Source organism: Sorex fumeus, unplaced genomic scaffold (genome assembly GCF_029834395.1).
Source record: "Sorex fumeus unplaced genomic scaffold, SorFum_2.1 ptg000019l, whole genome shotgun sequence".
NCBI lineage: Eukaryota > Metazoa > Chordata > Mammalia > Eulipotyphla > Soricidae > Sorex > Sorex fumeus.
In genome coordinates, this window is record NW_026606076.1 from 36,794,500 (window position 1) to 36,866,588 (window position 72,089).

General features: G+C 46.1%; 1 pseudogene; it reads left to right on the plus strand.

Moving 5' to 3' along the window:
* Positions 1 to 19,377: 19,377 nt before the first annotated feature.
* On the plus strand, positions 19,378 to 25,482 carry LOC130022209 (zinc finger protein 571-like; annotated as a pseudogene).
* The last annotated feature ends 46,607 nt before the right edge of the window (positions 25,483 to 72,089 follow it).

A 72,089-nucleotide genomic window follows, 5' to 3' on the forward strand; every position in this document is an offset into this window, starting at 1 on the left:
ATGTAGAGCATTTTCTCATGTGTTTTTTTGCCATTTGGATTTCTTCTTTGAGAAAGTTTCTGTTCATTTCATTGCCCCATTTTTGGATGGGGTTAGATGTTTTCGTCTTGTGGAGTTTAACCAGTATTTTGTATATCCTGGATATCAACCCCTTGTCAGATGTGTATTCAGTGAATATCCTTTCCCATTCTGTAGACTGTCTTTGTATTTTGGTCACTGTTTCTTTGGAGGTGCAGAAGCTTCTTACTTTAAGATAGTCCCATTTATCTATCTCTGTTTTCACTTGCTTGGCCAGTGGCGTGGCATCTTTGAAGATACCATTAGCTTCAATGTCATGGAGGGTTTTGCCAACTTTGTCTTCAATGTGCCTTATGGTTTCTGGTCTGATGTTGAGGTCTTTAATCCATTTTGATCTTACTTTTGTACACGGTGTTAGGCAGAGTTCTGAGCCCATTTTTTTGCATGTAGCCGTCCAGTGATGCCAGCACAATTTGTTAAAGAGGCTTTCCTTACTCCACTTCACATTACTTGTACCTATATCAAAGATTAGATGATCATATGATTTAGGGGAGATGTCAGTGTATTCAACCCTGTTTCATTGGTCTGCAGTTCTGTCTTTGTTCCAGTACCATGCTGTTTTAATTATTACTGCTTTGTAGTACAGTTTGAAGTTCGGGAGGTTGATTCCTCCCATTTTCTTTTTCCCAAGAATTGCTTTAGCTATTTGTACGGGCTTATTGTTCCATATAAGTTTCAGGAGTGTTTGCTCCATTTCTTTGAAGAATGTCGTGGGTATCCTTATAGGGATTGCATTGAATTTATACAATGCTTTCGGTAGTATTGCCATTTTGACAATGTTAAGTCTCCCGACCCATGAACAGGGGATATCTTTCCATTTCCTCATGTCCTCTTTTATTTCCTGAAGTAGCGTTTTGTAGTTTTCTTTGTACAGGTCCTTTACTTCCTTAGTTAAGCTGATTCCTAAGTACTTGATTTTCTGGGGCACAATTGTGAACAGGATTGTTTTTTTCATGTTGCTTTCTTCTCTCTCACTGTTTGCATATAGGAAAGCCATGGACTTTTGGGTATTGATTTTATAACCTGCAACTTTACTATACGAGTCTATTGTTTCTAGGAGTTTTTTGGTGGAGGTTATTGGGTTCTCTAAGTAGAGTATCATATCATCTGCGAATAGTGAGAGCTTGATTTCTTCCTTTCCTACCTGAATGCCCTTAATATCTTTTTCTTGCCTAATCGCTATTGCAAGTACTTCCAGTACTATATTGAACAGCAGTGGAGAGAGTGGGCATCCTTGTCTCGTCCCTGATCTTAGAGGGAAGGCTCTCAGTTTTTCCCCATTGAGGATGATGCTTGCTGTAGGCTTGTGGTAGATGGCTTTAATTATGTTGAGGAAGGTCCCCTCTATACCCATTTTGACTAGGGTTTTCATCATAAAGGGGTGCTGGATCTTGTCAAATGCTTTCTCTGCATCTATTGATATAATCATATGCTTTTTATCTTTTCTTTTGTTGATATGATGGATTATGTTGATTGATTTCCGAATGTTGAACCATCCTTGCATCCCTGGGATGAATCCTACTTGGTCATGGTGTATGATCTTTTTGATGAGTAGTTGGATTCTATTTGCTAGTAGTTTGTTGAGGATCTTTGCATCTGTGTTCATCAGGGATATCGGTCTGTAATTCTCTTTCTTTGTGGTATCTCTGTCTGCTTTTGGTATCAGTGTGATATTTGCTTCGTGGAAACTGTTTGGAAGTGTTTTTGATATTTCAATTTCGTGGAAAAGCTTAAAGAGGATTGGGAGTAAGTCCTCTTTAAAGATGTGGAAGAATTCACTAGTGAATCCATCTGGACCAGGACTTTTGTTCTTGGGGAGACTTTTTATTACCATTTCAATTTCCTTGATGGTGATAGGTCTGTTCAGGTATTCCAGGTCTTCTTGGTTCAGCCTTGGGAGTCTGTAGGAGTCTAGGAATTTATCCATTTCCTCGAGGTTTTGATGTTCCGTGGTATACAGTTTCTCAAAGTACTCCCTGAGAATCCTTTGAATTTCTGTAGTTTCTGTTGTAATGACCCCCTTTTCATTTCTGATTCGGTTTATTAGGGTTTTCTCTCTCCGTTTCTTTTTTGAGTTTTGCTAGAGGCTTATCAATCTTGTTAATTTTCTCAAAGAACCAGCTCTTGGTTTCATTGATCTTTCGGATTGTTTTTTGGGTTTCCATCTCGTTAGTCTCTGCTCTGAGTTTTATTATTTCCTTTCTCCTGTTCGGGTTGTGCTCCTTTTTTTGGTCCTTCTCCAAGCTCTTAAGCTGTGAAGTTAGGTTACTTATGTGTGCTCGCTCCTCCTTCCTGAGGAATGCTTGTAAAGCTATAAACTTTCCTCTTAACACAGCTTTTGCTGTGTCCCATAAGTTTTGGTAACTCGTGTTCTCATTTTCATTCGTTTCTAGGAATCTTTTGATTTCCTCTTTGATTTCCTGTCTAAGCCACTCGTTCAGTAGAGTACTGTTTAATTTCCAGGTGTTTGATTTAGTTTTCTGTTTTTGTATGTGATTTACTTCTAATTTCAGCGCAGTATGGTCTGAGAAGATTGTCGATACAATCTCTATCTTCTTAATTTTTTGGAGGCATGTTTTGTGGCTCAGCATGTGGTCTATCTTGGAGAATGTTCCATGTACGGTTGAGAGGAATGTATATTCAGCTTTTTGTGGATGAAGTGTCCTGCATATATCTACTAAGTCCCTTTCTTCCATTGTTTCCCTCAGATGAAATATGTCCTTTCTAAGCTTGAGTCTGGTTGATCTATCAAGAGGTGACAAAGCAATGTTGAAGTCTCCCACTAGTATTGTGTTTATGTTGATGTCTTTTTCCAAATCTATGAGTAGTTGTTTTAAGTACTTTGCTGGTCTCTCATTAGGTGCATATACATTTATTATTGTAAGTTCTTCCTGTTGTACAGATACTTTGATCAATAAGAAATGGCCTTCACTGTCTCTTATGACCTTCCTCACTCTGAAATCGATGTGGTCTGATATTAGGATGGCTACCCCAGCTTTTTTATGGGAGCTGTTTGCCTGTAGGATTGTTTTCCAGCCTTTGACTCTGAGTCTGTGTTTGCTTTGACTATTGAAATGTGTTTCTTGCAGGCAGCAGAATATTGGGTTCAATTTTCTAATCCATCCTGCCACTCTATGTCTTTTAATTGGTGCCTTTAGCCCATTGACATTGAGAGAGATTATTGTTACGGGATTTTGTCCCATTGTTCTGTTGAAATTTGGTGTATTTGAGGGGCCTTTCTTGCCTTAAAGTAGCCCATTTAGTTGTTCTTGTAATCACAGTTTTGAGTCTATGAAGTTCCTGAGCTGTTGTTTGTCTGTGAAACTGTGTGTTGTTCCTTCTATTATGAATGAGAGTCTCGCTGGGTAAAGTATTTTTGGGGAGGCATTTATTTCATTGAGTTTTTTCACTATGTCCCACCACTGTTTTCGGGCCATAAGGGTTTCATCAGAAAAATCAGCTGTGAATTTTAAGGATGCTCCTTTGTAAGAGATTTCTTTCTTCGATCTTGCTGCTTTCAGAATTTTGTCTCTGTCTAAGGTTTTGGTCATTTTGATCAGAATGTGTCTTGGGGTATTTTTATTTGGATTTCTTCTAGCTGGTACCCTTCAGGCCTCCTGAATATGGTCACAAGTTTTCTTCAGCTCTGGAAACGTTGTAGCAATGATGTCTTTGACAGTTTCTTCTTCATCAAGGTTTTCTTCCTGTACCTCTGGAACTCCAATAATTCTTATGTTACCCCTCTTGGCTTCATCACACGTGAAATTTCTTGAGCCCTTTCAACAGATGGCTGTTAGGGGAAAATGAAGGAGTTGGAGGCTCTGAGCAAAATTATGGACTTTAAAATCTCGTTTGGGCTAAATTTAATTTTTCTTTTCTTTTTTTTTCTTTTTTCTTTTTGGGACACAGCGGTAATGCTCAGGTGTTATTTCTTGCTTGGCACTTAGGAATCACTCCTAGGAGTGCTTGTGGCACTGTATGTGATGCCGGGGACCAAACATATGCCCTGCCAACTGTACTATCACTCTGGCTCCAAGTATAATTTTTCATCCTCTAATTTTTCATCCTCTTTTTCTTTTATAAAATCACGTACCCATAGGACTCAATTCATAGTCTTAATACCTGGCCTGTAAGCCCTGAGCATTTCTGGATGTGATCCCAACACAAAACAACAAACCCAGAGGACTGACCGTTGAGAATATATTACTAGATTTCACACCTCTTCTGTTGGCAGTTAACTCCTCATTGCCTTTATTTGGGAAGGAGGAGGATTGGCTATGCAGGATTTTGCCAAAGCCAGCAGTGCTCCGGGATCACTCCTTGGCAATTCAGGTTGTGAAGTTAAGTCTTTTGCGTTCATGACAAGTCCCCTCCCACTCAGTCTCAGCTCTTCCGGGCCGCTGCAAACCTTTGAAATTGCAGCCTGTACTTCTGGCTCAGGTTCGCACCAGGAGGCCCCAGGTGCCAGCAACCCTGCCCTAACAACTATCTACCAGCTGGGCCTCATCCCTGCCCCCTGCCTGTATCTTTCTCACAAGGTTCACATTATTTATATAGAATTTGAATTCCTGCAGTCAGAGATAGGCCAGGAATGCAGGACCTGTCCTTGCATGCAATCTGCCATGGTACACTCATCTGTACAATGCAGTATTCCCCAAGCACCACTCAGGTAAGCTCAAAGTTCTGCCACCTGTAGCAAAATCCAAACCTGCATTCTATAAAACTGGTTGGTGGAGGTTGACTTGTGATATAGATATAGTTGTATATATAGATATACACACACATACACACATATATAATATATGTCAAGCTACCGAGAGTATTCGATATGCCAGACACAGTAACAACAAAGTCTCCAATGGAGACGTTACTGGGCCCGCTCGAGCAAATCGATGATCAATGGGAGGGCCTTTACTTTACTGTATATATATATATATATATATATATATATATATACATATAGGGCTGGAGCGATAGCACAGCGGTAGGACGTTCGCCTTACAAGCGGCCAAGATGGCCAACCCGAGTTCGATTCCTCCGCCCCTCTCGGAGAGCCCGGTAAGCTACCGAGAGTATTCGATATGCCAGACACAGTAACAACAAAGTCTCCAATGGAGACGTTACTGGGCCCACTCGAGCAAATCGACGATCAATGGGAGGGCCTTTACCTTTACCTTTAACTATATATACATATATATATACATATACATACATATATATATATATATATATATATATATATGGTCATGCCCTGTGTTTGCTGCCAAAAGGTACCAAACAGTACTCAGTGTGGTGCCGGGATATACAGGTCAGCTGTGTACAAGGCCAGTACCCTATCAGACTATAGTTCTGGCACCTAAATTTATTGATTTATTTTTGGTTGGCTTCACCCAATGGAGATTAGAGTTTACCCCGGCTCTGTTCTCATTGATAATGCTAGGTTTGGGGACCCTGTGAAGTGATAGGGATTGAACCCTGGTCGCTATGTGCCAGACAAGCAACTCGTGCTCTGTGCTATCTCTGTAGCCATCATAAAAATGCTTCTTTGCTAAGTCGAGAAAGTTGTGTTCTTTTTTCTGATTAACTACACAATTCACTTTTTTTTTGGTTTTTCGGTCACCCCCAGTGATGCACAGGGGTTATTCTTGGCTCATGCATTCAGGAATTACTCCTGGCGGTTCTTGGGAACCATTTGGGATGCTGGGAATAAAACCTGCATTGGTCGTGTCCAAGGTAAACACCCTACCAGCTGTGCTATCACTCCAGCCCCCCAAAGTTCACTTTGTATTTTTGTGTTCGGATCACAGTCAGAAGTGCTCTGGGCTTACTCCTGACTCTGCACTCAGGAGTCAATCCAGGGGGTCCTGGGGGACCTATGAGAAGTGGGGGTTTGAACAGGATTTACACGTTAACAGATGCTCCCAGTCTCTCCTGGCGGCTCTCTCTCACTGTCCACATTTGGTGCTCTCGAGCCACTTCTCCACCCTGGACAGCTGTTGCTTTGGGCCGATGAAAGTAGAACGAGGACCAGACTGGTTGCTGATTAGTTGGAATTTATTCAGTCTCTTGTCTCTCCCAGCTCTATCCAACCCTCTCTCTAACTCGCTCTCCACGTGCTCTCTGTGACTCCTCTCCAAGCCCCAGCCATTCTTACTCTCAGCTCTCAGCCTTCTCTCTAAGTCGCAGCCGTGTCCTCTAACTCTGTGTCTCTTCTACTCTCACTGTATCATTGTCATCTTATTGTTCATCGATTGACTCAAGCAGGCCCCAGTAATGTCTCCTTCTTCCTATCCCTGAGATTTTAAGAAGTGCCATATTTGAGGCTCTTTCGGGTCAGGAGAATGAGAACCGTCATTGTTACTGTTTTTTGACATATTGAATACACCACGGGGAGTTTGCCAGACGCTGCAGTGTGGGCAGGATATTTCTGGTAGCCTGCTAGTTTTTCCAGAGTAAGACTAGACAATAAGATTTTGTGTGTCCGTGCACTTCCCAGAGCACGGTTTTATAGTCTTTGGGTCTTGGCCATTGATGGGATTACACGGCACCGGGGACAGTTAGTGGGTGTAACGCCTACATACTGGAAGATGGGAGATCTGGGTGGAGGAGGCCCAGTCCCAATACGAGCAGCTTGGAGATCTCTGGCTCAGGTCCTGCACACCTGGGTTCCTCTGCTGGTTCCTTCATGCGTGAGGCTCATCCGAACTTGTGGAGAGTGGTGTTAAGCATGGCTGTGGCTCGAACCAGAGGTCTTCAGCTGCCAGGGCTCTGCTCGGGATGGGAAGGGAAACTGAACACACCTAGTAAGACAACCAGACGCGGAGTCAGGAGACTGGGCTGTTCTCTTCCACGAGCAGGGTTTTATAGTCTCTGGGTCTTGGTCATTGATGGGATTACACAGCGCTGGGGGCAGTTGGTGGGTGTAACACCTACATACTGGAAGATAGGGGATCAGGGTGGAGGAGGACCATTTCTTTTCTCAGTCTCCGTTATTCCCCCTGTCTCCCTGAAGCTGCTCATTTTCTTCTCTCACCATGACCCCAATCCCCGCCTCCCCACGGGAAGTGCAATGAAAAATGGTTTTCCAGACTTCCCCATCACCTGCAGCCCACGAAGGAAAAGCAGCCTTAGGGTGTATTACTCCTCTCCTTAGACAGACCAGCAACTTAATTGACATATTTAGTTTTGCTTCCTAATGATTACCATTCTGTATGGACACAGTAGTAGACACTTTTAGCGTTGTGGTGACTCTCCTGGGGACTTCTCACCACAGATCAGACTACAGTGCTCAGGCAGGATCAATCACTCCTAATCCCAGCAGCGTCCAAGTCTAGTTATTACTTTTTGATTCATGACAGAATTTGTCCATGACCAGGCTCTTATAGATAAGCATTATGGTACTTTGTCCACGTTCGTTTCGATGCCAGGGTAGCTAGCTCACCCCTTGCCCTGGGTCCATCTAGTCAGTCATCGGATCCCTCTTCTGAGGACCGAGGGAGTAAGGGCAATTGAGGCTTCAGTCAAGGGAGTAGGTGTCCAGGAGGTAATATTATCTGGAGACCATCAACTCTCAAGCTCAGGCTTGTCTTTCTAACTGTCTTCCTGTATCCATACAAAAAGCAATTGCTCTGAAATAGCTAACCATGCAAAAGACATTAAGGAGAAGAGAAAGACAATATTTACAAGTCAAAGTCTGATCAGGAGACAAAGGTAATTGAAAGGTTATGGGCAATCAACAAACATAAGTTCTCCTAGGCCAGGGAGCAAGGGCAGACCACTGTTATGCTACAATACCTGGTGATCCTCAGTGGTTTCTCCTGGCTCTGCACTCAGGTATTATTTCTGATGATGCTCCGGGAGACTCTACAGGATCCTGGGGATAGAACCTTGGTTGGCCATGTGCAAGCAACACCCTACCCCAATCTACAGTTGCTCTGGTCTCAATTGGAGAGTTTAGATGCACGTAACTGTGCACAGAATGTCGTTTGAAAGGATGGAATGGGTGCCTTGATGAAATCTTTTATAACTGGGATTATGGGTCAGGTCCCAAGCTCCCCACATCCCAGCATACCATTCCGTTTACCTGTGATTACTCACAAGGTTGGTCACATTCCTCGATCCCACCCATGTCACTTCACTAATATTAGAGGTTAAAAAAAAAGGAAACATTCATGATTGGATAGACCAAAATTCCATCCATCTATAAGTCAGATGGTGCTCAGGGGACCATTTGGAATTCTGGACATTGTACCTAGATTGACTGCATGCAACACACTGTACTAGCCTGATACTCTCAGTTTGAAATCATGTTTCTGAAACTGCCTTCTGGGGTTTTCTTTGTAGCTGAGAGTCCACTGCTCGCGTGTTGTCAAGGGGTAGAGCGTTGGCCGGACCTTGCTCTCTGATGTTCTTACCAGCCTTTGCTCCTGTTTCATCCATGTCTCCAGCTCTCTGGGTTTCTACTAGGCCAGTTCCTCTCTGAATCCCCAGGGATGGCTTTGGAGTCACCGCTTTCATTCCCATCTGGATTTATCACTTCCCCAAGAACCTCATTGTCCTGTACCCTACCAGCTACCTACCTGCAGAGCTTGAGTTCTTTTGACATGAAAACTCTCATGGCATAGACTAATAATTTGAATCCTCTGTTCTTCTACATGGCAACAGGCAGCCCTGGTGGAATGTCTCTTCCTGCACACTGTGATAAAGGCTCAAGTGAGCAATTTGACCCTCATCCCCACAGGGATGCCGAGACAGGTGGGATGTCTTCTGAGGGTGATCAGAAGATCACTCTTCCCATGTCCTCAGCACCATCACTTTCCCATAGAAGCCCATATTGGACAGAATCCCCAGAAATGTAAGCACTGAGGACAAAGTTTTCAGTCCAGCATCACCCATGTGGGACTATGTGAACATCCACACAGGAGAGAAACCGTTTAAGTGTAAGGACTGTGGGAAGGCCTTTGATGGATCCTCATACCTTATACACAGGAGATTTCATATTGTAGAGTCCGTATGCATGTAAGGAATGTGCTGTGGCATTTCTTTGACTCATACATCTTAGTATGCACAGAAAAAGTCACACTGGAAAGAAACCATATGCATATACGGAGTGGAAAGTGTTTACTTATTCCACAAGCCTTAGTAAACAGAAAAACTCACACTGGAGAGATAATTTATACTTGTGAGCAAAGTCGGAAGGCATTTGCTTATTCCTGAAGTCTTAGTTTTTATAATTTCTTTTTCGTAGAAAACCCTTATATATGAGAGGTAGATGTAAAGGCCTTTCATTTCTTCTCAGGTCTTTCTGAGCACAGGAAAGTTCATACAGGGGAATAAAAACTATTCGTGTCACTACTGTGGGAGGGTCTTCACTTACTATTCAAACTTTGTCGTCCATAAGAAAACGCACATTGCATTGAATCCATATATATATATGTAAATATATATATACATGAATATATATATACACACATATATATATATATATATGTAAGGAGTGTGGCAAGGCCTTTGCTTATTTCACAGTCCCTTTGTGACACTGAAATTTTCATACTGGAGACTAACCTTATGTTTGTAAAGGCGTTGGCAAAGCCTTCTCTTTCCCCTAACTCCTTTTTAAACATAGGAAAATTCATACTCGAAGAAAACATATGTAGGGGTCTGGAAAGATTTTTACACAATCCTCAAGCTTTGCTGTGTGAGAAAAATTTATCCTGGATTGAGGCCTTATATATGAAATGACTGCAGGAAATTTTGATGCAATTGGCATAGCTTTCTGAACAGGAAAATTCACAATGCAGAGAAACCTCATAAGTGTAAGAAATGTGGAAAGGTGTTCAGTTTGTCTTCAGCCCTTACTGCGCATGTGAAAAGTCATTTTGCAGTGAAACCTTATATCTGTCAGGAGTGTGGGAAGGACTGTCCTGGATCCTCGGGCCTTATGCATAGGATAATTCACAATGGACAGAAGCTATATATAAATATACATATTTATATATGTAAGAATATATATATTTATGTTAGAACATGGAAAGTGCATTATTCGACCTGCGACTTTAAAGAGAATCCTGGAAAATATCCTGTAAGTAAGGAATATAGGAAGGCCTTCATGTTCCCTCAAGCTTTAGTAAGTATAAAAGTTATGCTGGATCAGTCACTTCCATAATAACAATGGCCAGCGTCAGAACAGGGCCCTGAGGTAAAACAATTTAGTTTCAACAAGTGGGTGGCGGGTTGATACAAAAGGACTATAAGGAAGGAAATAATCCTGTTACCTGTGAAAGCTTCCTGTGATAATAGTACCACAACTGAACGGTGCTTGCTGATTATCCCCTGCACCATGGTTATGACAATGTCCTGGCATGTGGACTTCCCAGTATGTTAACTGGTAAATAATGGTTCTTAGTGATAAAGCAAGGTGGAAGGAATTAAATAAGTAGTAAATAGGTACAGACATTGCATTTTGCTGGGTACTGTCAAGACTCACCATGGTTTCATTCTTTGCTGTGACTCTGACGTGGCTCAGAGGCCCTGGTTTGCAGAGGATCATGGCAGAGATAAACCAGGATGCTGAGGTGAACTCTTGACGTTGGATAGACAGCCAAACCTCCATTCTTCATCCCCTTCTGTGTTATGTTCTGGCAGCCACATCCCGCTGTGCTGTCCATAATTTTTTTCCAGGTCGGCCACATGCAAGGAAGCACTTCACTCGCTGTAGCATATCTGCACTCATTGTATGCAGTTTTCCATTTGATTTACACAAACACTGAGGGTAAATGTTTTGAGACTTAACATTTTGGAAGCAGTAAAATCCTAACAATCTATTATACACCAAAATGTTAAATACCATGTAGATCTGTGCAAAAGGCCAAGCCAGTACGCAAAGTGACCAGTGTGCTTTGCTGCCTGTTAGCCCCATGCATGGCTCCATGCTGGGGGTTGTTCTGTACGCGGTGTTTCATGTACTTAATTATGTATTTTTTAAAAAATTTTATTAGTGAAACACCATGAGGTACAGTTGTAGACTTACAAATTTTTCTGCTTGGATTTCAATTATACAATGATCAAATATCTATCTCTCCACAATTGCCCATTTTCCACCACCACGGGTCCCAGTATCCCTCCCACCCCCATTCCCCCTATCCCACCCTGCCTCTGTGGCAGGGCATTTCCTTTAGTACTCTCTCTCCTTTTGGTGTTGTGGTTTGCAAAAGAGGCATTGAGTGGCAATCATGTTTGGTCTATAGTCTACTTTCAGCATGCTTCTCCCATCCTGGGAGGATCCACCCAATTACCTTTATTTGGTGCTCCATTCTCTATCTGAGCTCCCTTTTCCTCTAGAATGTGTGTTGGGGAAAACCTGACAGTTCTTAAGGGTTACTTCTGGTGGTTCCCATGCCACTATTGGGGATGTCAGGGACTGAATTCAGGTTGACCGAGTTCATGACAAGTGCCCAACACACTATACTACCCCTCGGGCCACTGTTGGTTTGAAATACTGTTTCTGAAACTGCCTCCTAGGGTTTTTCTTGTAGGCATGAGTCCACTGCTCTGGTGTTGTTAAGGGGTAGAAGCCTTTCCTCCAGTTCCAGTGTCTCTCTGGCTCTCTGGGTTGTTTCTAGAGCAGTTCCTATCTGCATCTCCAGGGCAGGCTTCAGAGTCACTGTGCAATACAGGATCAGGGGACTTCCTCTCCAGACCCCCACTTTGTGACTGAGCACTCTAGCCACCACTTCTCAGTCCTTTATGTGAGCCCATTCCACGTGCAGTACACTTTTTTTTTCTTTTTGGGTCACACCCAGCGGTGCTCAGGGGTTTCCCCTATCCACTGTGCTATCGCTCCAGCCAACCAGCCTTACACATTTACCTGCATTTTTCTAGTTCTCTGCGGAGCTGGTGCTTGACCCTTTAAGGATGCTTGCAGAAGCGAAAGTGACATCACAGCATGGCATTTAGGTGTTTGCTTGCAAGAAGCTTGATCAGCCTCCATTTGTTGTGCAGGTGAGGGGTGAAGTGGCTGTCCCGCGTGGAAGGAGTCTGTGAAGGCCGGTCTCCTGGCAGAACACTAGCGGCCTCCCGTGAGTGCCCCGCCCTGCGCATCCCAGTCTCCACACTGTGAGGGGCGGGGCCAAGCCAGCTCTAAGGACACTTTCCGCTCCTTTTTCAACCGATATCCAGGTGGTTCCTGAGGCATGCCAGGGTTTTGTGGGGGACGCGGAACTTTGGTGAGTGCAGTGGGGGCTGTACCGGGGCGCAGGGGTCACGGGTGTGAGTCCATGGTTCTGGGGATCCCCTGCAGCCACAGTCGCCTTCAGCTGCGCCGTGAGGCAGTGGCGGGTGGGCGCGGGGCTGAGCGTGGTGGCTACAGAGAATCGAGGCTGGGCGGTCCTGACCCTCACAGCACGGGAGTGTGCTGGGCGCTGTCCTGGATGCTTTGGCCCCAACCTCAGTGCTGTAGAACCTTCAAATTCTCTTAGAGGACTGGAGAGACAGAACAGAGGTTAGGGCGTTTGCTTTGCATCAGGCCCACCCAAGTTCGATCTCTAAGCTCCACCAGGACGGGTGCCTCAGCGCAGAGTCATAAGTTTCTCGTCCATATTGCCGTTGATTCCTCCAAAACTATAAAAGGCCTGTTCATTTTTGAGTGGCGGGAGGGGCAGCTCCCAAATGGCAAATGACACTGTAGCCCTCAGTCACTATTCATTAGTATCCTTGATGTCCAGACCATCCTGTCGGCATGGTTCTAGGGGTGGTTGTGATTTGTAGATGAAAATTTACTTTGGGGCTATTTTGGTTGTATTTTGGGAGCTTCTGTGGAAGCTCAGGGCTTACTTCAGGAGCAGCACTCTGGAATACTTTTTTTTTAAGTTCTTTATGGTTCATGTGAGATGCCGAATATCGATCTGGATCAGCATGGGAATCGCCCCTCCCAGCTTACTATCTCTGACTCCACATTGTTGTTTTTTTCTAACGTAGGATTTCTGTATCCTAAAATCAAGCTGAAAATTGCACCCCGACTCTTCCTCTCTCCCTGATCAGGCAAAACTCGGCTATTACACTGAGTACTGAGAGTTGTGTTCCAATAATGTATGGGCATGCGCTGTGTGCCTTTGGTGGCCATGATTGGTCTCCCCACCCTGGCCGGTGAAGGTTGACAGAGGATCGAAGAAGGAAACGAGGCCCAGGCTCTTGGTGATCTGCTGGATATTAACCCACAGTGTTTTAGGCTTCATCTATGAATTGCCCCTTTTCCTTCTTCCAGAGAAGCTTATCATGTCCTTGCTAACATCTCTAATTTAGTTAAAGTTTATCTTTAACATTTCCTTTGTATGTAACAGTTCCCTCGCATTGTCTCAGTTCCCCATGTCTGTCTTGATTACTTATAAACCATAACTTTCTGGTAATTCACAACTTTGTATTTGTACTGCTTTGTAGTTGAAGTGGCTGTGTATTTGTACCTGCTTTCCTGTTTCCCCTATAGTTTTTTATGTTTTTACTCTACAGCCCTGTTCTTTGGTTAAACACAGAAAGACCATCGATGCTTATACTCCTAATATTTGGGAGTTGATGGACTCAAGTATATCCACTCCTGGGCATAATTGCTTGGTCATAATTACTTGACTCGAGCTTCAGTTCTGTAGCTCCTAACACACCAAAAGGGAGGTTCTGCCGTGGGACTTGGATGGACCCGGGGCAAGTGGGAAAACTACCCTGGCTTCGAAATGGAACATTCTAGAATGCACGTATGCATGGTCTTGATGCAAACTGTTACAACGTTAGAGATAGGACCCCCATGGGGAAGGACAAGCTGAAGTGGCCTGAAGACTTAGTCTGGGGTTTACAGTAAAAGCCTTGCTTGCTCTCAGAGCCCATAGAAGTAAGTGTTAAAAGCCTTATTTGCTCTGGGGCTGAAGAGATAGCACAGCTGGTAGTGTGTTTGCCTTGCAGGCAGCCGACCTGGGTTCGATTCCCAACATCCCTTATGGTCCCCTGAGCAACGCCAGGAGTAACTCCTGAGTGCAGAGCCAGGAGTATCCCTTTGTATCACTGGGTGTGACCCAAAAAAGCAAAAAAAAAAGCCTTATTTGCTGTCAAAGCCCAGAGAATTAAGTTTTGGGATCTTTGTCTCTTACAGTGTTTATCCAAACAACTACAAATGTTGATAACTTATACAACTAGAGGAAAAGATAAGAGACAGAGTGTCTCCTTGGGTGAATCTCCCATGAGAATTTCCTCTGCCAAATGTTTATCTACGTAAATGATAAGTCATTCCTATGTCCTTACCTCATGCCCCCTCAGGTGTTCTCTAAGTATGGTAGCTGCTGCAATAAACAGGCCATTTTCACCATAAGGCTATGATTTTCTGTCTTCCTTTTACTCTGTCTCTGTTGGGAAGGGTTCCGGAGTTGTGGAGGCAGCGCTGGGCCACCAACACCTCACCAAACCCCCACATTTTATGTTGTGGACTCACAGTGATGAGTTGCTCTTTATTCCGTTCTCCTATGTACCTATACCAGTCTCCCACTGCTCCTCATTTCCTCTGCTCACCTGTCTTCCACAGCCTTTATTCTCCAGCCCATCCCACAGAGTTAGGGGTAGCAAATACACAGAGATGTGGTTGTACAATCAAAGGATGTAAATCCCTTCCCTCAGGGGAAACTTCTAGGCCAAAAATATAACTCCAAGGAGAGATCAGCTCAAGGGCAGGATTTTCCCTAAGGGCATATTTTTTCTTTGCTTAGTTAATATTCATTGAAACAGTCAACTTAAATTTACACTTACTCATTCTGTTCATTTTGAATGGACACAGTAAGAGATCTGTTAAGTTTATAGGGTGTCTCCTATAGCTCCCAGACTACACTCCCCAGGACAGGTTAGTCCGTCCTAAGCACAGCAGGATCCTTATCCAGTTGCTTATGTTTGGGTCATAACGGAATTTGTTATGGTGCTTACCTGTCCCTTTTCAATGCCAGGGTAGCTCACAGCTATCCTGGGTCCATCCAGTCTCTTGCTTTTGGGGTGCTAAGAACAAAGGGCAGATGAGGCTTAAGTCTCATAAACAGGACAATGCCCAGGAGTATATAGTATCTGCAGTCAATTAACTCTGAAGTTATAAAAGCATAGTATTGCCTTCCTTTGTCTATACAAAGCTGAGGGCTGCGGGCATGGCCATCCCAATCCTCCCAGCACAATCTTCCCAACCTGGGACTGCACTGGTCCTTGTTCAGGAGCAAAAAAAGGAGATTTGTCTAAAGAAAACTGTAGCAGATATAAAGGAAAGAGAAAGTCAACATTTCACTTCCAAATACAAAATCCAGAGATCTCTGAAGAATCTGACTTTATAATTCACAGGTTGTGGTTATGGGAAATGGGTGAATAATGTATAGGGGAAGCAGAGCACAGGGAAGTTAAAGATGAATACAAAGGAAATGGGAGTGATTGGGATGGGTGTTACTCAGTTAACCTCAGCACCTTGTAGCAGAGGAGGAATGATGAACCAATGTTAAACCTAAATTGTTTAGAACTAGAATCCAATCGGTAAAGGGTTTTGTATTTTGAAGAAAGGAAGTTTTGGTTTTCCAGGAGTCAGGACATTTGCTCAGTAATCCCACTGGGTGTGCTAGGAGCACATTTCCTTAGCGCCGGAGCCATAGTACAGTGGGTAAGGACTTAACAATCCAAGCAGTCGACCCAGGTTCTATCCCCTGCATCCCATATGGTCTGTACCAGAGTGATTCCTGCGTGTAGAGCTAGGAGTAAGCCCTGAATCTGCAAGTTGTGGCCCCGAAACAAAAATCACACAAAGTCACAGTTATATATACTCATATATATGCACAAACAATGGTGAAAGAACAATAGGGATTCAGGAGAAAGTGAGAGTTTCTGTAGCAGGGATAGATCAAAAATAGGGGATTTTTTTCTTTTTTGGGTCACACCTGGCGATGCACAGGGATTACTCTTGGCTTTGCACTGATGAGTTACTCCTGGCAATGCTGAGGGGACCATATGGGATGCTGGGAATCGAACCCTGGTTTGTCACGTGCAAGGCAAACACACTACCCGCTGTGCTGTCTCTCCAGCCCCAAGGATAGGTGAAGTTTTAAGGACCAGAAATTTGACTCTTTTAATGTTTCACTCTCAAATTTGTCTTTGTATATCATTTTACCCCCCTTCGGTAGAATTTTCCTTTTTTCTTGTTATATTTTTCACCACAGCCTACAGTACTCAGTGTTTACTCTTGTCTCTGAGATCAGGGATCATTTGACAGGAGTCAGGGTAACATTCTGTGTTTACATATCATTGGTTCGATGTTAGGTGACAATGCAGGATCAGGGGACTTCTCATTACCCCCAGGCGCCCAGTGTGTGACCGACAAGTCCAGCATTTGCCTCTCCACTCCTTTATTCAAGTCCATCCCCCTTGCAGCACAGATTCACCTGGGTGGCAAAAAGGTTCTCAGTGCATAGACTCTGGCTCTTTAAGGCACCTTATGGAAACGGAAGTGATGTCATAAGTGTTGTCATAAATGTCATGGTTCATTTTCCATCCTTGACACAGACACTGGGTCCGTTTCTCACTTGGCCAAGGACAGGTAAATTTGCGCCCCATCCTGGAAGCGGGAGTCTGAAGAAGGATTTAGTTGCAGGACTCAAGCAACCTCCTGTGAGCACCCTGCGCCTTCCAGTTTCCACACTCTGAACCGAGGGGCCGAGCCACCTTGGTGGGCACTTTTGCGCTGATTTTATATTGTTCGCCAACATCCAGGTGGATCCTGAGGTGTGGTGGAGATTTTAGGGGGACGCAGAGCTTTGGGGGTGCAGGGGCGGGCTGTCTCAGGGTTCAGGAGTGACAGTTGTAAGTTCGTGATTCTGGGGTGCCTCTTTAGCCACGATCGTCCCCAGCTCAGGATGGGGCAATAGTGGGTGAATGTGGGACTTAGCCAGGGGCTTGGCCGTCCCAACCCTCCCAGGAGTCCCATGTTTGAACCATCGGCCCTAAGCTCGCTTCTGTAGAATCTCCAGATTTGAAGGGCAGAACGTCAGCCCCTCCACCTAATGGCAGGAGATCTGTTGCTGGTCATCTTCATTGTCTGCTGTGAGAGCCCGGGTCATCTGGGGGATGGGGGAAGGGGGCTTGCAGGTGGCTGAGGTTTGCCAATGAAATTGTATTTTGAGGGCTATTTTTGGTTCTTTAGATTTTGGCGGGAGAGAGGGCACATACGCAGAGATGCTTATGACTTACTCAAGTCTCTAAGCTCAGGTGTTATCCCTGGCGCTGCTGGGGGCCATATGGGATGCAGAGAATTCATGGTTTCATCTAATCATGCGCCCAACTCATATTATTGCCTTCTAACCACAATACTGTTATATCTTTTTCAGGTTCATGAATTTCAGCTCCCTCATATCAAGCTGCAAAGCACCCCTGACTCTTGACCTCTCCCTGAGCAGACAACACCTGCCATTGTGGTAAATACTGAGGTCCCCGGGACAGAGTGCCTAGGTGCATGTCCTTGTCCACCCTACAAGAGAGTGTCAAAGGTTTGCCCACTCTAAGTTACATGGTGGAGCCACATTCCAGGCTACGGTTCCCCGGGGACTATACTGCTGCCAGCCTGAAGGGGGGCGCTAGTATTCGGGAGCTCCTGGGCTGAGAGTAGCCCCCTGGAAGGGCCTACAGGGACTTTCTTGTGGGAGCCACAGAGGAATCCGGGGATCAGAGAAGGCTGTCTTTTCCTCCCCTGTAGCCTGGGCCCAGGCTCCTCTCCTGAAGTGCAGCACAAATGCCAACAAAATTTGCATCCCCAGCGGAGACAGGAGCTTCTGCCATTGTCTCCCAGAGCTGGAATTGTGAGGCTGTGCCCGAGGGTGTGGCTGGTCTGAGCTCAGGAGTGGGAGGATGTGCTCCTCTCTGGTGCTCACTTTTCTGACTTTCCAGGTCTTTGCACGGAGCCTCCTGCTGATCCTCAGAACAACAGTGACAGGAGAAGATGGTGACACGGCTTCTGATAAACCGTCCCCAGGTAGGAGTAGATGGATATAATGACATGAGGTAGTACCAGGAGTGCCCAGGCTTCCTGGGCCATCTGTTATGAGTTTCTTTTGGACGGATTCCAAGATGAGACTTGCGATTGGACCATCCCATTCTGCTGTTTGAAGCTGCTTTTGTGTATGTTTGTTTTGTTTTATTTGGCTTTGGGGCCAACCCAGTTGTGCATGAGGAGTACTCAAAGCTCAGTGCTCAATGCTCATACCTGACAGGTCTAGTTGACCAATGGGATGCTGGAGGTCCAAAGGTTTCATCTTGCGTTTTCTGTTTTACTTGGGGTGGCAGAGCAAGGATTCTCGCAATCATTCCTTTCGCTACACTCTGACATTGCCCCTGGCAGTGCTTGTGGGACCATATGGGATGTTGGGGATTGCCAGTCCTACATGCTGTCCCCGGAACAGCTGTCCTGTTATGCCAACCTGCTGCTTTGGTTTCTTTTGCATTGTTTTTGTCATCAGCTGTCCTCTTGACTCTGTGCTCTGGATTCACCATTGACTGGCCTCAGAGCACCCTGGGGTGTGCCAGCCCCGTTTGCGCCCTGGCAACTACAGTGGCTTGGGCCCCCAGACTTGGTTTTCTCCTGTTTTGTCCTTCCTACTTTGGAGAGACTACCTGCTCGGTCATATAGTCTTACATTCACATAATCCTGTGTGTGGATTTCTGGGCATGTGCCGATCCCAAGGAGAAAGCCAAGGATCTTTGAGATCAGTAGAGATGTTGGGGTCCTGAAACTTCTACCTTCTTTGAGCGGGATTTGGGGCGGTCCTGAGCAGTGAGTTCCCACAGGCACACATGCCATGCACTGCTCCGAGAAGTTGTCTATATGTACTGTCGAGTTCTCAATCCTAGTGGTCATGTGCTTTGGGGGTGCAGCGGTGAATGTGCAGTGTTTTTTGCTACACCCAGGGATAGTGTTTTGGATCGTACTAGTCTGTGTTCAGGTGATCCTCTCTACAGTGCTCACTGGACCAGTGGTGCTCAAATTGGGCCTGGGGTTACCAGGAAAGTCAGATACATCCAAGAACCTTCTGTATAACGTCCTCCCACTTTAGCAGATCCAGCTGCCTTATGTGATTTCTGGGGCCCGTCAGCCATGCCTGTGCATGGAGGCTGGTTCATTCGGAGGGGAGAAGCCCAGTGACAATATAGATCCCTGGGACCTGGCCTCAGAGTAGTGGTAATGAGGCTAAGATGGACTCTGACTCCCACCCTCTCCGTGTGCTGACTCAGGATGTAGTGACCTTCCATGACGTGGCTGTGAACTTCACCCTGGAGGAATGGTCATGCCTGGAGGCCTCTCAGCGGAAGCTGTACAGGGACGTGATGCTGGAGACATACCATCATCTGCAGGCTGTCGGTGAGAGCAGTGTGGAGCCAAACATGTCTGAACAGACCCGCGTGGGCTCCCTGGGCGGCAGCTGTGTGTACAGCAGTAGCTCTTCCCTCCCTCGTTTTTTTTGGGGGTTCACCTGTGGATACTCAGGGCTTACTCTCAGCTTTGTTCTCAGGAATTACTCTTGTGGGGTAGCCGGAACCTATGGTGTGATTCAGATCAATCCATTTCGACTGTGTCCATGGGAAGATCCCTATCTGCCCATTTATCGCTCAGGTCCCTTTAAATAGTTCCATCCATTGGTGAATCAATTTACTTTGTATACTATACGAACTTTTGTATGTTTAATTGGTTTTGCTTTTGCCTTTGTTTGGGGGCACAGCCCACAGTTCTCCTGGCTCTGTGCTAAGGGATGACTGCTAAGACTGCTCAGGGGCCATGAGGTACCGTGGACTGAAACCTCTTGGCAACTTAAAATGTTGGTGTCACACCCCCAGTACTTTTTCACCAGTCACTCAACTGTTTTTGCATTTTCTTTTTTCCTTAGGGATTAGGGATTATTACTGCCTGTGTATTCAGGATCCACACCAGGCCTTGCTCCAAGACCATATGGGCTGCCTGGGATCAAACCCACATGTGTGTGCAGCGCTTCTGACCTATGTGTTGTACTATCTCTCTCCCACCATAGGGGATTTGATATCTCGTCTCTCAACTCATTAGACGCTGCCCTATTTCAGTGCTTGGATTTACTTCTAATTTTTCTTGTGAGACTTCAGCAGGACTTAGGGTTTGCTCCTGGACTCTGCACTCAGGGATCACTCCTGGCTGGCATGAGGGACCCTAGGAGATATCGTGTATCACAGCTGGATTGTCCATGAGAAACTCCTGCTCTGCTCTCTTTCTGGATACAGTTTTTAGCTTTAAAAAATAAGGGTCTCTTGCCACCCTTGGCCATTTCAGGATTTATTATGCACTTAGTTTTACTGAAATCCGTGATGAGTTCATGAGGGGCTCAGGAAACTCCATGTGCTGCTGTGCCTATAAAGACAGTACAGGGAGGAAAGTGATTTTCTTGCAAGCAGCGCACGTGGGTTAAATCCCCGGCAGCCCATGTCATTCTCGAGCACCAGCAGCAGTGATTTCTGAATACAGAGTCAGGAGTTACCCCTGAGCATTTCCAGGTGAGACCCCAAACAAAATAAAAACCAACAACATATTGTGCTGAACAACCCCCTGTCGGCCATACACAAGGCCAGGTCCAGAGTATTTGTGATATTTTCTTGGGTCTTAACTCTCGAATAACTAGAAATATGTGGCATTTTGGAAATGGACATTCGGTTCATGTCTTTCATATATTTGCCAAGTTATATCAGGAAAACTTGTGCATTTACCTGCCATCTTTTCCCTGTGACTTATCCATGCCTCTGTCTCTGTCGGGGCAGGGTACTCTGGGATGAAGCCTGCGGTGATCTCCTGGCTGGAAGGAGGAGCCCTGAGGTCGGGGAGGAGAGGCATGTGTGCAGGTGAGTGTCTGAAGACCCTTTCTGGCTCAGGCCCTGTGCAGTGTATGGGTGACCTGAGCATGTATGAAACACACTGCTGAGTTCGGGGCCTTGGTCTCCTGAATACTTGGTTCTGTCCTGCACACACACTCCTCTTGATTCCCCTGGAATGTCAGTCACAGAATGATCCTGTAATTTGTAATTTGTAATTTCCATGGCTTTCGGATAAGTAAGACCATAACAGAGCTAGTTTGGATCTGAACGATAGTACAGCAGGGAGTGCCTTGCAGTGCCTGAAGGTGATCTGTTCAATAATGTGTTCAATAACCTGGTTCTCCGAACATCACCAGGTTTGCTCAAAAGCAAAAACAATATCTAGTGTAGAATTGCCAAGATCCTCACAGTTTTCCACTATCGAATCTTTTCTTTAGTGTGGGACTCTTTGGACTTTGAGAACCACAGAGATGTACTCTTAACTACATCACATCATTTTGCTACATTTTTGGACAAGTGCTTGAATTGCATGTTTTGTTCAGTTTCAGAACTAAAACCGCGGCTTCAGGATTTGGCATTACAGCACTTTGATTTGGGAATGGGGTCTGCAAGTATGAGTGAGTTGGTAAGATTCGCTAATTCAGAATAAAAATTATTATGCCAGCAGGAGTGGAACAAGTATGTGATTGTTAAGGTGGAAGTCTGGGAATGGCAGGGAGGAATTCCAAATCCTGATCCTTGGAGTAGAGGACCCTTAGCTTCACTAGGTGCTGAAATCAACCATGTATAAAAAAATACTGTGAGTTTTGATTTGCTTGACAGTGGTAGTTGTTTAGAAAGCTAATTCGTGGGCCCTGTAGATAGGGCAGTGAGGAATATACTTGCTTTGCACAGGGATGGATGGTCCTTACCCAGCATGCCTTATAGACACCATAGACCCACAGAACTGATCCTAGACACTGCATGGTGTGCCCCTCCACCCACTCAACCCCCAATAAATAGAAACTACAAAACAGAAAGATAAGAAAACTTCACTGATCCTAAAAGGCATCACTTGCAGTGAGAGCTTTGCAAAGGCCACATGGTCTGTTTCAGCTGTGTGATGATGCAGCGTTGTCTTCACCCCTGCATCACAGGTTCCAATCTGAGCTTTAACCAAACCCACTGTGGATGTATTTCATTTTCTCTTGAAATGGATGCATCTGTTTTCTATAGAAGGAATTATTTGTAGTTGTATACCTTCATTAATTTAAAGGTGGGAAAGTCACAGAATTTACTGACTCTCTATCCATCAATTTTGTGAGTCCAACTTACAGTAACATGAATTTCTTTAATAGTAAGACAATTCATATGTCAGTAATTGCATTTGTGTGGTGCATATGTGTGAAACCACATCTGAAGGGCTCAGTTTTTTGACAGGAAGACTCAGTGAATAATGCAATAATTAGAATCCTCTGTTGTTCTACAGGAAAGTTGCCACCCAGAATGGAATGTCTCTGATCCTGCACTGTATGGTAATGTCTCGAGAGAGCAATCCTGCCCTCAGCCCCATGAGGATGCCGAGACAGGCGGGATGTCTTCTGAGGGTGATCAGAATAGCGAGGGCTACCTCACTCTGAAGAAGCCCTCTCCTGGAAAAAGTTCCTTGGAGTGTGTTATTCTCAGTTCACAGACAAAAAATTCCCCAGTGGGGCACCTGCTAGGGAAAGGAGCACTGTTTATAGTGAGTCCCTCACAGCAACATACCCTCAACCACAGTTACCATGAGCAGAACCCATCTACGTGTAAGGAATGTTGGGGAGCCTCCCCATGTTCTCAGCACTGTGGTGTTCACTTAGAAAACCATAGTGGACAGAATCCCCAGAAAAGTCAGCCCGGAGAACAAAGTGTGAGTCAAGGGTTAATCCATCATGACCATATGAATATAAATTCAGGAGTGAAACCTTTTTCATGTGAAGAATGTGGGAAGGCCTTCGATGAATCATCACATCTTATTATGCATAGGAGAATTCATACAGGAGAGAAACCTCATGAATGTCAGACATGTGGGAAGGCCTTTATTCAGAACTTTAGTCTTAATAGACCTATGAAAACTCATAGTGGAGAAAAGCCTTATATATGTCAGGAGTGTGCTAATGCCTATACTCGATCCTCAGGCCTCAATATACATAGAAGTATTCACACTGGAGAGAAACCGTATATATGTAAGGAATGTGGGAAGGCCTTTATTGAAGCCTCAGGCCTTAGTGTACATAGGAGAATTCACACTGGAGAGAAACCGTATATATGTACGGAATGTGGAAAGGCCTTTGCTACAGCCTCAAGACTTACTGTACATAGGAGAATTCACACTGGAGAGAAACCGTATATATGTAAGGAATGTGGGAAGGCCTTTACTGAATCCTCAAGCCTTAGTGTACATAGGAGAATTCACACAGGAGAGAAACCGTATATATGTAAGGAATGTGGAAAGACCTTTGCTGTAGCCTCACGACTTAGTGTACATAGGAAAATTCATACGGGGGTGAAACCGTATATATGTAAGGAATGTGGAAAGACCTTTGCTTGGGCCTCCACATTTAATAAACATAGGAAAATTCACACTGGAGTGAAACCGTATATATGTAAGGAATGTGGAAAGGCATTTGCTTTGGCCTCAAGACTTAGTGTACATAGGAGAACTCACACTGGAGAGAAACCGTATATATGTAAGGAATGTGGGAAGTCCTTTGCTGAATCCTCAAAGCTTAGTGTACATAGGAGAATTCACACTGGAGAGAAACCGTATATATGTAAGGAATGCGGAAAGGCCTTTATTTCATCCACACGATTGAGTGCACATAGGAGAATTCACACTGGAGAGAAACCGTATATATGTAAAGAATGTGGAAAGGCCTTTGCTGAAGCCTCAACACTTCGTGTACATAGGAGAATTCACACTGGAGAGAAACCATATATATGTAAGCAATGTGGAAAGGCCTTTGTTGGAGCCTCAAGACTTAATTCACATATGAAAATTCATCTCAGAGTGAAACCTCATCAGTGTCAGACATGTGGGAAGGCATTCACACGGTTCTATTCTCTTACTCTACATATGAGAATTCATAATGGAGAGAAGCCTTAGATATGTCTGGAGTGCGGGAAGGCCTTTACGTAATCCTCACAATTGACTGTACATAGGAGAATTCACAGTGGAGAGAAACCGTATATATGTAAAGAATATGGGAAGTCCTTTACTGAAGCCTGCTGATTTTCACCCTGGCTGCACCTATGCCAGTATTCTTGTGCTTGGAATTGCTTGTATGTTAACTTGTAAATAATGGGTCATGGTGATGAAAATAAGGAGGAAGGTGACTGAATAAACAGGTACAGAAACACCCTCCTGCTCAGAGCTGTCATGGCTCACTACTCTGTTATTGTTTGCTATGCTTCTAGCTTGGCCCAGATGGGCTGCTTAGCGGAAATTATGGCAGAAATCAACCAAGATGCAGCTTTGAATACTTTGAAAATGGAAAAACCGGTAAACCTTCATTCTTCAGTCTTTCCTGGGTTAGGATTTGGAATGCTTGAGCACCCTGAAAATCCTGGTTTGGGAACTTGAGCGTCAGGTCACACCTGCTTGTATTGTGCATTCACACTTGTTTCGTACTTGTTCTGGATATCCAGGCTTTAGTGGATGTGGAGCTTTTTAGGGTTGCATTGGGGGCTGTTCTGTGGCTCAGGTGTCATGGGTGAGGGTGCGTTATCCTGAGGGCCCCTGCAGCCACGATCGCATCCAGGTCCAAGATGGCACTGGGATGGTGGGCACATGGATTTCAGGCCTTGGTGTGGGGAGCCTGCAAAGAGTGGGGGTCTTGGCCATCTCACTCCACCCTACTCGAGACTGCGAAGGACCCTGTTTGGGGCCTTTGGACTGGACATAACACTTATCGAAGCTCCGGATATGTTCACGAGAAGCCCCCAAAAGAAAGGGACACTTTTGCCATCGGTCATTTTCATTGGCTTCAGTGCTGGGCTTGGTACTTTGGGGCGTGTTTGGACAAATGAGAGGTATTTGCCTCTGAAAATTCACTCTTTGGATTATATATATATTTTTTTTGCTTTTTGGGTCACAGTTTTTCACATGGGTTTCTCGTGACTTATGCACTCAGGAATTACTCCTGGTAAAGTTCAGGGGACCATATTCTTGCTGGTATTCGAACCCGAGTTGGTCACGTGCAAGTCAAATGTCCTACCCGCTCTGCTATCACTTCAGCCCCTCTTTGGATTAATTTGAATAGCTGCTTTTATTCAGGGGAATTGGAATGGATTCTTTGATGCTCGAGGTTTACTTCTGGTTGTGCATCTCAGGAATTATTCTGTGTTGCTATTGGGTTCCTATGGGATGGGGAGGTTTGTCCTGGATCAGCAAGGCAACCATCCTAGTCGCTTCACAGTGAGTCCAGCCCCACTATTGGTGTTTTTCCCCATATATAGAATTTCTACTTCCCCGGAGTATGGTACCGGCAGCAGGTCAATCTGTGCCTGTAAGTCGAGTGCATCAGCAGCCTGATGGCACCGTCAGACTTCCAGATACTCCAAAATTGCTGCTGTGCCTTTGGCCAGAATCCAAAAACGTTGGGCAAAATCTTCCAAGAAATTAAACGGCCAAAAGTTAGGTTTGTGTGAGACACACCAACAAACCATTTCCGGCTCAGCTGTATAATTGGAGGCAAGCTCTCTCTGGTTCCTGATCAAACTGCTTAAAGGCTATGATCCCAGAGACTCAGAGACAAATCTCAGAACCCAGTGGCTTTCTGCAGAGATGCGCCCTGTTCCTGCAATGAGCTATCGGCGACAGACCACCACAAGGGGGAAAGGGTGTGTGTCTCTGCCTGATACCACTTGATGGCTCGGTGTCCACCATATTCCAGATGGCATTGGATAGACAGGTTTGGGCCTGCAGTGACAAGACATGCGGGGCCTCATGGGATTGGGGTGGACTCTGCACATTCCTCCCCACCTCAATGAGACCCCGAGTCGCTGCCCATGTACGGACTCTCTGGCTCTTGATCACTCTGTTTAATGGCCATGATCCCAGAGTCTCAGAAACAAATCTCGGAACACAGCGGCTTTCAGCAGAAATGTGTCTGGTCCCCTCAGTAGGTTAGCAAAGCTGGGTATTTCAGTTGGGAATAGGTTTCGTGCCTGGCGGTTCAGTGGCCGCCATCACTAAGGGCTTCTGCACGGTTAGGTTTGGGACTGCAGTGAGGAGACATGCAGGGCCTAACAGGATGGTGGTGGAGCCGGCCCTTTTTCCCCACCCCAAATAAAACCCCGGGTTGTCTGGCGCCTACGATTGACCTCTGTGTCTTGTGATCAAGGTACGTAATGACCATGATCCCAGAGATTCAGAGACAAATCTCGAAACCCAGTGCCTTTTAGCAGAAATGTGTCTGCACCCCTCATTAGGTTACTGTCCCCAATCCACCCCAGGGGGAATTGGTGCTGTCCCTCCAACTGCTTCCCCTTGTCAGCTCGGTGGCCTCCATCCTCCGAAGGCCTTTGGAAAGGCTGGTTTGGGCCCACACTCACGAAGATACGTGAGGCCTCTAAGGATGGGGTGGAGACGGCCAATTCCTCCCCACCCCAACAAGAGCCTAAGTCATTCCCACGAACCACCTCTCTGGCTCTTGATAAGGCAGTTTAATGGTCATAATCCCACAGACTCAGAAACAAATCTCGGAACCCAGCAGGTTTTGGCAGAAATCCCTCCAGATTTAGTTGTTAAAATTTCAGAATTCCAAAATCATATGTTATTTATAACCAGCAATCGAAAAAGGATTGTCTACTGTTGCATTTTCGCCAGATATGAATGCTGGGGTAAAATCCCAAATAATAATGGTGGGTCTCGAGCCAAATTTTGAATGTAATCAAAGTAGAGAGAAGAATGTCGAAATTATCTGCCCCACTGGTAGAGGAAGACTGTGGAATGGCGTTATACTTGGGTTTTTATTGGTGGAAAATGGGCTCGATGAAGGGACGGGTGTTTCATTGTATGACCGAGACTTTAACCTGAAAGCTTTCTAAGTGCTCTCCCATTTTTTCCCGTTTTCTCCCATTTATTTAGAAATTGCCAGAGCAATTGTAGAGCAAGTAGGATGCTTACCTTGCATGTGTCCAACACAGGAGTCCTCCAGTCCACAACATCTTTGAGTTGATCATTGGACAATGAGTGTCCCCTTCTCATCCCTAGAACATATTATGTGGGGATGTGGCATGGGGTAGAGGTGTCTTCTCCCTGGAGTTCTTCATTATGGAGAGATCCTGTGCTTTGCCCTCTTAATTTGTTGTCATTCTTCCTCATCTCTCAGGTATGTCGAGTAGTCAGTGTGTTTTAAGGCCCTTGTTTTCCAGGCTGTATAACAAGCCTGACTGTTCATCTAAAGGGTCGGGTGCTCTTTCTGGACTCTGATCAGTCAATGTGACACCTTGTATATCTTGGGTTTGGATCATTGTCATGGTTTTTTGAGTATGGGAAGAAATTTAGTTTTCTTTTGTTTTGGGTCCTGGGGATGCTCAGCAGTTATTCCTGGTGGTTCTCGTAAGTTGCTTTTGGCAGTGTTCAAGATCAACCCCTGTCAGCCTCATGTAAGGCAAATGCCTACCTGCTGTACACTTGTACGCACCAAAAAATGTTTTATTGTGTGTATGTTAAATTGTGACTGTGAGCCCATAGTGAAGTTAAATAGGACCAGAACAGCTATGCATCACGGTGGGTGCTCGCCTTAAAGATGCCACCTACCTTCGATGTCCAGCATCCCCTATGGTATCCCAAGCATCACTGGGTCTGATTAAAACAGAAGCCAAAAGGATTTTTGGGGGATTGCTGAGCTCCTCCATCCCCACAACCACATCTATGGTCTCAGCCTCACGGGAAAAATATCAGAGCCTAATGCTGGGACTAGAGGGTCTTTAACCTCAGTGGGTGCTGCAATATGGAAATTTATTTATTGTATTGTTTTTTAAAGTTTTCATTAAATTGCCAGTATTTTAAAAGTTATTGATATTTGTATTTAGGCGTACAATAATTGAACACCAATTCCTGCATCAGCTTCTCTCCACCCGTGTTCCCGTATTCCCTCCCCACCCCAGTCCCCAGTCTACCCCCGCCTGTCATCTGGACAAGCACATGACTAGGTTTCAGTGGTTACAGCTTATATCTCTTATTTTCAGTTCTGTTGCATCTGTGTTTTGGGTAAATGGCTACAACCCTCACTCATGTCAATGGCATAAATGAATCCCTGATCCCTGTAAACGTCTGGGTCTCTTCCGCCCCAAATTTCTTTCCTTCTTTGTCCGGCTTCTCTCTAAACACTGGAATCAGGGATGATTGAAGCAGCCCCTTTACAGTACATTTCCACATCCAGTGTTCGGTATTCCATAGATGAGTGAACATCATCCTGTTTTTGTTTCTTTTTCTACTAACTTCACTCAAGATGGTATCTTCCAGTTCCAACCAGGTTGCTGCATAAAAGCATTAATTCTAAAACCTAAAAACTATATCACTTGATCACTTGATCCCACTTTATTCATCAATTTATTCGAGTGGGTGCCAGTAACGTCTCCATGTGTGCCTGTTGCGTGCTATTGTAGCCCAATGGCATCTGTTCTTTCTAGGAACATGCGGAGCCTCAAACCAATTGTTCAGGGTCTTGATGAAGAAGTCTGACCATCTTATAGGTGGGCATCCACGCGATCTTTTGCCATCTCGTGGAATTCAGTCAGTAAAGGGTCTAGGCCAGTGGTTGTCTGTAAACCCCATTACATGTCCAGACCATCTGATTTTTGATACCTTGGCAGATGAGACAGCATCCCTGATTCTTGACCGTTGACAGAGATCAGAACTCTGGATTCTATCTCTTATTTGAATGATGCGTGATATTCCAAGCATAGCTCTATATTCCAAGCATAGCTCTTTCGATTCCTCTTTGAGAGACACAAGTAGCGTTCTCATCCTGTTTACATAGGGACCAGGTCTCTGAGTCATATGTTAATGCAGGAAGAACGGTGGAGTTGAAGACATGTGCTCGTAGCTGGAGGTTCTTTTCCTCTTAGTTTTTCTCTTCAACGCTCTTGAAGGCATTCCAAGCTGCTCTCATCCTCCTGCGAAACTCAGGTGCCAGGTCATTCATCATGTTTCTTTCTCGAACTAGGTATATATAACTGTTGCATTCGAAGATGGTGGTTCCATTGAAAGCGAATGGAGGATCAGAAACGAGGATGTTTCTCAAACATTGTCTTCGTAATTGTGATGCTTCGTAATTCAGCTGTAGTCAGACTTTCCACACTCACCGTCGAAGTCGGTCATAATTTCTTCCTCTTGGCTGTTTGGTGTTATTAGAACAATGTCATCAGCAAAGCAGAGGTGGTATACTTGCCGACCGTCTATCTTCACTCCCATTCCTTCCCATTCCAGTCGTCGCATGATGTTCTCGAGCATGGCACTGAAGAGTTTTGTTGAAATGGTATCACTCTGCCGAACCCCTCCATTGACATGGATAATTACTTCTATGTAGAGTGGTGAGATCCTGGTAGTGAATCCGTAATAGAGCTCACGGAGGATCCTGATGTATTGAGTTTGTACACCCTGATTGGCTAGGGCTTCTATGACCCCTTCCATCTCAACAGGAAAAAAAGGCCTTCTTTAAATCAATGAACGTTAGACAGAGCGGCATCTTGAACTCCTGAGAAAACTCAATGAGCTTAGTATTCATGTGGATATTGTAGATGGTACTGAATCCTTTTCGGAACCCACCTTGCTCACATGGTTGTTCTTCATCTAGTGTTCTGCTAATCCTATTCAGGATGCTCGAGTGAACAGATTGTAGATGAGAGACAATAGGCAGATTGGACGATAGTTGCCAGTGTCGTGGATGTCTTCCTTCTTGTATAGTAATAGTAGTACAGTCTTGCTGGTTTTCCACTGGGATGGAACCTTGCATTCAGACAGGTAGCATGTGAAGAGCCGAGCCAGTGTATTGATGAGTAGTGATGGTAAGTTCTTCAGGTGTTCAGGTCTGATCTTGTCTGGGCCAGGTGCTCTTTGTTTCTTTACCGACGAGATGGCGTGTTGAATTTCAGAAGGGAGAACATTGGGAGCGATATATCTATCGTGCAGAATGTGGTATGTGGGCAAGTGGACATGGCTATTAAAGACATCTGAGTAGAAGTCATGAATAATCTCCATTGCCCTTCTGGAAGATGTGATAGATCCATCAGGATGTCGGAGGGGAGTCATCTTGGTCTTGTAGTTGGTGAAGGACAGGTGGGCATTACAAATGCTTTTCCCGGCTTCTGACACATCTACCAGCATCACCATTCTCCTGTCTTTGAGGTCATCCTTTATGGCTTCTCTGCATTGTTTTGCCATCTTACGTTTGCTTGCGGTTGCCTGAGGCATGTGCCAAGCCACGTTGGAGAATAAGTTCAAGAGTGTTCAAAGAAAGGGGATTTTTTCGTGGATATCTCTCTCAGACCCGAGAGTCCCAGCAGCAGGAATCCCTGAGCAATGCTGGTGTGACCCTCTCCCCACCTAAGTAAAGAGAACAAGATAACAGAAATATCATTGATCCTCGAGAGGAATCTGCTTCAGGTGAGATGTTTTCAAAGGTCTGTCTCGGCTGTGTGGGGATGCATTATTGCCTTCGCACGTGTATCCCACTAAGCTATCCCACTAAGCTTCACACTAAGGTAGTACCAAACCCAGTCTCTGGCCCCTTTTATTTTCACTCTAAACTGGTGCTTCAATTTTCTGCAGAGGGAGTTATTTCCACTTACTGTGTCTGTCCTTTGAGTTGGAAAAAAATTACACAGCTATGTGACCTGCCGTCGGTCTATTTTGCTTGTCCATCTTGCTGAAACATTAGGTCGTTTCCTGAAAAATCCATGCACATGTCAGAATTGCAACCGAGTCAGGTAAATGTTAGAAACAAACCTACAGGTCTAGAGTTTTTTGGACGAGAAGACTATCAGGCACAGCACAGTAATTGGAATCCTTCTCTGCTGTTCTTCGAGTAGCAAACAGCCCGAGTGGAATTCTTCTGGTCATGCACACTGTGACAAAATCTCAAGTGAGCAGTTATGCCTTTAGTCCCATGAGGATGCCAAGACAGCTGGGATGACTTCTGTGGGTTACCAGTGGGAAGTGAGCGACCACGCTGCAAAGAAGCGCTCCCCTGGGACAAGCTACTCAGACTGTTCTGCTCAGTCCATGGACAAAAAAAGCCCCAGGGGAGAAGCCCCTGGACTGTGGGAGAGTAGCACTGTTTATAGTGAGTCCAGTTATGTACCCCACCGGATATGAAGACTGGAATCGAACCCAGGTTACCAAGTGAAAGAAAGCTCTCACACTGTTTGGCTCTCTATACAGCCCCGCGATCATGCCTGAGTGCTTCCTGAGTGCAGAGCCCTGAGAACCTCTGCGCGTTGCTGGATTTGTGGCCCCCAAACCATGAACAAACCAAATGAAACCAAAACAGCCTCAGTCCCTTATTGAAGGTTTAGCTCACCCCAAAGTGGGTGTTTCTGAGCTGTATCTTGCTGTATCCATGCTGCCTGTTCCTCGTAGAAGAGGGTTGCATAGCCTCAGAACGTAGGGTGTTGAGGTGTGGGTTGCCCATAGCAGGAAATATTTCTAAATGGTCTGGTCACAGACATAACAAAGTGGCTTCTGATGTTTTTCAGCTCAGACTGTCACTGTCACTTTCCTCCCATTTTTCATCGATTTGTTCTAGCGGGACCAATAACATGGTGAGACTTGTTACTGTGTTTGGCATATCGAATACGTCTCAGGTAGCTTGGCAGGCTTTGCCTTGTGGGCAAGATACTCTCCGTAGCTTGCCGAGAGGGGTGGAGGAATCAAACTCGGGTTGGCCATGTCGGTAGCATGCAAGTCAAATGACTTACCCTCTGTGCTATGGCTCCAGTTTTGCAGGTTTGCCTTGCTCTGTCCACGTCAGGGTCAATCCTCTGCACCCCTGGTGGTCCAGAGGCAAAGATGGAGCAGCGTACTAGACCCCCAAGGTGATTCAGCTATGTACCCCACAAGATCTGAAGGTGGGAATCGGATGTTGGTTACCCATGGGAGAGACTCCAGCCTCAAGACTCTCCTTCCACTGCCCCTTTGAAGCTCCATGCTTTATCTTTAATTACCCCATGCTGGAGCAATAGCACAGCGGGTAGGGCGTTCGCCTTACAAGCGGCCAACATGGCCGACCCGAGTTCGATTCCTCCGCCCCTCTCGGAGAGCCCGGCAAGCTACCGAGAGTATTCGATATGCCAGACACAGTAACAACAAAAGTCTCCAATGGAGACGTTACTGGGCCCGCTTGAGCAAATCGACGATCAACGGGAGGGCCTTTACCTTACCCCATGCTTAACACAGAAGCAAACCTAAGGGTGGAAAATTCTTAGAGAAAGGAGCCTCGAGAGGGACGGAAACGCCCACAGCTTCATCTCGTGGCATTTCAGCATAACTTCCGCGGCCCAATTTTCCCACGTTTAAGATTCTAAGTCCTTCTCTTTGCTTAAATGTTAAGTTTGGAGTAATTAAGGATCCAGCACACAGCTTGGGCCGCTGCAACGGGAGCAGAGCGGATAGGGCTTTTGCCTTGCATCCACAGGACCCAGTATATTCATAGGCTTCCCATACGGTTCTTCAGTCATGTCCATAGTGATTCCTGAGTGAAGAGGCAGGAGAAGGCCCTGAGCATATCTGGGTGTGGCCACAACCATAAAGGAACAAACAAGAAAGAAAAGTAAAACATAGAGCTTCAGTTCCTTGATGGTGAATTCTCTCACCCTGACTTGACGGTGTCAGAACTGTATATTCTTCCATTCCCCGCATTGGTGTAGAAGAGGGTTCGTGTCCCCTCATAATGTGGGGTGATGTGGTGTAGGTTGCCCATGACAGGAAACATTCAAAGGGCTCGGTCACAGGCATCACACCGTGCGTTCAGAACTTTTTTTGTACAGAGAGCAAAGAACAATAAATGTAAGAAAATAACCTTCCCTTGCTCACTAAAGGTTCAGATCAATCCTCTTCACCTCTCAAGGTTTAGAGACAAAGCTAGGGAAACCCACTTGAACCCTGAGGAGATTCAGCTATCCACCTCACAAAGATCTGAAGGCTGGAATCGAACCCAGATTACTCAAGTGAAAGACAAGCAACCACAGGCTTTCCTTCTTAATGCTGTACCTGTGGAAGAGGATGCTTGATCCTTTATTACCCCATACTCAACACTGAAGCAAACCTAAAGGTGGAAAATTCTTAGAGAAACGAACACATTCTGTTACTTTATGTTCCCAAGATGAAAGCAATCTTTCTATGTCTGTCCTTTTCTTTCAGACTAACACCCGAGAATAGCTGAGACAAGTGCCAGGAGGTTTACTCCATCGCATGGAGGCCAGCCGCACATGCTAGGGGAAAAGGCAGCTTAGATAGGGAAGGGAGCACCAAATAAAGGGTGCTGGGAGGATCCTCACAGGATGGGAGATGCATGCTGAAAGTTAACTATAGACCGAACATGATTGCCACTCAATGCCTCATTTGCAAACCACAGCCCCCCAAAGGAGAGAGAGAGCAAAATTGAATACCCTGCCACAGAGGCAGGGTGGGATGGGGGGATGGGAATGGGAGGGACTAACAGGGATCAGTGGTGGTGGAGGGATGGGTACTCGATAATTGTCTAACTGAAACCCAAGCACAAAAATTTGTAAGTCCTCAACTGTACCTCATGGTGATTCACTAATAAAAAATAAATAAATAACAACAGAGAAAAGATCCTGGAGAGGGACAGTAACGCCCACAGCATCATCTCGTGGTCTATCACCTGAACTGCCGTGGCCCACCTTTTCCACGCTTTAGATTTCCAGCCCATTTCTTTGCTTCAATGTTAGGTATAGGGTCATTAAGTATCAAGCAAGCCACTTGGGTCTCTGCAGTGGGAGCAAAGAGGTTAATGCTCTTGGCTTGCAGTCACAGGCCCCAGTTCTTTCTCTGGGTCTCCATACAGCCCCGCAATCATGCTGGAGTGATTCCTGAATGCAGCATCAGGAGAACCTTTGCTGTTGCTGGATTTGTGTCCCCCAAACTATGAAGAAACCAAATACAAGCAAAACAGCCCCAGTCCCTTATTAGGGGATTTCCTCACCCCAACGTGGGGGTTTCTGAGCTGTATCTTGCTGTATCCATGCTGCCTCTTCCTTGTAGTAGAGGTTTGGGCTCCCTCAGAATGTGGGGTGCTGGGGTGTGGGTTGCCCATAACAGAAAATATTTCTCAATGGCTTGGTCACAGACATAGCAAAGTGGCTTCAGAAGGTTTCTAACTCAGTGATGAGAACAAAAAATAAAAATAAATGGCCTTGCCTTGCTCTTTCCACGTCAGGTTCAATCCTCTGCACCCCTCCTGGTCCAGAGACAAAGCGTGAGCAACCTACTCGACCCCCAAGAAGATTCAGATATGTACCCCCAAAGATCTGAAGGCTGAAATCGAACCCAGATTATTGTAGTGAAAGAAAGCACTCACGCAGTTATCTTACAACAGCACCTGTGGAAGCGACTTGCTTGATCCGTAATTATTCCATACTTATCACTGAAGCAAACCCAAGGGTGGAAAATTCTTAAGAGAAACAGGCCTGGGGAGGGAACTCCACATGAGGACCCATTGCCTAGAATGGAACGAACAGGGTGACAGACTGTCTGAGTTCATCATGTCAACCAAGACCTTCCATGGTAACTCACAGTTCCAAAAGGCTGAATCTAAACATTGGAGATGGGAGTCTCCCAGTGGATGCTTCCACAATGAAATAGACCACATCATATTCAATCGGCGGTTTTGCCTAACTGATGTTGCTGTTGTCCCAAAATTTCAAACGGGATCAGACAACCGTCTCCTTCGTGCAAAATTCTACCTCACAGAACGAGGAAAAAAGAATGCACAGTTTAAGAAGAGAAGTACCAGAACGACCACCAACTGGGAGTTCTTTGGCTCTGTTGCGGCAACATTTGAAGATGCCATCATTGACAACACTGATGAGGAATACGATCGAAGGATTCAGCACCTCCATGATTGTGCGAGGAATGCCAAGAGAGAGATAACCACAAAAAAACGCCTTTCTTCGAACACTCTTGAACTTATTCACCAACGTGGCTTGGCACATGCATCAGGCAACTGCAAGCGAACATTCGAGCTGGCAAAACAATGCAGAGAAGCCATCAAGGATGACCTCAAAGAAAGGAGAGCAGCGGTGCTGGTAGATGCGGCAGAAGTCGGGAAAAGCATGGGTAATGCCTGCCTATCCTTGACCAACTACAAGACCAAGATGACTGCCCTCCGACATCCTGATGGATCTATCACATCTTCCAGAAGGGCAATGGAGAAGATTATTCATGACTTCTACTCAGATCTCTTTAATAGCTATGTCCACTTGCCCACATACCACATTCCGCATGATGGATATGTCGTTCCCAATGTCCTCCCTTCCGAAATCCAACGTGCAATCTCGTCGGTAAAGAAACAAAGAGCTCCTGGCCCAGACAAGATCAGACCTGAAAACCTGAAGAACTCACCATCAGTACTCATCAATACACTGGCTCAGCTCTTCACACGCTACCTCTCTGAATACAAGGTTCCATCCCAGTGTAAAACCAGCAGGACTGTACTACGATACAAGAAGGGAGACATCCACGACATTGGCAACTATCGCCCAATCTGCCTATTGTCTGTCATCTACAAACTGTTCACTCGAGTCATCCTGAATAGGATTAGCAGAACACTAGATGAAGGACAACCATGTGAACAAGCTGGATTCCGAAAAGGATTCAGTACCATCGACCATATCCAAACATTTCTAAGCTCATTGAGGTTTCTCAGGAGTTCAAGATGTCGCTTTGTCTAACATTCATTGATTTAAAGAAGGCCTTTGATTCTGTTGAGACAGAAGCAGTCATAAAAGCCCTAACCAATCAGGGCGTACAAACCCAATACTTCAGGATCCTTCGTGAGCTCTATTATGGATTCACGACCAGGATCTCACCACTCTACAAAGAAGTAATCATCCACGTCAAGAGAGGGTTCGACAGGGTGATACCATTTCACCAAAACTCTTCAGTGCCACCCTCGAGAACATCATGCGATGACTGGAATGGGAAAGAATGGGAGTGAAGATAGATGGTCGGCAACTACACCACCTCCACTTTGCTGATGACATCATTCTAATAACACCAAATATCAGCCAATCGGCACAGATGCTGAAAGACTTCGACCATGAGTGTGGAAAGGTTGGACTACAGCTGAATCTTACGAAGACAATGTTTATGAGAAACAGCCTCGTTCTGGACACTCCATTCGCTCTCAAGGGAACCATCTCTGAATGCAACAGTTATATATACCTACGTCGAGAAATCAACATGATGAATGACCTGGCACCTGATTTACGAAGGAGGAAGAGAGCGGCTTGGAAAGCCTTCAAGAGCATTGAAGAAATAACTAAGAGGACAAAGAACCTCCAGCTTGAGCACATCTCTTCGATTCCACTGTTCTTCCTGCTTTAACATATGCCTCAGAGACCTGGGCCCTACGAAAACCGGATGAGAATGCTATTTGGGTCTCTCAAAGAGGAATCGAAAAAGCTATGCTTGGAATATCACACTTCACTCAAATGAGAGATAGAATTCGGAGTTCTGATCTCCGTCAACGCTCAAGAATCAGGGACGCTGTCTCATTTGCCAAGGCATCAAAAATCAGATGGGCTGGACACGTAATGAGGTTTACAGACAACCACAGGCCTAGAGCCATTACTGACTGGATTCCAAGGGACGTCAAAAGATCGTGTGGATGCCCACCTACAAGATGGTCAGACTTCTTCGTCAAGACCCTGAGTGATCGGTTTGAGGGTCTGCATGTTCCTAGAATGAACAGTTGCCATTGGGCTACACTAGCACGCAACAGGGATATTACTGGATATTACTGGGATATCAACAGGAATGGAGATATTACTGGCACCCGCTCGACTAATTCGATGAATAACGGGGGATCAAGTGATCAAGTGATAGGAAGACAGTTACAAAGACAAGCCTGTGGCTTGGGAGTTGATTGTCTCCAGATAATATTACCTCCTGGACATCTGCTCTCTTGACTTAAGCCTCAGTTGCCCTTACTTCCTTGATCCCCAAAATCAGGGTCCCGAAGACGGACTGGATGGACCCAGGGCAAGTGGTGAGCTAGCTACCCTGGCATCAAAATGGGCCTGGCCAAAGTACCATAATGCTTATCTATAAGTTAAGAGCATGGCCATGGACAAATTCTGTCATGAATCAGATAGTAATAACTAGACTTGGACCCTAATGGGATTAGGAGTGATTGATCTGGCTTGAGCACTGTAGTCTGAGTTTGTGGTGAGAATTCCCCAGGAGTGTCACCCCACAAGCCTAAAAATGTCTAGTACTGTGTCCATACAGAACGGTAAATATTAGGAAGTAAAACTGTCACTGTCACTGTCCTCCCGTTGTTCATCGATTTGCTCGAGCGGGCCCAGTAACGTCTCCATTGGAGACATTGTTGTTACTGTGTTTGGCATATCGAATACATCACGGGTAGCTTGCCAGGCTCTGCCTTGCGGGCAAGATACTCTTGGTAGCTTGCTGGGCTCTCCGAGAGGGGACGAGGAATCGAACTCGGGTTGGACATGTTGGCTGCGTGCAAGGCAAACGCCCTACCACTGTACTATCGCTCCAGCCCCTGTAAATAATGGGTCTTGATGATTGAATCCAGGTGAAAACTGATTAAATAGCAACTAAGTAAAAGGGTACAAAAACCACCTCTCGATCACAACTGTCGGTGTCACTCTTTTTGTTTTCTTTTGTTTTTTTGGTCAAACCCAGAGATGCACAGAGGTTACTCCTGGCTCTACACTCAGGGATTACTCCTGTTGGTTCTTGGGGGACCCTATGGAATGCTGGGAATTGAACCCGGGTTGACTATGCAATGCGAACACCCTACCCACTATGCTATCACTCCAGCCCAGTGTCTCATTTTTGTTTGGACTCTGGTTTGAGGCAGAGACCCCAGTTGGTGAGGTTTATGAGAGAGATCGACCAGGATGTTGCAGTGAATCTTTTGGAATAAAAAAAAGAGGCAAACCTCCACACTTCAGACCTTCCTCTGTTATGTTTTGAGGAGTCACACCTGCTTTGCTTAAGCCATACTCTTGGCTCTGAGCCCATCTATACCTGTGAGGGAGGACATAGGTATCCTTATGGGGATCTGGACTTTGAATCCAGATCAGTCTTGTGCAGTCGAGCACCTTCCCACTGTATCAGCTCTGCACTCCATGTTTTCAGATTTTTATTAGATTTCCCTAAGCATTGAGGATAAATATTTCAGAAAAGTTTAGGATAATGGCCCTGTCATTATTCTGTAATAGGGTGGATTAGACATAGTTGAAATGGACTTGACTGTGCACAGAAAGATTTCTGATGGTTCCATGAAAGGATGGAACAGGCCCCTTGATCAAAATATTTTACAAATGGTGGGTACCTTGCAGATGCCCAAAATCCAATCTCAGCAGGCAATAACATCAGCTGTGATGACGAACTATAAAGGGTGGTCACATACCTGAATTTTACTCTTCTCATTTCAGTTATATTAGGAGAAAAGATGACAAAATGTTGCGTTTGCAAGTGGTAAAATCTCAATCTTACTAGCCACTAGAATGATTAAAACCGTTTTTGTTCTGTCCAAAAGACGAAGTCTACAAAATGAACTAGTACACTTTGGTGCCCATTAGCGCCTATGTGTCTTCGTTCTTAGGGTTGGTTCATACATGGATTTATTTATTGAAGTATGTTTTATGTAATTCATGCCATACCTGGCAGTTCATAGGCGTTTGTGTTATTTTGGATGCCAGGAATAGAACTCAGGAAAACCATGTTTAACACAAGCATTAAACCAAAGTACTAACCTCTTTCCCCATACTCTTGGTTGAAAATGTGTTTCTAAAGCTGCGTCCTGGGGTTTCCTTGTAGGTTCTTTGATAGCGTGTTTTCAAGGGGTAGAGTGTTCACTGTACAGTGCTCTCTGATGTTCTTCCCAGCCTTTGCTCCTGTCCAGTGTCTCTCCAGCTCTCTGGGTTGCTGCTAGGCCAGTTCCTCTGCATCTTCAGGGCTGACTTCAGAAAGACTGCACCCATCTTGATTAATGACTTCCCAGAGAAACTCATTGTCCCAGGAGCCATTCACAACCTACTTGTCTGTTTTACTTTGAATCAACCTGCTTTTGTTTTCATGATGGACATGTTGGGAAGCATTGGTTCTATGTTTAACCAGTACAGGACCAAAGGACTCCACCTTAACTCCTGCCCTGAAGTCTGTGACCAACCCCTTCAGCACTTGCCTCTCCTCTTTTTGATTCGAGCTCATCCCCCCTGCACTGATTCAACTGGGCTACCATAATGGTCTGTCTGCTCTTGGAACCTGGCACTTTAAGGCTCCTTGGTGAAATGAATGATGTCACAGATGGGAGTCTTCCATGTGCACCTTTACTTCCTAATGATTTAAAGTGGATCAGGCCTCCTCTGGGCACACGTTTAAAGGACAAAGTGATACTTCAGTCGAAAGGGGACACTGAAGGCCAATTAGTGGCAGGACATGAGGAACTCTCACCTCCAGTGCCTGTAATGTGACCTACAGGATCGTGCCAGCTTTCGGGGCACTTTTGTGATTGTTTTTCACTCCACCCCCCCATCCATAGCCAGTGGGTTCCTGGGGTTTGCCTTGCTCCAGAGGCTTTAGGAGGATATAGAGCTTTGCTGCGTTCTCTGGGGGGATTTAGAACGGCACAGGGGTCTCGGGTGTGAGTGCATTATCCTTGGAGGCATCTTCACTTCCAGCTCTGCGATGGGGCAGCATGGCCAGGATGCAGAGCTGAGCATGGGGGCTGTGGTTCTTGAGGATGCTGGACCTGTGATTGCAGAAGTCTTGACCATCCCAACCTTCTCAACCAGGGGTTTGCTGGGCCCTGTCCTGCAGCTTTCTGTGTAATCATGTGTATGTAAAACAGCCAGATCACTTTGAGCGGCAGCTCCTCAGTCCCCAGTGGTGAGGGACCCTGTTGAAGCCAGTCTTTGTTCATTGGAACCTGCCAGGAGGAATCCTGGGGGCCTGCTCCTAGCATGTGGCTGAGAGTTGTAAATAAATGAATAAATAAATGAACGTTGGGACTCAGAGAGATGGTCTTGGCAGATGTTTGCAAAGTATTTGTGTGAATTTTATTTCCTTCGTAAATACAAAGACTCTCTGCTTGACATGTTATCTGTTCAGCTCATCATTCTCTACCTATCCCAGACCTGGCGACCCTCAGCTGTCTGGATCAACTGATCCTATCCCAGAAATGAGGAAAAATGAACCTTCCTGACCAGGGAATTGCCTGGTCAGGAATGTTTGAAGCCTGGCCCTTTAAGGCTCTGGGTGACGGTGCAGGTGATGTCACAAAATCCGGGTCCTTTATCCGCCCAGCCTTGGCTTTCTTTGCAGAAGTGCCGGCGGGTCGCGTGGCTACGGAAGGTGAGGAGCGGGTGAGAGGGCACCCAGGGGGGCAGGAGGTCCGGGAAGGTCGGTTTCCCACCGGCCGCCCAAGTGGTAGCTCTGAGCGCCTGAACTTCCACGGTCTCCGCCTTGTGGGCGGCGGGGTCTCTCCGTGGCGGTGGCCCGGGGTGGCGGCCCCTCACCCGGGACGCACCGAGGGCTCCTGCCAAGAGGTTTATCTTGTTTATAAATTGATTTTGAGGTAAAAATAGTCCTTGTTACTGAGGAGAACTTACTTAGAAAGATGCGTAAGGAGGGAACGCGGCCGGGGTTCCATCCCGGCACCCCACAGCGTCCCTTTACCTGTGGTTCTCAGGACTCCCTCCCTGGGGATCCGAGGATCCTTTGGGGTGTCGGGATGCGAGGTCAGCACCCTCCCTGCTGACCCATCGCTCCGGTCCCTCAGAAAGCAGAAAGTGTCAGAGCTAGAGGGAGCCTCAGTCTCCCCCCAGATCTGAAGGGGCGGGTGAGGGCACCTCAGCGTTATCTTAGTTTCGGGGCAACTCCAGCATCTGGTCAGTCATGGGGTTGGGTGGGTCATCCCAGCAGTGTCCCCAGGACATCCCGTTACAGGCCCCCTGTCATTCCTTAGTCAGATTGTGGAGTAGGTAAAGCACGGGATTCCCTCACAAATGGACCTGGGGGTGCATTCTTTTTCCTCGTGGGGAGGTGTGTTGAGCCCCACCTGGCAGTGTTCAGGGGTCAATCCTGGCGTTGCTCAGGGTACCCCATATCTGGGTCAGCAGCATGAAGGAAATAACACCCTCCCCTCTGTCCTGTCTTTCTTGGGGGGTGTTGGGGCTGGATGGGGGGAGGGACTGGGCATATTCTTTATGTGCTTGGGGCTCAAAAGCATTTGGCAGAGCCTTTGATTTTCACTGGTTCTTGTGCATTCAGTGGGTTTTGGGAGTTCAGGGAGGTGGGGAGCTTCTCTTTCCTTTTTATTTATTTATTTTGCATTTTGGGTCACACCCAGCGAGGCATTATGGTTACTCCTGGCTCTATATTCAGAAAGCACTCCTAGTGGTGCTAGGAACCATAAGAGATGCCCAGAATTAAACCCAGGTTGGCCACCTTCAAAAGAAATGCTCATTTGTCTATGCTGTCACTCAAGCCCCAAGGTGTGGAGCTTTAAGCCAGCTCAGGTTGCGGTCTGGAGGGGTACATCAGGGTAGTGCTACAGTGGGTCTTGCAACCAAATATGCCATCTTAGCAGGAAGTAGCTTGGGCACTTCCAGAGTGTGCCCTAACCCCTCTAATAATGTAATTTAGGATCACTATTGGCCACCACACCTTTATTCATTTGAATGAATTAATTATTCAGTATGTAGGAAGTACAACGGCAAGACTCAGATACTACTCCTCCATTTGCACTCAGGGATCACTCCTGGCTGGACTCAGGGCATCATATGGGATGCTAGGATTCAAACTTGGTTTGGCCGGAGTGTAAGACAAGCACCTCACCTGCTATAGTGTGTCTCCAAACTCTTTACAGAGAAATTTCTTTTTTTTATTTTTAAGGTCACACCCAGCATTGCTCAGGGTTTACTCAGGCTTTGCATTCAAGAATCACTCCTGGCAGTGCTGGCGGACCACATGGGATTTCGGGAATTGAAAGGCAAACACCCTACCTGCTGTACCATCGTTCCGGCCACAAAAATGTCTTCATTACTTAATTTATTTTACTTTTTTGGCCACAGCAGCACTCAGTGCTCAGGGGTTACTCCGGTTTCTGAGTTCATGTATCATTTTTAGCAGTGTTGGAGTGGGTGAGCCTATGTCCTGTTGCATATTGACCCCGGCTTAGCTGCTTGAAAGAAAAGCACCCTATCAATTTATTAGCTTTGCTAACCGTATGTGATTATATTTCCTCAGAAAAAAGAATTTCTGCCTCACCTGTCGAGATTCCAAGCATCTCCACTGTCCATCTCTCTAAGACCAGGGGTGTGCCCTGCTATTGAAGTGAGTACTTGCAGAAAGGGGTGTTCCGGGGACCAGCTGCAGTAGGTTCTAAATGTCTCACTCTTAGGGGCTGGTGCAGTAGTACAGCCAGGGGGGTGTTTGTCTAACTTGCCGTGACCAGAGTTATCCCCGCCACAACATCACTAGGTGATATTGTCCCTTGAGCATCACTAGGTATGACCCCAACCCTCCCACTCCAGAATTTGTCTTGACACATGAGCATTCTTTGAGCATCTTTTTGGGGTTGGAGTGTTTCTCCTGTCTTTCCCTCTCCCCCATCCCCACTCCATTTGCTACAAACTTGGAGATAGTCAGAGACTCTCCCCCTCTTGTGTCTGTGTTCTGAGATGCAGGGGGAGCCATGCTATGTCCCTCAAAGTTAAATCAGGTGCTCAGCCCTCTGAGCTCCTCTCCTTGGGTGTATCTCACTACTTGAGGAGCAGATGAGGTGAGATTTGGGGCCACACCTGGTAGTACTTGAGGTCTGTGCCCTGCTCTGTGCTCAGGGGACTAGTGGACACTGGCTACCAGGGAAGGCCCTCTGGACTTTCAGGGGCTGGCATCTGCTTCACTCTGGTGTGCTCTCTCCTGTTTATACCTTCATTGAAAGCTCTTGCATGAGAAATTTCTTGAGCCCTTTCAATAGATGGCTGGTAGGGGAAAATGAAGGAGTTGGTGGCTCTGGGCAAAATTATGGACTTTAAAATCTCGTTTGGACTAAAATTAATTTTTCTTTTCTTTTTTTTCTCTTTTTTCTTTTTGGGAAACAGCAGTAATGCTCAGGTGTTATTTCTGGCTTGGCACGCAGGAATCACTCCTGGCAGTGCTTTAGGGACTTTATGTGATGCTGGGGACCAAATATATGCCCTGCCAACTGTACTATAACTCTGACTTAAAGTATGATTTTTCATCCTCTTTTTCTTTTATAAAATCACATACTCACAGGAGTAAAATCATAGTCTGAATACCTGACCTGTAAGCTCTGAGCATTTCTGGATGTCGTCCCAAAACAAAACAACAAACCCAGAGGACTGACTGTTCAGAATATATTACTAGATTTCACACCTTTTCTGTTGGCAGTTAACTCCTCATTGCCTTTATTTGGGCAGGAGGAGGATTGGCTATGCGGGATTTTGCCAAACCCAGCAGTGTTCCAGTATCACTGCTTGGAAATTCAGGTTGTGAAGTTAAGTCTTTTGCGTTCATGACAAGTGCACTGCCACTCACTGTCAGCTCTTCTGAGCCGCTACAAACCTTTGAAATTGCAGCCTGTACTTCTGGCTCAGGTTTGCACCAGGAGGCCCCAGGTGCCAGCAACCCTGCCCTGACCTCTATCTACCAGCTGGGCCTCAACAAACCAGCCTTACACATTTACCTGCATTTTTCTAGTTGTTCTCTGCTCATCTGGTCTCTGGCCCTTTAATGCTGCTTGCAGACGCGGAAGTGACGTCACAGCAGGGCATTTAGGTGTTTGCGTGCAAGATGCTGAATCAGGCCTCTATTTGTTAGCAGGTGAAGGGAGAAGAGGCTGTCCCTCGTGGAAGGGGTCTGTGAAGGCAGGTTTCGTGGCAGCACTTTGGGGCGCATTTGGACAAGTGAGAGGTATTTGCCTCTGAAAATTCACTCTTTGGATTATATATATATATTTTTTTGCTTTTTGGGTCACACTCAGTGTTTCACATGGGTTCCCCTGACTTATGCACTCAGGAATTACTCCTAGTAAAGCTCAGGGAACCATATTGTTGCTGGGATTCGAACCCGAGTTGGTCACATGCAAGTCAAACATCCTACCCACTCTGCTATCACTTCAGCCCCTCTTTGGATTAATTTTAATAGCTGCTTTTATTCAGGGGAGTTGGAAGGGATTTTTGATGCTCAAGGTTTACTTCTGGTTGTGCATCTCAGGAATTATTCTGTGGTGCTACTGGGTTGCTATGGGATGGGGAGGTTTGTCCTGGATCAGCAAGGCAAGCATCCTAGTCGCTTCACAGTGAGTCCAACCCCACTATTGGTGTTTTTTCCCCATATATAGAATTTCTACTTCCTGGGAGTATGGTACCGCCAGCAGGTCACTCTGTGCCTGTAAATCGAGTGCATCAGCAGCCGATGGCACGGTCAGACTTCCAGATACTCCAAAATAGATGCTGTGCCTTTAGCCAGACTCCAAAAACTTTGGGCAAAGTCTCCCAAGAAAGTAAACGGCCAAAAGTTAGGTATGTGCAAGACACACCAACAAACCATTTCCGGCTCAGCTATATAATTGGAGGCAAGGTCTCTCTGGTTCCTGATGAAACTGCTTAAAGGCTATGATCCCCGAGACTCAGAGACAAATCTCAGAACCCAGGGGCTTTTTGCAGAGATGCGCCCTGTTCCTGCAATGAGCTATTGGTGACAGACCACCACAAGGGGGAAAGGGTGTGTCTCTCCGCCTGATCCCACTTGGTGGCTCGGTGACCACCATCTTCCAGAGGCCATTGGACAGACAGGTTTGGGCCTGCAGTGACAAGACATGCAGGGCCTTATGGGATTGGGGTGGACTCTGCCCTTTCCTCCCCACCTCAATGAGACCCCAGGACGCTGCCCATGTACAGACTCTTTGGCTCTTGATCACTCTGTTTAACGGCCATGATGCCAGAGTCTCAGAAACAAATCTCGGAACACAGCGGCTTTCAGCAGAAATGTGTCTGGTCCCCACAGTAGGTTACCAAAGCTGGGTATTTCAGGTGGGAATAGGTTTCATGCCTGGCGGCTCAGTGGCCGCATCTCTAAGGGCTTCTAGACAGTTAGGTTTGGGACTGCAGTAAGGAGACATGCAGGGCCTAATGGGATGGTGGTGGAGCTGGCCCTTTTCCCCCCACCCAAACGAAACCCTGAGTTGTCTGGTGCCTACGATTGACCTCTATGGCTCGTGATCAAGGTGAGTAATGGCCATGATCCCAGAAATTCAGAGACAAATCTCGAAACCCAGTGCCTTTTAGCAGAAATGCGTCTGGACCCTGCAGTAGGTTACTGTCCCAGGTCCACCCCAGGGGGAATTGGTGCTGTCCCCCCAACTGTTCCTCCTTGGCAGCTCGGTGGCTTCCATCCTCCAAAGGCCTTTGGAAAGTCAGGTTTGGGCCCACACTCACAAAGATACATGGAGCCTCTCAGGATGGGGGTGGAGCCGGCCAATTCCTCCCCACCCCAACAAGAGCCTAAGTCATTCCCACGAACCGCCTCTCTGGCTTGTGATAAAGCTGTTTAATGGCCATAATCCCAGAGACTCAGGAACAAATCTCGGAACCCAGCAGGTTCTTGCAGAAATCCCTCCAGATTTAGTTGTCAAAATTTCAGAATTCCAAAATCATATGTTATTTATAACCAGCAATCGAAAAAGAATTGTCTACTGTTGTGTTTTTGCCAGATCTGAGTGCTGGAGTAAAATCCCAAGTAATAATGCTGGGTCTTGTGTCAAAATATTGAATGTAATCAAAGTAGAGAGAAGAATGTGGAAATTATCTGCCCCACGGGTAGAGGAAGGCTGTGGAATGGCATTATACTTGGGTTTTTAGTGGTGGAAAATGGGCACGGTGAGGGGACAGGTGTTTCATTGTATGACCGAGACTTAAACCTGAAAGCTTTCTAAGTGCTCTCCCATTTTTTCCCATTTTCTCCCATTTATTTAGAAATGGCCAGAGCAATAGTAGAGCAAGTAGGATGCTTACCTTACATGTGGCCAACCCAGGAGTCCTCCAGTCCACAACATCTTTGAATTGCTCATTGGACATTGAGCGTCCCCTTCTCATCCCTAGAACATGTGATGTAGGGGTGTGGCATGGGGTAGGGGTGTCTTCTCCCCGGAGCTCTTCATTACGGAGAGATCCAGTGCTTTGCTTTCTTGACTTTGTTGTGATTCTTCCTTATCTGTCATGTATGTCGAGTAGTCCATGTGTTTCAAGGCCCTTGTGTTACCAGCTGTATAACTGGCCAGACTGTACAACTAAAGAGTCAGGTACCCTTTCTGGACCCCGCTCAGTCAATTTTGACACCATGCATATCTTTGCCTTTGGATCATTTCATGGTTTTTTTGAATATGGGAAGAAATTGAGTTTTCTTTTGTTTTGGGGTATGGGCTGGAGCGATAGCACAGCGGGTAGGGCGTTCGCCTTACAAGCGGCCAACATGGCCGACCCGAGTTCGATTCCTCCGCCCCTCTCGGAGAGCCCGGCAAGCTACCGAGAGTATTCGATATGCCAGACACAGTAACAACAAAGTCTCCAATGGAGACATTACTGGGCCCGCTCGAGCAAATCGACGATCAACGGGAGGGCCTTTACCTTTTACCTTTACCTTTTGTTTTGGGGCCTGGGGATGCTCAGCAGTTATTTCTGGTGGTTCTTGTAAGTTGCTTTTAGCAGTGTTCAAGGATCAAACCCTGTCAGCCTCATGGAAGGTAAATGCCTACCTGCTGTAAGCTTGTACGCACCAAAAATTGTTTTATTGTATGTATGTTAAACTGTGACTGTGAGCCCATAGTGAAGTTAATTAGAACCAGAACCGCAGTGCATCACGGAGGGTGCTCGCCTTACAGATACCCCCTACCTTCGATGTCCAGCATCCCATATGGTATCCCAAGCATCACTGTGTCTGATTAAAAACAAAACCCAAAAGGCTTTTTTGGGGATTGCCGAGCTCCTCCCAGCAACACTTTGCACAGATTGTCCCTTTCTGTAGGCTTTCTTGGACTGTCAGAAATATGGAGATGTCCTCCACCTGCTTGGTCATTCAACTGCATTCCATTCAACATTGGACTAATTCTCATTGTGCATTTTGTTTGATTTCAGAACTCAACTCACAGGTTCAGGATGTAGCATTACAGCAATTTCTTTAGTGAACAGAGGTATTGCATACAAGTGTGCTGTAAGATTCTCTTGTTGAAACTAACTATTATGCCATTGGAGTGCTCAGTGGACCAAGCATGCATCTTGAAAGGTGGGGTCCGGCTCCATCCCCACAACCACATCTATGGTCTCAGCATCACAGGAAAAATATCAAAGCCTAATGCTGGGACTAGAGGGTCTTTAACCTCAATGGGTACTGAAATCTGGAAATTTATTTTATTGTATTGTTTTTTAAAGTTTTCATTAAAATGCCAGTATTTTCAAAGTTATTGATAGTTGTATTTAGGCGTGCAATAATTGAACACCAATTCCTGCATCAGCTTCCCTCCACCCATGTTCCCGTTTTCCCTCCTTACCCAGGTGCCCACTCTACCCCCGCCTGTCATCTGGACAAGCACATGACTAGTTTTCAGTGGTCACAGTTTAGATCTCTTGTTTTCAGTTCTGTTGCATCTGTGTTTTGGGTAAATGGCTACACCCCTCACTCATGTCACTGGCATAAATGAATCCCTGATCCCTGGAAACTTCTGTGTCTCTTCCGCCCCAAATTTCTTTCCTTCTTTGTTTGGCTTCTCTCTAAACACTGGAATCAGGGATGATTTAAGCAGCCCCTTTACATTATATTTCCACATCCAGTGTTCGGTATTCCACAGATTAGTGAACAGCATCCTGTTTTTGTTTCTTTTTCTGGCTAACTTTACTCAAGGCCATATCTTCCAGTTCCAACCATGTTGCTGCATAAACGCAGTAATTCTAAAACCTAAAAAATATATCAATTGATCAATTGATCCCCCTTTATTCATCGATTTATTCGAGTGGGTTCCAGTAACGTCTCCATGCATGCCTGTTGCATGCTAGTGTAGCCCAATGGCATCTGTTTGTTCTAGGAACATACAGAGCCTCAAACTGATTTTTCAAGGTCTTGAGGAAGAAGTCTGAACATTCTGTAGGTGGGCGTCCACGCGATCTTTTGACGTCCCGTGGAATTCAGTCAGTAATGGGTCTAGGCCAGTGGTTGTCTGTAAACCTCATTACGTGTCCTGCCTATCTGATTTTTGATGCCTTGGCAGATGAGACAGCGTCCCTGATTCCTGGCCATTGACGGAGATCAGAACTCCGGATTCTATCTCTCATTTGAGTGATGCGTGATATTCCAAGCATAGCTCTTTCGATTACTCTTTGAGAGACCCAAGTAGCGTTCTCATCCTGTTTTCGTAGGGCCCAGGTCTCTGAGTCATATGTTAATGAAGGAAGAACAGTGGAATTGAAGACATGTGCTCGTATCTGGAGGTTCTTTGTCCTCTTAGTTATTTCTTCAATGCTCTTGAAGGCATTCCATGCTTCTCTCTTCCTCCTGCGCAACTCAGGTGCCAGGTCATTCATCATGTTGATTTCTCAAACTAGCTATATATAACTGTTGCATTCGGAGATGTTGGTTCCATTGAAAGAGAATAGGGGATCAGGTATGAGGCTGTTTCTCATAAACATTGTCTTCATAAGATTCAGCTGTAGTCCGACCTTTCCACACTCACAGTTGAAGTAGGTCAGCATTTGTGCCTCTTGGCTGATGTTTGGTGTTATTAGAACGATGTCATCAGCAAAGCGGATGTGGTGTAGTTGCCGACGATATATGTTCACTCCCATTCCTTCCCATTCCAGTCATCGCATGATGTTCTCAAGGGTGGCACTGAAGAGTTTTGGTGAAATGGTATCAACCTGCCTAACCCCTCTCTTGACATGGATGAAAATTTCTTTGTAGAATGGTGATATCCTGGTAGTGAATCTGTAATAGAGCTCACAGAGGATCCTGAAGTATTGAGTTTGTACACCCTGATTGGCTAGGGCTTCTATGACTGCTTCCGTCTCAAAAGAATCAAAGGCCTTCTTTAAATCAATGAACATTAGACATAGCAACATCTTGTACTCCTGAGAAACCTCAGTGAGCTTAGTAATCGTGTGGATATTGTAGATGGTACTGAATCCTTTTCAGAAGCCGGCTTTTTCACATGGTTGTTCTTCATCTAGTGTTCTGCTAATCCTATTCAGGATGACTCAAGTGAACAGTTTGTAGATGACAGACAATAGGGAGATTAGGCGATAGTTGCCAACGTCGTGGATGTCTCCCTTCTTGTGTAGTAGTACAGTCTTGCTGGTTTTCCATTGGGATGGAACCTTGCATTCAGACAGGTAGCATGTGAAGAGCCGAGCCAGTGTATTGATGAGTACTGATGGTAAGTTCTTCAGGTGTTCAGGTCTGATCTTGTCTGGGCCAGGTGTTCTTTGTTTCTTTACTGACGAGATAGCATGTTGAATTTCGAAGGGAGAACATTTGGAACGATATATCCATGGTGCAGAATGTGGTATGTGGGCAAGTGGACGTGGCTATTAAAGAGATCTGAGTAGAAGTCATGAATAATCTCCATTTCCCTTCTGGATGATGTGATAGATCCATCAGGATGTTGGAGAGCAGTCATCTTGGTCTTGTAGTTGGTGAAGGATAGGCGGGCTTTACGAAAGCTTTTCCCGGCTTCTGCCGCATCTACCAGCATCGCTGTTCTCCTGTCTTTGAGGTCATCCTTGATGGCTTCTCTGCATTGTTTTGCCAGTTTGGATGTTCGCTTGTGGTTGCCTGAGGCATGTGCCAAGCCACATTGGCGAATAAGTTCAAGAGTGTTCGAAGAAAGGCAGTTTTTTCGTGGTTATCTCTCTCGGCCCCGAAAGTCCCAGCAGCAGGAATCCCTGAGCAACGCTGGTGTGACCTTCTCCCCACCTACGTTAATTAAAATTCTTCTTAACACACCGTAGTTTCTCTGATTGCTGTTACCTTCACCCCAGACATCTGGAGATGCTGGAGTTGAATCTGGCTTCTGCCACCCTCCTCCACGGAGAACAGAATACATGGGACTTCTCATGTATATAAGAACCTCAAAACTCAGGAAGGAAGATGGCACCCTCATCAATGCGGGGTACTGTGATATGTGGATGTGGGGTCTGGAGACCTTTAGAACTGAGTTGGTTGGACACATCGTACTGCAGGAAGGCAAGCCTCTCCTGTGTCACCCTGTTCTCTCTCGGGTAGCTGGCTCTGGAGCACTGCTCACTGGGTATCCTTCCACACATAAAGTGAGTGAGCGAGCACCAGGCAGCAAGGATACCCAGACACAGATCCCTAGTTTATTCTCTGACCCAAGGCCCAGTCAGACGCGGGCAGGGCCGGAAGATGCTGGACTCTCTCATCCCCTCCAGCCCTTTACGGGTGTAAGAGAGTTGAATCCACCAGAGGTGGCTCCTCTTGGCACACGGACCCCTTGAGAATGAAGCAGGACCATTGGGGTGCTCCCGCATTGAGGTCTGGGGTCATCCCCCAAACCCCACCTGTCACCCCCTGCAAGACAAACTCCCAGCAGTCCCTAAAATCTGAATTTCAATTTACCTTGAATGCATCATTCAATCTCCCCCAGCCCTTGGGTGGGATACACAATGCCTCCATTATCTCTGGGTTCCTCACGGCTTGCCCTTTGACCATTTTTTTTTTCATTTTTGTGTCCCACCTGGGTGATGATCAGGGGTTTCTCCTGAATATGCACTCAGGAATTGCTCTGGATGTGTGGTGCTTGGGGGATCTTGTGGCGAACACTCTGCTTCAACGTTTTGATGTCTTAAATATACACTCCTAGTTCATTCTTTACGTTACACTTCTCAAGTTCAAATTAAACTGGTGTCTTCAGTACTATGAGGGAAAGGGAATTGCTGATTATTGCAATTCAGGGAAACACAAAGATCTTCCCATTCTGTAAACTCTTAAGAGTTCTTGCACTGTGTATTTTCATATGCCTACTAAGGTCTGAGCTCCTGGTGAACCTGAATTAACCTCCTGAGTTTCCTTAAATAGCAAACCATAATAATAATAGTAATGATTACTATTTCCTATGCCAGTGTCCCAGCACTTGGACTTGATGTGTATGTTCACCTGTAAAAAATTGGTCCTTTTTTTTTCTTTTTTGGTCACACCCAGGGATCCTCAGGGGATACTCCTGGCTTTCCGCTCAGGAATCACTCCTGGCTGTGCTCGGGGGACCAAATGGGATGCTGGGAATCGAACTTGCGTCAGCCGCATGCAAGGAAAACGCCCTGCCCGCTGTGCTATTGCTCTAGCCCCTGTAAATAATGAGTCTTGATGATGGAATCCAGGTGAAAACTGATTAAATAGGAACTAAGTAAAAGGGTACAAAAACCACCCCTCAATGACAAATATCAGTGTCACTCTTTTTGTTTTCTTTTTTTTTTTGTCAAACCCAGAGATGCACAGTTGTTACTCCTGCCTCTTCACTCAGGGATTATCCTGGCTGTTCTTGGGGGACCCTATGGAATGCTAGAAATTGAACCTGAGTTGGTTGCATGCAATGTGAACGCCCTACCCGCTTTGCTATCACTCCATCCCAGTGTCTCATTTTTGATTGGACTTGAGGCAGAGACCCCGGTTGACGGGGTTTATGATAGAGATCAACCAGGATGTTGCAGTGAATCCTTTGGAATGGTATAAGAGTCAAACCTCCACACTTCAGGCCTTCCTCTGTTATGTTTTGAGGTGTCACACCTGCTTTAATCAGGCCATAATCTTGGGTCTGAGCTCATCCATACCTTCGAGAGAGGACATAGGTATCCTTATGGGGATCTGGACTTTGAATCCCGATCAGTCTTATGCAATCCAGCACCTTCCCGCTGTATCAGCTCTGCACTCCTAGTATTCAGATTTTTATTAGATTTCTCTTAGCATTGAGGATAAATATTTCTGAAAAGTTTAGGTTAATGGCCCTGTCATTATTCTGAAATAGGGTGGATTAGAGATAGTTGAAATGGACTTGACTGTGCACAGAAAGATTTCTGATGGTTCTATGAAAGCATGAAACAGGCCCCTTGATCAAAATATTTTACAAATGGTGGGAACGTGGCAGAATGCCCAAACTCCCATCTCAGCAAGCAATAACATCAGCTGTGATGACTAACTATAAATGGTGGTCACGTTCCTGGATTTTACTCTTCTCATTTCAGTTATATTTGGAGAAAAGACGACAAAACGTTGTGTTTGCAAGTGGTAAAATCTCAACCCTGCTAGCCACCAGAATGATTAAAACCATTTTTGGTCTGTCCAAAAGACAAAGTCTACAAAATGATCTAGTATACTTTGGTGCCTATTAGCTTCTATGTTTCTCCGTTCTTAGGGTAGGACCATACATGGATTTATTTATTGAAATTGTTTTATGTAATTCATGCCATACTTGGCAGTTCTTAGGAGTCTGTGTTGTTTTGGATGCTAGGAATGGAACTCAGGAAAACCATGTTTTACACCAGCATTAAGCCACAGTACGAACCTCTTTCCCCATACTCTTGGTTGAAAACTTGTTTCTAGAGCTGTGTCCTGGGGTTTCCTTGTAGGTAGTTATATAGCGTGTTTTCACGGGGTAGAGTGTTCACTGTACAGTGCTTTCTGATGTTCTTCCAAGCCTTTGCTCCTGTCCAGTGTCTCTCCAGCAATCTGGGTTGCTGCTATGCCAGTTCCTCTGCATCTTCAGGACTGGCTCAAGAGACACTGCACCCATCTTGATTAATGACTTCCCAGAGAAAATCACTGTCCCAGGACCCATTCACAACCTACTTGTCTGTTTTACTTTGAATCAACCTGCTTTTGTTTTTATGATGGACGTGTTGGGGAACATTGGTTATATGTTTGACCAGTACAGGACCAAGGGACTCCACCTTAACTCACTGCCCTGAATTCTGTGACCAGTCCCTCCAGCACTTGCCTCTCCTTTTTTTTTTAATTTGAGCTCATCCCCCTTGAACTGATTCACCTGGGCTGCCATAATGGTCTGTCTGCACTTGGAACCTGGCACTTTAAAGCTACTTGGTAAAATGGATGATGTCACAGATGGGAGTCTTCCATGTGCACCTGTACTTCCTAATGGTGTCAAGAGGATCAGGCCTCCCCCAGGCACGCATTTAAAGGACAAAGCGATACTTCAGTCAAAGGCCAATTAGTGGCAGGACATGAAGATCTCTCACCTCCAGTGCCTGTTATTTGATCGACGGGATCGTGCCAATTTTTGGGGCACTTTTGTGATTGTTTTTCACCCCCCCATCCATATGCAGTGGGTTCCTGGGGTCTGCCTTGCTCCAGAGGCTTTAGGAGGATATAGAACTTTGCTAGGTGCTCTGAGGGATTTTAGCACGGCACAGGGGTCTCAGGTGTGAGTGCATTATCCTTGGGGGCATCTTCACTTCCAGCTCTGTGATGGGGCAGCATGGCCAGGATGCAGAGCTGATTATGGGGGCTGTGGTTCTTGAGGATGCCGGACCTGCTGATGGCAGATGTCTTGACCATCCCAACCTTCTCAACCAGGGGTTGTGCCGGGCCCTGTCCTGCAGCTTTCTGTGTAGACATGTGTATGTCAAACTGCCAGATCACTTTGAGCGGCTGCTCCTCAGCCCCCAATGGTGAGGGACCATGTTGAAGCCCATCCTTTTCATTGGCAACTGCCAGGAGAAATCCTGGGGGCCTGGTCCTAGCATGTGGCTGAGGGTTGTAAACGAATAAATAAATGAACGTTGGGACTCAGAGAGATGGTCTTGGTGGCTGTTTACAAAATATGTTTGTGAATGTTTTTTCCTTCGTAAATACAAAGTCTCACTGCTCGACATGCTATCTGTTCAGTCCATCACTCTCCCATCTATCCCAGACCTGGCGACCCCTACATGTCTGGATCACCTGATCCTATCCCAAAAACGAGGAAAAATGGACCTTCCTGACTAGGGAATTACCTGGTCAGGAATATTTCAAGCCTGGCCCTTTAAGGCTCTGAGCGAACGTGCAGGTGACATCACAAAATCCAGGTCCTTTATCTGCCAGGCCTTGGGTTCTGTGCGGAAGTGCCGGTGGGTCGCGTGGTTGCAGAAGGTGAGGAGGTGGTGAGGGAGCACCCAGGGGGGCAGGGGGGTCCCCGGAAGGTCGGTTTCCTCGCCAGCAGCTGAGTGGTTGCTCTGAGTGCCCTGAACGTCCGTGGTCTCCGCCATGTTAGCGGCGGGATGGCTCCGTGGTGGTGGCCCGGGGTGGCGGCCCCTACCCGGGTCGCACCGAGAGCTCCTGCCGATAGGTTTATCTTGTTTATAAATTGATTTTGAGGAAACAAGGTTGTTTTTACTGAGAAGAACTTACTTAGGAAGATGTGGAAGGGGGAACACGGCCGGCCGGGTTCGATCCCCGCACCACACAGCATCCGATCACGGCCTGGAGTGAGCCCAGAGCCCGGAGTAACCCCTGAGCAAAGTCCCACAGCCCCCAAAGAAAATGTGGGTGGGTAGAGGAAGCACGTGGACAAGGAGAAAAACGAATTTGAAGCACTAAGGTCGTTCTGAAAGCTCCAGAAACAAGGACAATGACGGAACAAATAAAAAAAGGAAAAAAAAAATTTAATTTTTTAATATGTTTTAGACCATTACCCAATGGCGCTCAGGACTCCCTCCCTGGGGATCCGAGGACCCTTTGGGGTGTCGGGATGCGAGGCCAGCGCCCTCCCTGCTGACCCATGGCTCGGGCCCCTCATAAAACAGAAAGTGCCAGAGCTATAGAGAGCCTCAGTCTCCCCCAGATCTGATGGGGCGTGTGAGGGCACCTCAGCGTTAATTTAGTTTCGGGGCGACCAGCACCTGGTCAGTGACAGGGGTGGGTGGATCATCCCAGCAGTGTCCCCAGGACATCCCGTTACTGGCCCCCTTTCATTCCTTAGGCTGATTGTGGAGTAGGGCTAAAGCATGGGATTCCCTCATCAAAGGGACCTGGGGGCGCATTATTTTTCCTCATGGGGGGATGTTGATCCCCACCTGGCAGTGTTCAGGGGTCTCTCCTGGGGTTGCTCAGGGTACCCCATTACTGGGTCAGCAGCATGAAGGAAAACACACCCTCCTCTCTGTCCCGTTGTTCTTGGGGGGTGTCGGGGCTGGATGGGGGGAGGGGCGGGGCATATTCTTTATGTGCTTGGGGCTCAAATGCATTTGGCAGAGCCTTTGATTTTCACTGGTTCTTGTGCATTCAGTGGGTTCTGGGAGTCCAGGGAGGTGGGGAGCTTCTCTTTCCTTTTTATTTATTTATTTTGCATTTTGGGTCACACCCAGCGAGGCATTATGGTTACTCCTGGCTCTAAATCCAGCAAGCACTCCTAGTGGTGCTAGGAACCATGAGGGATGCCCAGAATTAACCCCAGGTTGGCCACCTTCAAAAGAAATTCTCATTTGTCTATGCTGTCACTCAGGCCCCAAGGTGTGGAGCTTTAAGCCAATTCAGGTTGCGGACTGGAGGCGTGCAACAGGGTGGTGCTACAGTGGGTCTTGCAAACAAATATGCAATCTTAGCAGGAAGTAGATTGGTTACTTCCAGGGTGTGTCCTAAACCCTCTAATAATGCAATTTAGGATCACTATTGGCCACCACAACTTTATTCATTTAAATGAATTAATTATTCAGTCTGTAGTAAGTACAACGGCAAGAATCAGTTACTTCTCCTGCCTTTGCATTCAGGGATCACTCCTGGCTGGGCTCATGGCACCATATGGGACGCCAGGATTCAAACTTGGCTTAGCCGAGTGCAAGACAAGTACCTCACCTGCTATACTATGTCACCAATCTCTTTCCACAGAAATTTCTTTTTTTTATTTTTAGGGTCACAGCCAGCGATGCTCAGGGGTTCCTCAGGCTTTGCATTCAGGAGTCACTCCTGGCAGTGCAGGGGGACCATATGGATTTCGGGAATCAAACCCTGGTTGGCTGCATGGAAGGCAAACTCCCTACCTGCTGTACCATCGTTTCGGCCCCAGAAATGTCTTCATTACTTAATTTATTTTACTTTTTTTGGCCACAGCAGCACTCAGTGCTCAGGGGTTACTCTTGTTTCTGAGTTCATGTATCATTTTTAGCAGTGTTGGAGTGGGTTTGCCTATGTCCTGTTGCATATTGACCCCGGCTTAGCTGCTTGAAATAAAAGCACCCTATCAACTTATTAGCTTTGCTAACTGTATGTGATTATATTTCCTCATAAAAAAGAATTTCTGCCTCACCTGTCCAGATTCCAAGCATCTCCACTGTCCATCTCTCTAAGACCATGGGTGTGCCCTGCTGTTGAAGTGAGTACTTGCAGAAAGGGGTGTTCCGGGGACCAGCTGCAATAGGTTCTAAATGTCTCACTCTTAGGGGCTGGTGCAGTAGTACAGCCAGGGGGGTGTTTGTCTTTCTTGCGGTGACCAGAGTTATCCCTGCCACAACAACACTAGGTGATATTGTCCCCTGAGCATCACTAGGTATGACCCCAACCCTCCCACTCCAGAATTTGTCTTGACACATGAGCATTCTTTGAGCATCTTTTTGGGGTTGGAGTGTTTCTCCTGTCTTTCCCTCTCCCCCCCTCCCGCTCCATTTGCTACAAACTTGGAGATAGTCAGAGACTCTCCCCCTCTTGTGTCTGTGTGTCTGAGATGCAGGGGGAGCCATGCCATGTCCCCCAAAGGTAAATCAGGTGCTCAGCCCTCTGAGCTCCTCTCCTTGGGTGTATCTCACTACTTGGGGAACAGATGAGGTGATATTTGGGCCCACACCTGGTAGTACTTGAGATCTGTGCCGTCTGAACCCCACCAGCGAAGGTCCTCTGGGGTTCCAGGTGGCTGGCATCTGCTTCAGTCTGGTGTGCTCTCTCCTGTTTATACCTTCATGGAAAATTCTTACATGTGAAATTTCCTGAGCCCGTTCAATAGATGGCTGTTAGGGGAAAATGAAGAAGTTGGAGGCACTGAGCAAAATTATGGACTTTAAAATCTCATTTGGGCTAAATTTAATTTTTCTTTCCTTTTTTTTCTTTTTTCTTTTTGGGACACAGCGGCAATGCTCAGGAGTTATTTCTGGCTTAGCACTCAATAATCACTCCTGGGAGTGCTTGGGGGACTGTATGTGATGCCGGGGACCGAACATATGCCCTATCAACTGTACTATCACTCTGGCTCCAAGTATAATTTTTCATCCTCTGATTTTTCATCCTCTTTTTCTATTATAAAATCATGTACCCATAGGTAAATCATAGCCTGAAAACCTGGCCTGTAAGCTCTGAGCATTTCTGGATGTGGTCCCAAAACCGAAACAACAAACCCAGAGGACTGACCGTTCAGAACATATTACTATATTTTGCACCTCTTCTGTTGGCAGTTAACTCCTCATTGCCTTTATTTGGGCAGGAGGATTGGCTATGCGGGATTTTGCCAAACCCAGCAGCTCTCCGGGATCACTCCTTGGCAATTCAGGTTGTGAAGTTAAGTCTTTTGCGTTCATGACAAATGCCCTGCCACTCACTGTCAGCTCTTTCATGCCGCTGATAGCCTTTGAAATTGCAGCCTGTATTTCTGGCTCAAGTTTGCACCAGGAGGCCCCAGGTGCCAGCAACCCTGTCCTGACCTCTATCTACCAGCTGGGCCTCAGCCCTGCCCCCTGCTGTAACTTTCTCACAAGGTTCACATTATTTGTATAGAATTTGAATTCCTGCAGTCAGAGATAGGCCAGGAATGCAAGACCTATCCTTGCAAGGAGTCTACCATAATACAGTCTCCTGTACAAAGCAGGATTCCCCAAGCACCTCTCAGGTAAGCTCAAAGTTCTGCCACCTTTAGCAAAATCCAAACCTGCATTCTACAAAACTGGTTGGTGGAGGTTGACTAGTGAACAAATTACATATATATATGTAGATATATATATACACACATACATACACAAACACACACATATATATGTGTATATATACATATATGTGTCTATATATACATATATATATATGGTCATACCCTGTGGTTGCTGCCAAAAGGTACTAAACTGTACTCAGTGTGGTGCCGGGGTATACAGATCAGCTGTGTACAAGACCAGTACTCTACCAGACTATAGTTCTGGCACCTAAACTTATTGATTTATTTTTGGTTGACTACACCCAATGGAGATTAGAGTTTACCTCAGCTCTGTTCTCATTGATAACGCTAGGTTTGGGGACCCTATGAGGTGGTAGAGATTGAACCTTGGTCAGCTATGTGCCAGACAAGCAACTCGAGGTCTGTGCTTTCTCTGTAGCCATCATAAAAATGCTTCTTTGCTAAGTCTAGAAAGTTGTGTTCTTTTTTCTGATTAACTACACAATTACACTTTTTTTCCTTTTCTTGGTTTTTGGATCACCCCCAGTGATGCACAGGGGTTATTCTTGGCTCATGCATTCAGGAATTACTCCTGGCGGTTCTTGGGGGACCATTTGGGATGCTGGGAATCAAACGTGGGTTGGTTGTATCCATGGTAAACACCCTTCCCGCTGTGCTATCGCTCCAGCACCCCCACAGTTCACTTTTTTGTGTTTTTGTTTTCGGATCACAGCCAGAAGTGCTCTGGGCTTACTCCTGACTCTGCACTCAGGAGTCACTCCAGGAGGGCCTGGGGTACCCTATGAGAAGTGGGGGTTTGAACAGAATTTACACGTTCACGGATGTTCCTGGTCTCTCCTGGTGGCTCTCTCTCACTGTCCACATTTGGTGCTCTCGAGCCATTTCTCCACCCTGGACAGTTGTTGCTTTGGACTGATGAAAGTAGAATGAGGACCAGACTGGTTCCTGATTACTTGCAGTTTATTCAGTCTCTTGTCTCCCAGCTCTATCCAACCCTCTCTAACTCACTCTCCAATGCTCTCTGTGACTCCTCTCCAATCTCCCCAGCCAGTCTTACTCTCAGCTCTCAGCCTTCTCTCTAAGTCACAACCGTGTCCTCTAACTCTGTGTCTCTTCTTCTCTCACTGTATCATTGTCATCCTGTTGTTCATCAATTGACTCAAGCAGGCCCCAGTAATGTCTCCTTCTTCCTATCCCTAAGATTTTAAGAAGTGCCACATTTGAGGCTCTTTCAGGGTCAGGAGAAAGAGAACCATGATTGTTACTGGTTTTTGGCATATTGAATATACCATGGGGAGTTTGCCAGACTCTGCGTTGTGGGCAGGATACTTCTGGTAGCCTGCCAGTTTTTCCAGAATAAGACTAGATAATAAGATTTCGTGTGGCCGCGCACTTCCCAGAGCATGGTTTTATAGTCTTTGGGTCTTGGCCATTGATGGGATTACACAGGACTGGGGACAGTTGGTGGGTGTAATGCCTACAAACTGGAAGATGGGAGATCTGGGTGGAGGAGGCCCAGTCCCAATACGAGCAGCTTGGAGATCTAAGCCCCAGGTCCTGCACACCTGGGTTCCTTTGCCGGTTCCTTCATGCGTGAGGCTCATCCAAATGTGTAGAGAGTGGTGTTAAGCATGACTGTGGCTCGAACCAGAGGTCCTCAGCTGCTGGGGCTCTGCTCGGGGTGGGGAAGAAAACTCAACACACCCTCCTCCAACGGGCCCCAGTAAGACAGCCAGACGCGGAGGCAAGAGACAGCGCTGTTCTCTTCAAGGAGCAGGGTTTGATAGTCTCTGGGTCTTGGCCATTGATGGGATTACACAGCGCCTGGGGCAGTTGGCGGGTCTAATACCTATATACTGGAAGATAGGGGATCTGGGTGGAGGAGGACCATCCCTTTTCTCAGTCTCCTTTATTACCCCTGTCTCCCTGAAGCTGCTCTTTTTCTTCTCTCACCACGACCCCAATCCACGCCTCCCCATGGGAAGCGCAATGAAAAATTGTTTTCCAGACTTCCCCATCACCTGCAGCCCACGAACGAAAAGCAGCCCTTAAGGTGTGTTACTCCTCTCCTTAGACCAGCAACTTAATTGACATATTTAGTTTTACTTCCTAATGATCACCATTGTGTATAGACACAGTAGTAGACACTTTTAGGCTTGTTGGTGACTATCCTCGGGACTTCTCACCACAGATTCAGATTCCAGTGCTCAGGGCAGATCAATCACTCCTAATCTGAGGGGCCTCCAAGTCTAGTTATTACTTTTTGATTCATGACAGGATTTTGTCCATGACCAGGCTCTTATAGATAAGCATTATGGTACATTGGACAGGCCCATTTCGATGCCAGGGTAGCTAGCTCACCATTTTCCCTGGGTCCATCTAGTCCCTCATAGGACCCTTCTTTTGGGGATCAAGAAAGTAAGGGCAACTGAATCTTCAGTCAAGAGAGCAGATGTCCAGGAGGCAATATTATCTGGAGACCATCAACTCTCAAGCTCAAGCTTGTCTCTGTAACTGTCTTCTTGTATCCATACAAAAAGCAATTACTCTGAAATAGCTAACCATGCAAAAGAAATTAAGGGGAAGAGAAAGACAATACTTACAAGTCAAAGTCTGATCAGGAGACAAAGATAATTGAAAGGTTATGGGCAATCAACAAACATAAGCTCTCACCTGCCAGGGAGCAAGGTCAGACCACTATTATCCTACAGTACCTGGTAATCCTCAGTGGTTTCTCCTGGCTCTGCACTCAGGTATTATTTCTGATGGTGCTCCGGGAGACTCTACAGGATCCTGGGGATTGAACCTAGGTTGGCCATGTGCAAGCAACACCCTACCCAGATCTACAGTTGCTCTGGTCTCAATTGGAGAGTTTACATGCACGTAACTGTACACCGAATGTCGTTTGAAAGGATGAAAGGGGATCCTTGATGAAATCTTTATAAGTGGGAATATGGGTCAGGTCCCAAGCTCCCCACCTCCCAGCAGACCATTCCGTTTACCAGTGATTACTCACAAGGTTGGTCAAATTCCTGGATCCCACCCATGTCACTTTAATAATATTAGAGGTAAAAAAAAGAAAACTTTTATGATTGGATAGAGCAAATCTTCCATCGATCTATTAGTCAGATGGTGCTCAGGGGACCATTTGGAATTATGGGCATTGTACCTAGATTGACTGCATGCAACGCACTGTACTAGCGTGACACTCTCAGTTTGAAATCACGTTTCTAAAACTGCCTCCTGGGGTTTTCTTTGTAGCTGAGAGTCCACTGCTTGCGTGTTGTCAAGGGGTAGAGTGTTGGCCGGAACTTGCTCTCTGATATTCTTACCAGCCTTTGCTCCTGTTCCATGTCTCCAGCTCTCTGAGTTTCTACTAGGTCAGCTCCTCTCTGAATCCCCGGCGTTGGCTTCGGAGTCACTGCTTTCATCCCCATCTGGATTTATCACTTCCCCAAGAAACTCATTGCCCGTACCCTACCAGCTACCTACCTGCAAAGCTTGATTTCTTTTGACATGAAGACTCTCATGGCATAGACTAATAATTGAAATCCTTCTCTCTTCTTCTACATGGAAGCAGCCATCCCTGGTGGAATGTCTTTTCCTGCACACTGTGAGAAAGGCTCAAGTGAACAATTTGGCCCTCATCCCCACAGGGATGCCGAGACAGGTGGGATGTCTTCTGAGGGTCATCAGAAGATCACTCTTCCCATGTCCTCAGCACCATCACTTTCCCATAGAAGCCCATATTGGACAGAATCCACAGAAATGTAAGCACTGAGGACAAACTTTTGAGTCCAGCATGACCCTGGTGGGACTATGTGAACATCCAAACAGGAGAGAAACTCTTTAAGTGTAAGGACTGTGGGAAGGCCTTCGATGGATCCTCATACATTAAACACAGGAGATTTCATACTGAAGAGTCCGTATGCATGTAAGGAATGTGCTGTGGCCTTTCTCTGACTCATACATCTTAGTATCCACAGAAAAATCACACTGGGAGGAAGCCATATGCATATACGGAGTGGAAAGTCTTTGCTTATTCCACAAGCCTTAGTACACAGAAAAACTCACACTGGAAAGATAAATTATACCTGTGAGCAATGTAGGAAGGCCTTTGCTTATCTCTGAAGTCTTAGTTTTCATAACTTCTGTTTCGTAGAAAACCCTTATATATTTGAGGTAGGTGGAAAGGCCTTTCATTTCTTCTCAGGTCTTTCTGAGCATAGGAAAGTTCATACAGGGGAATGAAACACTATTCATGTCACTACTGTTGGAGGGTTTTCACTTACTATTGAAACTTTTCCGTCCTTAAGAAAACGCACATTGCAATGAATCCATATATATATATATAGATATAGATATATACATATATATATGTAAGGAGTGTGGCAAGGCCTTTGCGTATTTCACAATCCTTTTGTCGCACTGAAATTTTCATACTGGAGACAAACCTTATGTTTATAAAGACTTTTGCAAAGCCTTCACTTCCCCCTAACTCCTTATTAAGCATAGGAAAATTCATACTCGAAGAAAACATATGTAGGGGTGTGGAAAGATTTTTACTCAATCCTCAAGCTTTGCTGTTTGAGAAAAATTTATCTTGGATTGAGGCCTTATATATGAAAGGACTGCAAGAAGATTTTGATGCAATTGGCATAGCTTTCTGAACAGGAAAATTCACAGTGGAGAGAAACCTCATAAGTGTAAGGAATGTGGAAAGGTGTTCAGTTTGTCTTCAGCCCTTACTGCGCATGTGAAAAGTCATTTTGCAGTGAAACCTTATATCTGTCAGGAGTGTGGGAAGGACTTTCCTGGATCCTCGGGCCTTATACATAGGAAAATTCACAATGGAGAGAAGCTATATATAAATATACATATTTATATATATGTAAGAATATATATATTTATGTAAGAACGTGGAAAGTGCATTATTAGCACCTGCGACTTTAAAGAGAATCCTGGAGAAAATCCTGTAGGTAAGGAATATAGGAAGGCCTTCATGTTCCCTCAGGCTTTAGTAAATACAAAAGTTATGCTGGATCAATCACTTCCATAATAACAATGGCCGGCATCAGAACAGGGCCCTGAGGTAAAACAATTTTAGTTTCAACAAGTGGGTGGGGGATTGATTCAAAAGGACAGTAAGGAAGGAAATAATCCTGTTTTGTGTGAAAGCTTCCTGTGATACTAGTAACGTAAGTGAAAGGTTCGTGCTGATTATCCCCTGCACCATGGTTATGACAATGTCCTGGCATGTGGACTTCCCAGTATGTTAACTGGTAAATAATGGTTCTTAGTGATAAAGCAAGGTGGAAGGAATTAAATAAGAAGTAAATAGGTACAAACATTGCATTTTGCTGGGTACTGTCAAGACTCACCATGGTTTCATTCTTTGCTGTGCCTCTGACTTGGCTCAGAGGCCCTGGTTTGCAGAGGATTCATGGCAGAGATCAACCAGGATGCTGCGGTGAACCCTTTTGACGTTGGATAGACAGCCAGTCCTCCATTCTTCAGGCCCTTCTGTGTTATGTTCTGGGAGCCACATACCGCTGTGCTGTCCATAATTTGTGTCCAGGTCAGCCACATGCAAGGAAGCACTTCACTCGCTGTGGCATATATGCACTCATTGTATTCAGCTTTCGATTTGATTTACACAAACACTGAGGGTAAATGTTTTGAGACTTACACTTTGGAAGCAGTAAAATCCTAACATTCTACTATTCACCCAAATCGTAAACACCATGTAGATCTGTGCAAAAGGCCAAGCCAGGATGCAAAGTGACCAATGTGCTTTGCAGCCTGCTGGCCCCAGGCATGGCTCCATGCTAGGGGTTGGTCTGTACACGGTGTTTTATGTACTTAATTATGTATTTTCTTTTTTTAAAAAGTTTTATTAGTGAAACACCATGAGGTACAGCTGTAGACTTATAAATTTTTGTGCTTGGATTTCAATTATACAATGATCAAATACCCATCCCTCCACCAGTGCTCATTTTCCACCACCATGGGTCCCAGTATCCCTCCCACCCCCATCACCCCCATCCCATGCTCTGTGGCACGGCATTCCCTTTTGTACTCTCTCTCCTTTTGGGTGTTGTGGTCTGCAAAAGAGACATTGAGTGGCAATCATGTTTGGTCTATAGTCTACTTTCAGCATGCTTCTCCCATCCTGGGAGGATCCTCCCAACTCCCTTTTTTTGGTGCTCCCTTCACTACTTCACTCCCTATTCCCCTAGCATGTGTGTTGGGGGAAACCTGACAGTTCTTAAGGGTTACTCCTGGTGGTTCCTAGGCCACTGTTGGGGATGTCGGGGACTGAACTGACTGAGTTCAAGGCAAGTGCCCAACCCACTATACTACCCCTCAGACCACTGTTTGTTGGAAATGTTTCTGAAACTGCCTCCTGGGGTTTTTCTTGTTTGCATGAGTCCACTTCTCTCGTGTTGTTAAGGGGTAGAAGCCTTTCCTCCAGTTCCAGTGTCTCTCAGGTTCTCTGAGTTGTTACTAGATCAGTTCCTCTCTGCATCTCCAGTGCTGGCTTCAGAGTCACTGTGCAATACAGGATCAGGGGACTTCTTTCTCTAGATCCTCACATTGTGACTGAACACACTAGCCACCACTTCTTTTTGTGAGCCCATTCCACTTGCAGTACACTTTTTTTCTTTTTTCTTTTTGGGTCATACCCAGCAGTGCTCAGGGGTTTTTCCTGGCTCTTCTGCACTCCTGGCCCTGCTTGGAGGACCATATAGATTCCAGATGATTGAACCTGGGTAAGCTGCGTAGAAGGCAAACGCCCTATCCACTGTGCTTTCGCTCCAGCCAACCAGCCTTACACATTTACCTGCATTTTCCTAGTTGTTCTCTACACAGCTGGTGTCTGGCCCTTTCAGGCTGCTTGCAGAAGTGGAAGTGAAGTCATAGCAGGGCATTTAGGTGTTTCCGTACAAGAAGCTGGATCAGGCCTCCATTTGTTACGCAGGTGAAAGAAGAGGCTGTCCCGCGTGAAAGGGGTCTGTGAAGGCCGTTTTCGTGGCAGGACACTATCGGCCTCCCGTGAGAGCCCCACCCCACGCCTCCAGTCTCCGCACTGTGAGCGGCGGGGCCAAGCCAGCTCAAGGGACAATTTTAAGCTCCTTTTTCAACCGATATCCAGGTGGTTCCTGAGGTGCACCAGGGTTTTGTGGGGGACGCGTGACTTTGGTTCTGGGGATCCCGTGCAGCTACAGTCCCCTTCAGCTCCACCGTGGGGCAGTGACGGGTGGGTGCAGGGTGAGCCCAGGGCTGCAGAGCGTAGGGGCTGGGCTGGCCTGACCCTCCCAGCATGGGACTGTGCTGGGCCTTGTCCTGGACGCTTTGGCCCTGACCTCACTGCTGTAGAACCTTCAGATTCTCTTAGAGGACGGGAGAGATAGCACAGCGGTTAGGGCGTTTGCTTTGCATCTGACCCACCAAGTTCGATCTCCGAGCTCCACGAGGACGGGTGCCTGAGCACAGAGTCAGAAGTTTCTTGTCCATATCGCCGGTGGTACCTCCAAAACTATAAAAGGACTGTTCATTTTAGATGGTCAGGGGGCAGCTCCCCAATGGCTAATGACACTGTAGCCCTCGGTAACTATTCATTAGTAGCCTTGATTTCCAGACCATCCGGTGGGTGTGGTTATAGGGGTGGTTGCGGTTTGCAAATGAAAATTTACTTTGGGGTTATTTTGGTTGTATTGTGGGCGCTTCTGTGGAAGCTCGGGGCTTCTGGAGCAGCACTCTGCAACTCTTTTTTTTTTTAAAGTTCTTTAGGGGTCATGTGAGATGCTGAATATCAATCTGGGTCAGCATGGAAAGCGCCCCTCCCAGCTTACTGTTTCTGACTCCACATTGTCTAAGGTAGAATTTCTGTATCCTAAAATCAACTTGAAAATTGCACCCTGACTCTTCCTCTCTCCCTGATCAGGCAAAACTCGGCTATTACACCGAGTACTGAGAGTTGTGTTCAAATAAAGTCTGGGCATGTACTGTGTGCATTTGGTGGCCATGATTGGCCTCCCCACCCTGGCCGGTGAAGGGTGACAGAGGATCGAAGAAGGAAACAGGGGCCAGGCTCTTGGTGATCTGCTGGATATTAACTTAACAGTGTTTTAGGCTTCATCTGTGAATTGCCCCTTTTGCTCCTCCCAGAGAAGCTTATCATGCCCTTGCTAACATCCCTAATTTAGTTCAAGTTTATCTTTAACCTTTTCTTTGTATTTTATTTCTCATTGTCTCAGTTCCCCAAGTCAGTCTTGATTACTTATAAGCCATAACTTTCTGGTAATTCTCAACTTCGTATTTGTACTGCTTTGTAGGTGAAGTGCTGTGTATTTGTACCTGCTTTTCTATTTCTCCTTTAGATTTTTTATGTTTTTACTATACAACAATGTGTTTGGTTAAACACAGAAAGACCATCAATGCTATACTCCTAATATTTGGGAGTTGATTGACTCTTAAGTTATCTACTCCAGGGCATAATTTCTTGGTCATCATTACTTGACTCATGCTTCAGTTGCTGTATTTCCTAACACCCCAAAAGGGAGGTCTGCCGTGGGACTTGGATGGACCTGGAGCAAGTGGCAAAACTACCCTGTTATCCAAATGGGACATTGTAGAAAGCAGAAATGCATGGTCTTGATTCAAACTGTTACAGCTTAAGAGACAGGAGCCCCATGGGGAAGGACAAGCCAAAGTGGCCTGAGGTCTTAGTCTGTGATTTACAGTAAAACCTTGCTTGCTCTCAGAGTCCAGAGAATTAAGTGTTAAAATCCTTATTTGCTCTCAAATCCCAGAGAACTAAGTGTTGGGATCTTTGTCTCTTACTGTGTTTATCCAAACAACTGCAAGTATTGATAAGTTATACAACTATATGAAAAGATAAAAGCAATGTAGATGTCCCTGGGAAACAAATTGTCTCTTTGAGTGAATCTCTCCCTGAGAATTTCCTCTGCCAAATGTTTATCTGCGTAAATGAACAGTCACTCCTATGTCCTTAGCTCATGCCTCCTCAGACGTTCTATAAGTATGGTAGCTGTTCTGCATTAAACGGGCCATTTTCACCATGAGGGTGTGGTTTTCTGTCTCCCTGTCTCTCTGTCTCTGTTGGGAAGGGACCCCCATTTTACTTTGTGGACTCACTGCACCCGCACATTTTACGTTGTGGACTCACAGTGAGGAGTTGCTCTTTATTCCGTTCTCCTGCGTACCTATACCAGTCTCCCACTGCTCCTCATTCCCTCTCCTCACCTGTCTTCCACAGCCTTTATTCTCCAGCCCATCCCACAGAGGTAGGGGTAGTAAATACGCAGAGATGTGGTTGTACAATCGAAGGATGTATAGCCCTCCCTCAGGGGAAATTTCTAGGCCAAAAATCTAACTCGAAGGAGAGATCAGCTCAGGGGCAGGATTTTCTCTAAGGACATATTTTTTCTTTGCTTAGTTAATATTCATTGAAACAGTCATCTTAAATTTACACTTACTCTTTCTGTTCATTTTGAATGGACACAGTAAGAGATCTGTTAAGTTTATAGGGTGTCTCTATTGGGGATATTTCCTATAGCTCCCAGACTACACTCCCCAGGACAGGATAGTCCTTCCTAACCACAGCAGGATACTTATCCAATTGCTTATGTTTGGGTCATAATGGAATTTGTTATGGTGCTTACCTGTCCCTTTTCAATGCCAGGGTAGCTCACAGCTATCCTGGGTCCATCCAGTCTCTTGCTTTTGGGGTGCTAAGAACAAAGGGCAGCTGAGGCTTAAGTCTCATAAACATGACAATGCCCAGGAGTATATAGTATCTGCAGTCAATTAACTCTGAAGTTACAAAAGCATAATATTGCCTTCCTTGGTCTATACAAAGCTGAGGGCTGGGGGCATGGCCTTCCCAATCCTCCCAGCACAATCTTCCCAACCTGGGACTGCACTGGTCCTTGTCCAGGATCAAAAAAGGATATTTGTCTAAAGTAAACTGCAGAGGATGTAAAGGAAAGAGAGAGTCAACATTTCACTTCAAAATACAAAATCCAGAGATCTCTGAAGAATCTGACTTTACAATTCACAGGTTGTGGTTATGCGAAATGGGTGATTAACGCATAGGGGAAGCAGAGCACGGGGAAGTTAAAGATGAATACTAAGGAAATGGAAGTGATTGGGATGGGTGTTACTCAGTAAGACTCAGCTCCTTGTAGCAGAGGAGAAATGATGAACTAATGTTAAACCTAAATTATTTAGAATTAGAATCCAACCAGGGTAGAGGGTTTTGTTTTTTTAAGCAAGAAAGTTTTGTTTTTCCAGGAGCAAGGCCATTTGCTCAGGAATCCCACTGGGTGTGCTAGGAGCACATTTACTTAGGGTCGGAGCCATAGTACAGTGAGTAAGGACTTAACCATCCAAGCAGTCGACCCAGGTTCTATTCCCTACATCCCATATGGTCTGTACCAGAGTGATTCCTGTGTGTAGAGCTAGGAGTAAGCCCTGAATCTGCCGGTTGTGGCCCCGAAAAAAAATCACACAAAGTCACAGTTATATATACACATATTTATGCACAAACAATGGTGAAAGAACAATAGGGATTCAGGAGAAACTGTGAGTTTCTGTAGCAGAGATAGATCAAAAATAGAGGATTTTTTTCTTTTTTGGGTCACACCTGGCGATGCACAGGGATTACTCCTGGCTTTGCACTCAGGAGTTATTCCTGGCAATGCTCAGGGGACCATAGGGGATGCTGGGAATCGAACCCGGGTTGGCTGCGTGCAAGGCAAACGCCCTATCCACTGTGCTATCTCTCCAGTTGCAAGAATAGGGGATTTTTAAGGACCAGAAATAATTTGACTCTTTTAATATTTCACTCTCAAATTTGTCTTTGTACATCATTTTTCCCCTTTAGTAGAATTTGCCTTTTTTCTTGTTATATTTTTCACCACAGCCTACAGTGCTCAGTGTTTACTCTAGTCTCTGAGCTCAGGGATCATTTGACAAGAGTCAGGGTAACATTCTGTGTTTAGAGAACATTGATTCGATGTTAGTTGACAACTGCAGGATCAGGGGACTTCTCCTTACCCCCAGGCCCCCATTGTGTGACCGACCAGTCCACCATTTGCCTCTCCACTCCTTTATTTGAGTCCATCCCCCTTGCAGCACAGATTCACCTGGGTGGCAAAAAGGTTCTCAGGGCCTAGACTCTTTCTCTTTAAGGTACCTAATGGAAACAGAAGTGATGTCATAAGTGATGTCATAAATGTCATGGTTCATTTTCCATCCCTGAATCAGACACTGGGACTGTTGCTCACTTAGCAAGGGACAAGTAAATTTGCGCCCCATCCTGGAAGGGGGAGTCTGAAGAAGGATTTAGTTGCAGGACTCGAGCAACCGCCTGTGAGCACCCCGCGCCTTCCCGTTTCCACACTCTGAGTCAAGGGGCCGAGCCAACTTGGGGGATACTTTTGCACTGGTTTTCACTTGTTCGCCAACATCCAGGTGGATCGTGAGGTGTGGTGGAGGTTTTAGGGGGACGCAGAGCTTTGGGGGTGCGGGGGGGCTGTCTCAGGGTTCAGGAGTGACAGTTTTGAGTTCGTGATTCTAGGGTGCCTCTTTGGCCACAATCGTCTCCAGCTCCGGGATGGGGCAACAGTGGCTGAACGCGGGAATCATCCGAGGGCTTGGCCATCCCAACCCTCCCAGCAGTGTCATGTTTGAACCATTGGCCATAAGCTCACTTCTGTAGAATCTCCAGATTTGAGAGGCAGAGCTTCAGCCCCTCCACCTAATGAAAGGAGACCTGTTGCTGGTCATCTTCATTGTCTGCCGTGAGAGCCCCTTTCATGCGGGGGATGGGGGGAAGGGGACTTGCAGGTGGCTGAGGTTTCCCAATGAAACTGTATTTGGGGAGCTATTTTTGGTTCTTTAGATTTGGGGGGGGAGAGGGCACATACCCGGAGATGCTCATGACTTAATCGAGTCTCTAAGCTCAGGTATTATTCCTGGCGCTGCTGGGGGCCATATGGGATGCAGATGATTGATTGGTTCATCTAGTCAAGCACCCAATTCACATTATTGCCTTCTAACCACAATACCGGTGTTCTTTCTCCGGATCATGAATTTCAGCTCCCTCACATCAAGCTGCAAAGCACCTGTGACTCTTCATCTCTCCCTGAGCAGACAACACCTGGAGCTTCCTGCTGATCCTCAGAACAACAGTGACAGGAGAAGATGGTTACACGGCTTCTGATAAACCGTCCCCAGGTAGGAGTAGAGAGATAGAATGACATGAGGTAGTACCAGGAGTGCCCTGGCTTCCTGGCCCTTCAGTTTTGAGTTTCTTCTAGACGAATTCCAAGATGAGACTTCCAATCGGACCGTCCCATTCTGCTGTTTGATGCTGCTTTTGTGTATGTCTGTTTTGTTTTATTTGGCTTTGGGGCCGACTCAGTGGTGCATGAGGAGTACTCAAAACTCAGTGCTCAATGCTCATTCCTGACAGGTCTAGGTGACCAATGGGATGCTGGAGGTCCAAAGGTTTCATCTTGGGTTTTCTGTTTTATTAGGGGTGGCAGAGCAAGGATTCTCGCAATCATTCCTTGTGCTGCACTCTGGCATTGCCCCTGGCAGAGCTTGTGGGACCATATGGGATGTTGGGGATTGCCAGTCCCACATGCTGTCCCTGGAACAGCTGTCCTGTTACACCAAGCCGCTGCTTTGGTTTCTTTTGCATTGTTTTTGTCATCAGCTGTCCTCTTGACTCTGTGCTCTGGATTCACAACTGACTGGCCTCAGAGCACCCTGGGATGTGATGGCCCTGTTTGCGCCCTGGCAACTACAGTGACTTGGGCCCCCAGACTTGCTTTTCTCCTGTTTTATGCTTCCTACTTTGGAGAGACTACCTGCTCGGTCATATAGTCTTACATTCACATAATCTTCTGTGTGGATTTCTGGGCATGCACCGATCCCAAGGAGAAAGAGCCAAGGATCTCTGAGGCCAGTAGAGATGTTGGGGTCAAGAAACTTCTACCTTCTTTGAGCGGGATTTGGGGCGGTCCTGAGAAGTGAGTTCCTACTGGCACACATGCCATTCACTGCTCTGAGTAGTTGTCTATATGGACTATCGAGTTATCAATCCTAGTGGTCATGAGCTGTGGGGGTGCAGCAGTGAGGGTGCAGTGGGTTTTGCTACACCCAGGGATAGTCTTTTGGATCGTACAAGTATGTGTTCAGGTGATCCTCTCTACAGTGCTCATTGTAACAGTGGTGCTCGAATTGGCCGTGGGTTACCAGGAAAGGCAGATACATCCAAGAACCTTCTGTATAACGTCCTCCCACTTTAGCAGATCCAGTTGCCTTATGTGATTTTTGAGGCCCGTCAGTCATGTGTGTGCATGGAGCGGAGTTCATTCGGAGCGGAGAGGCCCAGCTACAATATAGGACCCTGGGACCTGGCCTCAGAGTAGTGGGAATGAGGCTAAGATAGACTCAGACTCCCACCCTCTTCGTGTGCTGACTCAGGACGCAGTGACCTTCCATGACGTGGCTGTGAACTTCACCCCGGAGGAATGGTCATGCCTGGAGGCCTCTCAGCGGAAGCTCTCCAGGGACGTGATGCTGGAGACCTACCAGAATCTGCAGGCTGTCGTTGAGAGCAGTGTGGAGCCAACCGTGTCTAAACAGACCCGCGTGGGTTCCCTCGGGTTGGGCGGCAGCCATGTGTCCAACAGTAGCTCTGTGATGGGCTGGGATGTTGGATAGCCATGCAGTAGCTGTTCCTTCCCCGGTTTTTCTTTAGGGTTCACCTGTGGATACTCAGGGCTTACTCTCAGCTTTGTCCTCAGGAATCACTCTTGTGGGGTAGCAGTACTCTATGGGGTGATTCAGATCAACGCGTTTCAACTGTTCATGGGAAGATCCCTCTCTGCCCAGTTATCA